Source organism: Trichosurus vulpecula, chromosome 3, assembly GCF_011100635.1.
Source record: "Trichosurus vulpecula isolate mTriVul1 chromosome 3, mTriVul1.pri, whole genome shotgun sequence".
Taxonomy (NCBI): domain Eukaryota; kingdom Metazoa; phylum Chordata; class Mammalia; order Diprotodontia; family Phalangeridae; genus Trichosurus; species Trichosurus vulpecula.
The window spans coordinates 154,989,949-155,062,037 of NC_050575.1; the positions used below are offsets into that span (position 1 = coordinate 154,989,949).

The window sequence follows — 72,089 nt, forward strand, 5'->3', positions numbered from 1 at the left end:
AGACAGGGGGAAGAGAGGTTTGTGAAGTGAACATACAAATGTAAGGTTGAATCATTATCCCATAGACCAAGGCTGGGATTTAAAGTTATACTGTATCTATGTGGGATGGGGTCCTTAGATGTTTTAAAGTGATATAAGAGCAATTAGATATTAAAACAAATAGTGTAATTAATTACTGGAACTAAATCAGAGACATCTTCAGTTTAGGGAAAAGAATTTCAATGTAAGTCTCTTTAAGAGACATAAGTTGTAGAATATTTTTGCATTGATGGGGAAAGTTAAATGTGGATTTGAATTCATTACATCATCTAAAACATAAAGATAAAGTTATATGGTTTAATTCTTTCATGTCAGGCATAATTAGAGAAGAATAGAAAGATAGAGGAGAAACTGATGCAAATGTGTTAGAGCAATAACTTAAGATCTTAATGGGAAGATTTTATGAACAAGGGAGGAAATGCATGCAAGCTATTTAGAGCTAGCTTTAAGGATGTTCCCTAAGCAATATGAAATTATAATCATATCCTAAACTGATTATTGGACTTGCCATTCAAAGACTTAATGGGACTGTTAACTGACTGTTTTTCTGAGTCTAACTCCAGGTGTGAATATCAAGGAAGTCTGACCCAAGATGCCAGCAGCCCCATGGGAGGGCAGGCATGAACTGCAGGTATGGTTTCATGGCAAAGTTGAGAGGGCAACTGTTTTGCATGTGCTGAGGTGGGACCCTCTTGATCTGATGCCTTAACTGAAACCTGGAAGACTAAGGCTGCCTCAATGGAGCTTGCAGTTTGACACAACCTCTGCCTGGAGTTGATAGGAAGCTGGGGAAAATATGGTCCCCTTACTCTAAGTCCCTGCTCTCTTGGTGGTGAATTTCTATAATAAGAAGGTTTTCTAAGTACAGTAACAAATCTATTAAAATAATTGATTATGTAACATATTAGATTACTATAGGACTGGGACTAGTGTTCTTGTATAAGTTAGGTTTTTTCTTGGTAATGGTATGGAGACCATTAGGCTTGTGAGAATATTATTTTGTTATTTGGCTAATATCATGCTTGTCTAAAGCTTTGTTACAATTAGTAATGTTAAAAGAAGAATGGCTTGTGGTTTATTTTGTAAATGCCATCAAAGAAACATGGCATTACTAAAAGTTTATGATATTATATGTACTGTGTTAAGAATTGGTTATCTAATGTATTTACGTATGTGCTGGAGCCTGTTGATTCCTTAGTGAAATCTCATCCTCCTGGTGAGTAAATTAATAATGAGTTAATGTAAAGTATAAGAAACTGGTTCTGATGTGAATTTCTTAAACATGACAATTGGCCAAAGTTCCAATTTTGAATTTGTAAAAATGATCAGGGTATGAGGATTAGAAATGGTAACTTAAAATTGTGCCAAGGTAACTTTTGTAGGAGAATGGAAAGAAAGCTGGTTCCTACAAGAAGGCAAGAAGAAAATGCTGCAGATGGCTGGAACAAATAACAAGGATCAGAAGACTTCACTGATGTTGTTCCCTGCCAGACAGCCTTATGGGAAGAGACTTTTGAATCTTAAAGGGACAATTGCATTATCATTTTCTTTTGGGTCTCTGTATCTGTATTTACAGAGGGGACTGCCCCTTTGATTTGTCAATGCATCCATCAATCTTTCCCATATTTACTTAAAGGGATGATGGTTAAGGGGAAAAATTCAGATGAGAAAGAGAGTAAGGGAGTATTAAAAATGTGGAAACAAAAATTTGAATAAAAGAAGAGGGGGGAAATTGTAAGAAATGGGAGGAGGAGTTTTGTTTCCACAGAACTGAAGGTGTACTTCCCCCACTCTCCCACCCCAGCTTTAGGAGAAACCAGGCCTCAGTCAGTCAGGTGAAAGGTCAGAGGCTTGTATGCATGCTTAAATGAGCCATTTGAGGAGGGCATGACATAGGCAGTCAGGGGCTTGTATCTGGCCAATGAAGAGCCTGGTGGGAGATTCAAGGTGAGGGTCTATGAAGGAACTGGCATCCATCTGAGTACTTTGTACTTTCTCCTGTACTCTGTTCAGGGGAGTTACCCATTTATTCAGGGGGAATAAATGTAAATTATTCCAGACTTCCCCCAAAAAAAAACCACCGACCTGATAAACAAATAAAGAGGAATAATTTAGGAATCATCATACTACCTGAAAGCCGTGATCCAAAAGATCATATGCATTATATTTAAAGAAATCATAAAAGAAAACTGCCAAGATATCGTAAAAGAGGGCAATGTAGAATTAGAAAGGACCCGCTTACCACCTCTTTAAACAAATCCCCAAATGAAAGCTTCTAGCAATATTGTGACCAAAATCAAGGACTTCTAGGTTAAAAAAAACACCACAAGTGGTAAGAAAGAATTCAAGTACAGAACTATAGACAAAACTAGCACAAGACTAGAATTCACAAGTATAAGCTGCAGAGAGCTTGGAATATGATATCCAAGACGGCAGTAATCCCAGGCTTATAACCCAGAACATCTTGCCCAGAAAAATTGAGTATAATCCTTCAGAGGCAAATATATACCTTTAATGAAATAGGGAATCTCTTGCTTTTTGAAATTGTTTTGGAGCTGGGAAGGCAGGGTGATTGGAGTTCAATGTTTTGCCAAGGTCACAAAGCTAGTAAGTGTGTCAAGTGTCTGAGACCACATTTGAACTCAGGTCCTTCTGGCTCCAAGGCTGATGCTGAACTCACTGCACCACCTAGCTGCCCCCAAAATAGAGGATTTCTAAGAATTCCTGATAAAAAGACCAAAGTTGAGAAGAAACTTTGCAATACAAACCCAGGAGTCAACCGATACATATAAATTATACATATATGACTGAACAAACATAAGAAACTAAATACAGATACACTCTTTGGATTCTAATTTGGAAAAATAATACATGTATCCCCTCAGAACTTTACCATCATAAGGGATCATGGAGGGAATCTAATTAGATAGAAGCCTTGGGAGTTGTTCTGTTATGCTTTGGTGATCTTCAAATAAGAATGGAAATGAAGAAGAAAAAGAGACTGGGAGGGCAGAGAAAGAAAGGAAGGATGGAACATCAATTTGCCCTCTCTTAGGTATAAATTAATCTAACAACAAAAAAAGAAGATATGAATGACATTAATTGAATTTTAGAAATTTAAGATAAGATAGATTTCTGGAGATTATTGAATGCGAATGTAAAGGAGAATACATTTTGTCAGTTGTGTGTGGTATTTTCACAAAAATTGACACATGTTGTAACATAAAAAGCTTGTAAACAAATGAAGAAAAGCAGAAATATGAAATAATATTTACAAACAATAATGCAATAAAATTATATTCCATCTTGAGCTTTTGAAAAAAGAATTAAAATTAATTGTAAACTAAATGAAAATCCTAAAGATCAAGTGAATCAAAGAGGAAATAATAGAGACAATCAACTATTTCATTAAAGATAATAGCAACAATGAAACAACATGCTAAAAGTTTGGTGATACAGCCAAAACAATATTTAATGGAAAAATCATATTTCTGAAAACTTTCTTCTTTTTAATACACATTTACTCATGTGTTTTTATATTACCATAGTTTCCCTCAGGATCCCTCCCACTAACACTCACTGTTAAAAAAAATACCTTTTCCTGGATTTCTGCTTTCTTTCTAATCTCAGCTACATTGATTTCATTTCTGCAAAAACTTTTCAATTTAGTGTAATCAAAATCATCCATTTTACTTCTTGTAAAGCTCTCTGCCTCTTGTTTGGTCATAAATTCTCCCCTTATCTGTAGATTTGACAGGCAAAATATTCCATGCTCTCTTACACAACCAAACATGTATATATGTATGCAAGATGCTGTTTTAACAACCCAGCTAGCAGTTTCCCCCCCACCCCCACAGCCAGCACCCAGTAGGCTGCCGGGATGCTGGGAAAACACAGGTTCTTTTTATCTGCTTAAACAAAGAAAGCACAGTGAAGGGGTTGACCAGCTTACTTTAATCCAGCATTCAGATAGCATACAGACAACATTCATTTAGTTCAGGGGAAAAAACGTCAGCATTCAGTTAGTTCAGGGGAGCATACAGGCAAGCATCAACAGACAGGCCAAATACAGATTACAGTCAGCTAGTTCAGGGCAACAAATAGCCAGCACCCTGAAGTTCAGATCATTCATTTAGTTTGGGGGAAAACCAAACAGCATCCCGAACCTCAAAACCAAAATACAAACAAATTATAAGTATCAACAGACAGACCCAATACAATTCATAGTTACCAACATCTGGGCTCAGCCCAAGAGCAAGGGCTGGCCCAGAGTCACTCTCCCCACTGCTCCCACACCAACCGGAAAAGGAAAGAATAATCTTCAAGCTGTCCTCTCCCCTCTTATAGAGTTTTTTACATCATCAAGTGCCGCCTGAATGACCAGAGCCGATTGGTTCTTGAGCTGGCCCCTCCACCTAGCGCAGACTAGGTTAACACGGAGCAGGACGTGGCTCTGGAGTTAACACCTTCCCCCAGCCAGCCCCATGACTCATCACACAGGAAGTTCTCTGCTTGCAGGCCATGAGTCTCTGGACTTCCTGCCCCGGAACAGGTCACACAGGAAGTTCTCTGCTCCCAGGTATAGACCAGTGAGGCTCAATGAGGTAAGCTGAGTCACTCAAAGAAAACAAAGGCCACTCTGGCTACATATGCATATAAACATATACACATGAGTATGCATATATGTGCACACACATAAATACACACACGTATGGATTGGCAATAGCTTCCTTGAGACAAAAACATATAAGAGTGTGCTGGCCTATATCTTTCTATCTTATGGATAATATTCCTGAACCAAAGCCTCCTGTGTATTTAGTAAAGTTTGATACCAGAATTTAGCCTTGCGGCTAGAAAAGGAAGATTTCCTGCATAGCAACAGCAGTGACCCTAACAGTCACTTCATAAGTAAATTCAAGGACAAGGTTTCCTAGGTTTGAGAGTTCAAGAATTAGAACTTATAGAGAGATAAAATAGTATGTCCTGAGCTGTACTGCTTCTTAGAGATACAGAAATTACCTAACAGATCCTGAAAATAGAAGAGCAGCAAAGGAGACTTGTGACTTGGCAGAACAAGAGACCAGTATTTTGCCTCTGTTACAGTAAGTGATTCAAATTGTAGAGGGCTAGTAGGAGGAGATATTGCTTCTTCAGCAATCCTAAAATACCTTTGCTTTCTATGGAAAAGTTTACAAGCTATCTGAGTGCTTTGTTCATTTTCTTTATCTTCTTATCAATTCCTATGAGCCCATTAAGTGATGCATCTTTTAACATCTGTTTAATGACTCCTGCAAGCTCTTTTCATCAGCAGCACTTGTTTGAATTAGGGGGCCCTATCCAAAATATATTTATTACCATAAATGCTTTGTTGGGAACTGGAAACCCTGAAACTCATTTTTGGGAAAGCATGTGATATAAGCCACTCCTAAGAGTTCTTTGAGTTATTTCCTATTTCTTTCAAGAGCACATTTCTAGATTCGTAATCTCAACTATTATCCTATAGTCATTCTCCCTCAACCCTCATATCCAATTATTTGTAAAATCTTGTTTTTTCTGCCTCCACATCTCTCCCACATTATTTACTTCTCTCCAATAATAGAACTTCACCTTTCTTCAAACTCTGTCTAGATTACCACCTACCTAGGTTATTACAATTACCTCTTAATTGTCTTCCCTGCCTCAAGTCTCTCACTACTCCAGACCATCCTATCTACTGCTCTCAAATATTTTTTTTCTTAAGTGCCAATCTGATCATATGACTATCCTACCCACCCAGCCCCCAAATAAAATTTCAGTTGCTTCCTATTGCCTATATTTCTATACAACCTGGCCCCAAACTGTCTTCCTGGCCTCATTGTCTTGTTCTTCCTCCCGCACTATAGCCCGGTCAGAATGGCTTTCTCTGCATTCCTCACAAAAAAGTTAAAGCAACAAAATGGCTTCCTAAGTAAGGATGAAAGAAAACAAAGTAAGCAGAAGAGAAATAAAAATCAGAGAGAGGAACAGGAAGGAAAACCAAGGTGCAATGTGTACGATGCAATGTGTTTACTCATTTTAGGATTTCTGAAGTGACCATATTCAGGATTCAAGTTAAACTCATTTCAAACCTTCAAATGCTCCATTTGTGTAGAAGCACTAATTGGATCTTTTACAGATTCCAAAGAAAGTTAGTCCAATATTTCATATTTTTTGTAGAATTGAGAAAGAGAAGTTAAAGGAAAAATGATTTAAAAGGTAAAAGAGGGGAAGAAAAAGGAAGAGGAGAGAAAAAAGGCAAGAAAAATGAAGAAGGTGAGTAAAGAAGAAAATGAGTAAGAAACTAGTTTATTGTTTCACTTCAACCCAATATATTTATCTGGCTTTAGACTGTGCTTCATATTCCAACCAATTATCTACCATGACACTAGAGCCTATCCAGGGCCCTGCCATTTAGTGGATAACCACAGTCCCTCCTCCCATTCTCTCTCTCTCCCTCATGCACTAGAATAGTACTGAAACAATACTACTGTTGCTACTGGAAAGGGACATGGGTGTCACCTACCTTATATTTCTTCTTGCAGTCCCTTGATCAAAACATCACTTCCTGGAAATATTGTATATACTATTCCAACATAAGCTTCTTGTGGGCAGGATTGCCTCTCTCATATGATTGTATGCACAGTACCTAGCATAGTAGGTACTTACAAATAGCAAGTACTTAACAAATGTCAAATAAATGAAAAAAGAGAAAATAAAGAAGTAGAAAGAATTTTAAAAGGAAAAGGAGGAAGAAAGCAAGAAGAGGAAAAATAGTAAAGGAAGAGAAGAAGAAGAAGAAGAAGAAGAAGAAGAAGAAGAAGAAGAAGAAGAAGAAGAAGAAGAAGAAGAAGAAGAAGAAGAAGAAGAAGGAGGAGGAGGAGGAGGAGGAGGAGGAGGAGGAGGAGGAGGAGGAGGAGGAGGAGGAGGAGGAGGAGGAGGAAGAGGAGGAGGAAGGAAGAGAAGAATCTTGAGTATAAATCATGCCATAGCTACTGGAGGAATTGATATAGATTGTGATTATAGTAGGTCTGACTCTTTAGGAAAGAGGTTTCAGAAGGTACGATAAACCAATGATACAAGGAAGGTTTAAGAGTGACTACATGGACTCTAGGCATTTTGGCTAGATTGTGAGCAAATGAAATTCCCTGCTCTTTTTAGTAAGCAAAGTCACATGGGGAAACAGACCTTCTTGGAAGTAACACCTAAATTTCTCATTTTGTACTGTAACCCTAATTCTGTTCAATTCTGTTCTAGGGAATATTACAGAGGAAAATTGTGATTTAATCCAAATGCAAGAGCTAATAGTGTTTATTTCAAAGGTTGATTTATCCCCATAACAAAGACTAAAACTCTGGTATAAGTATCAAGAATCACAAAAGAAAGATTTTATTTAATACAACCCAAGCCAACCACACCCACTGAAAGTTGATTCTTTGGAGAACCAAGAGAAGAAGAAAATGCTACAAACTCTGGACTCCTCATGGGCCATGATGTCAAAGCTGTGGGGCCCCTCTCCCTCACACCCATGGTGTTGATATATGGCTTTTTGCATATCTCCCTTACACCATGGTGCACCTCCATTCTCATAATGAGGACTCCCCTGCCACCAAAGCTAGACACCAATGCCAAGGCAAATATTTCTTCTCTTCTAGGTCCACTAAGGTTTCTTTTGAAGGCCAGGCTGTCGATCTATCCAGACGATGTCTAAATATGATCTTCTAGTTCCTTTGCCAAGAGCTCAGTGAAAAATGCCACTTCCTTCTCCTTCAGCTTCTTGCCAATTTTGGAGGTGATGTTAATTTGGAGATACTCTTCATTCTGATCATACTGAGGCCACTTCAGCAACCCTTCACCATTGGGGTTTCTGTAAGGGTAAGGAAGATTTTTTTTTAAATCATCACTATTTAATTACTGGTGGTGGTCTTGATAATAGGGAGAAAGGAGTAGGGAATCCACTAAATACACAGATACATTTTTTTCTAATATTCGGACACTACTAAATTTCCCTCTCTCAATAGGGCTTCAAGAATTCTTTTAATATAGTAAAGCAATAATTATCAACACTATTTCAGATTGGCTAAAACAGAATTACAAATCAGTGGAACAGACTAGATAAAGAAGAATGACAAGCAAATGAAATCAGTAATCCAGTGTTTGATAAACTCAAGAACATACAATACTTGGTTAAAAATTCCATATTCAATAAGAGGGGACAGAGGAGTGGGTTGGCTCATTCTTCCATCTCCACTTCAGATAACTCAAGAAGATATACTCACAGATGACAACTTGTTAATATGTTAATAAAATGGGAACAACTAGGTGATCCCTTTAAAAAGTGTCAACATCTTTCTTTGATTGAATTGGAAGAAGCCATCATTTACTGGGCAAATATTGTTAGGGCTCTTTAAAGTTGAGGGGCTAGCTTTGCAGTCCTTTAAGAAAGAACCTAACCCTTGAGAGGTATTGTCCGGAGATAGGAAGAGATTTCATGCTACTTCCCCTTTTGGACATGGTATGTAACAGGAGGGCTATTTGCCCAGAAGTAGAAACCAATGTACTTGAAGAGAGTTTGAGGCTCAGCTGACAGAACAAACACACACAATCTCCAGGTGTAAGCAAATCCGGAGCAACAGTCACTTATGTGCTAGAATCTCTGAGAAGAAAATAAAAGAGCTATCTAGGGATTCAAGAGAGAACGAGCTTTGGCAATCAAGAGTCATTCAGCAAGGAAGTGTCCACCCTGGGACTCCAGTTCAGCAATATATCCATGCAGTGCCTAGGGTGGAAGACTATGAGAACTCCAAATGAGAAAAGGGACATGGAAGCCTAACAATACTAGTGCAATGATTGGCTTTGACAATATATTTCCCTACTTTTTTACCATCATACCCTAAATTTGTGCTGATTCTCCATATAAATGCAATATATACTTATGAGTTGAGCATATCACAGGTCTATAGAAATAATATTTTCTTTCTCAAATATATCAGATAAATGTTTGATACATAGGGATCTAATACAAATTTATAAAACTGAAAGTTATTCTCTAATAGATAAGTGGTCAAAGAATATGAATAGTGCTCAAAAAGAGGAATTGCAAATTGTAAACAGCCATATGAAGGGACTGTAAATCACTTATAAGAAGAGAAATACAAATCAAAGTAATTCCTGTGTTTCACTTTGCGCCAATGAAATTGACAAATATGAAAAAAGGAGAGAATAGTCCATGTTAAACAGGTAGCAAAAGGAGAGGCAAACTAATGCACTATTGGTGGAACTATGGCTTGCTCCAACCATTCTGGAAAAGAATCTGGAATTACACAAATAAAGGGAGCAAAATATTGATACGTTGTCAGCCAAAAAGCTCATTGCTAATCATTTGCTCTAGGTAGGCTAATGACAAAATAAAGATCCAAAATATATAAAAAATGTTTATAGTAAGGCTTTTTGTAGTAGCAAAGAAGTAGTGAGGAAATTACATGTTCCAACATGGACTGAAGAATAGCTTAAAATGCTGTGGGTATATGAATATAATGGAAGAATAATGATCTATAAGAAATAATGAATATGATAGATGTACAGAATTGTGAGAGGACATAAACTGATGTAAATAGAGAAAGCAGATCCATGAAAAATAACATTGTGTCTACAAAAATTTAAATGCAAAGAATAGTAATGATAAATTACAGATAACACATTCCTAAAAATAAATGCTATGACATTGTAATGGCCAAGGTTGGTCTCAAAGAAAAAGTGTAAGAAATTATCCCCCTCCTTCTTAATTTGCAGAGGTGGGAGACCATGAATAGACATTTCATCATTTAATGTTAGATAAGGTTCATGAGTTGGTTAATTTGCCAAATTGTTCTTTCCAGTCTTTTTTGATTCTTTACTATCAGAGAAAACTCTTTGGGAGGGGAAGGAAGCAGGGATATATTGGGAAGAATAAGCGATATAAAAACAAAAGTTATTAGCAAAAATTTTTAAGTGTTTTCCTTTTCTAGGTTAAGAATCTCACCCGTTCCAAGCAAAGTTGCTCCAATATTTCATCATTCTGCTACTAAGTTGCTTCTCCTCTTCTGAGAAACCATCTGAAAATAATAATTTTAGCTATTAGAATGGGACTAGAAGTTGTCAATGAGGAGAACTGCAAAGTTTATCTCCACTGCTCACTCTACTTTCGTTGCTCTCATATCTTATTGCCTCTTGGGAGCTCTTGCCTCCTCCCAAACTTCTGGACCTCTCCTTTACACAGTACATCTTTCCTGTGTAGTCTTCTTGGACAGCACCTTAACCTTAACCATGCTTGACAAATATGTAAGATTTTAAAGCTGATAAGACTCATCTAGTTGACCCTCTTCCCTTTTCTATTTTGGAAGCTGAGAACCAAAAAGGAGGTTATGTGAACTTCCCAACATCATATAAGTAACAGAGCTAGAATTTGAACCCAAATTCTAAGACTTCAAAACCATTATTCTTGCCATTAGGTCAAGTTCCAGCAAGTCATCTAAAACCTGGGTATCGATGGTATTAACATTCTACTGAATGTTATTCATAGCACTCACAATGGAAAAGTAAAATAAAAGAAAAATGGGCTCAAGTATTTTTTCTGAGTGGGAAATACAAATCCTTAGGTAGCCCCAATTAGATCCTGCCATACTTGAGCATGAAACTGAAGAAAAGTGTAGAGACCAAATTTCTAAAATGGAAGGAGTTAAAGCCACATAGACACAGAAGGAACCTCAAGAGCACTGATGTGTTCTTTGATTTGAAGGACAGAGACTCTTTCCTCTTCTAACCTCATTAACTGCATCTCCTAAAGCAGGACAGCCATTAAAGGAAATCAGACTCTTGGAGCAGAACTGTCTTGAATTCTGGTGGCTCAAAATCAGAGAATCTCAGAGCCAGAAAGAACCTCAGATGTCCTCTAATCCAACCTATCCAGGACAAGAACACCATCTATCTTCCTGAGAAGTTGTCATCTAGTCTCTGCTTGAAGACTTTTGATGAGGAGACAGATGTTTGCTCTAGTTCCAATTCTAACACTAACCTTACTCAAGTCAATTTACTCTCTGCATTTCAGGTTTCTCATCTATACTTTGAAGATAATAAATCATCTTTTCTACATCACAAGGGTGTTGTGAAGACCAAATGAGATAAAGGAGAGGAAGGCACATTGGTAACCTAAAGGGGTTGAACACATGTAAGGACACATGCCAGAAAAGGCCAGTAGGTAATATTGTTATGATGCTTATGTAGCAAAAAAAGATCCATTACCTCTTAAAAATGGGGACCCAAACACAAAGAAGAGATCATCCCCATGGTCTGCCTGGACAGTAGCTGGTTTCACATTTCCCCAAACACTTGGCCGATGCTGAAATTCATACAGGTACGTGGGTGCACCTGAATCTGAAAGGAAAGAAAGTGATGGGAAGTTCTAGAGTATTTTGTCATAGATGGAACTCCTTAAATTCCTTTTGCAAAAAACCCTAAAAAAAAGGTTTGTGTTCTGGGACATTAAGTCATTTTAAGTAATTCAAAAGCCTAGGTCCAGGGCACATAATATAACTAGAAGAATAAATAGAGGCATGCAGAATAATCGTACTAATTGAATAAAGTATGTTATTTCTAAATTTGTTATTTATCCCAGAGTAATTCATTAAAAACCTGAGCCCTACCTTAATGATATAGACACTTAGATTTGTCTATGAGCATTGAGGCTATCTTTTTCAGACTTCTAAATCCTGTAGAAATTCCCTTGGTATCAATCCAACACAGACATCTAGCCAGTGCTTGGTAAAGGCAGCCTGATCTAATTTTTAGCACAACAGGTATAATTTTGGGAAGGTCATGTAACCTCCTCTTTGGCTCTCAGCTTTCCAAATTGTAAAGGGAGTGGGCTCAACTAGATGAATCCTACTAGCTATAAAATCTTATAGAGTTATCCCCTCCACATTATGGGATAGGTTAAGAGTATAGCTTCCTCACAATCTAGAAAAGCAGCATAAAATGTTTCGGCCCTCCCTTCACACCAGAAAAAAAGTCAGAATTATTTTCTTTTTGTTTTAGGAGGTGTTTATAGTACTTTACTCTAAAATTTGAATTGATATTTTAAAATACTATATATAATGTGTGTGTGTGTATGTATGCATTTCTGAGTTTCTAAACTTTTCCTGTGTCATCTGCAGCTTCTGCAAAACTCCCAAAAAATTCTCTTTAATTTCTTATGCCAACACATGATATACCAAAACCATAGTGGGGAAAGTTGTGGTGTGGAAGAGATAACTATACACCACATAGTCAATATTTATCAACCATGATTGGGATGCTGTCCAGAGTGTTCCTGTCCCCAGCTGACCAATGTCCTTAATCTAGGTTAAGTACTGCCCCTTTCTCACAAAGTGTTCCTATCTCCTCCATGATGAACTTCATATCTTTGTACTATGCATTTACTCTAAGGAAAATATTCATGAAAAGATTTGAATCCAGGTCTTCTAATCCCAAAACTCCTTTTATTATATAAGCAAGGGTCTACAATGTTTCTGGGTAGGGTCTGTCCCAAGTAGCTATGGAATGAGCTAATATCTTTGACTAAAAGTTGGAAGAGATATACCATGCTGCATCACCATCTTCCTCCTTCCTATTCCTCAGAAACTTACTCCTGTAATGCCGAGCCAAAATCACAGCTGGGATTCCAGATGTCAAGTCTCCTAGCATGTCCAGAAAAAGTCTTTTCTTTTTGACAGGATCATCTGTCACTCCAAGATACTCCTGAGTTACCACAGGAGTAAGGTTTTTGGGGATTTCCTAAAATGGTCAATGAAGCAAGGAGTGAAACTTTATTAAGAACACATTCATTCATTTCTACCACTTATCCATCATTTCATCTCTCCATTGACTTGATGTCTTAATGTTGCTCCAACCCACATCTTTCACAACATTGTGAATGTATTATAAGCAAGTCCATTCATAATGTTACTAAATCATGTCATGAATTGTTCGAGCCTGATAACTTATCTGTAACATTGTTTATTATCTTAACTTAACCTGCGATTTTGTTTCATCTAAAATCTTGTTTTTGTGGAATACATTACTGGCATTTGGAGGAAGATGTATCTTTTAAGGACTATTTCTTTGTGCTAGGTCCCTGTGCTAGACATTTCTCAGAATACAGAGATGAAAAAGTCAGGGTTCTTACTGCATGACATGATAGATAGGGAGCTGGACTTGGGATCAAATCCTGCCTATGGAAACACACTGGGTTTTTGACTCTGGACAAGTCACTTAGTGTCTTTCTGCTAAAGGCTCTTCCCTAAAACTCTAAGTTGCTGCTAAGTTACCAACCTTAATTGGTAGAAGAATTTTTCTCATCAGTAATTTCCAATGAAAGTACAGGTTAAGTCCTACCTCCATCCTGCCCTCCTAGAACCTATAATCTAAGAGGGAGCTAGAACAGCAACTTATAAGTATAACATAAAGTATATTTGGATAAATGACTAAAAAGATATAAACAATATGCTCTTGCACTGTTCCCAAGACAGGCAAGAATACTTCTAAACTGAGCAGAGATGTTGGTTAGAGAAGATACGATGAATTCACAGCATGCTTTCTTTCACTGGTTTTCTCCTACAGGTGAGAGGACCACACCTCTTTTTGTTTTTCTGGATAGATAATAACAATTCAGTTTTCGAATGTTATAGCTTAAAATATTTTGCCCTCTGAGACTTATGATGCTGTCCAATCTTGCTTAAACTTAACTGTCCAAATTTGCTTTAAAAATACAAAACAAAACTCAAAGGTTTCAGTTTTCTAACAAAGAGGATATCTGTCAGTTAAACTAATTTGAGTACTTGATGTCTGCCCCTGAGATGAAAAGAATAATGGTGCTGTGGAAATTGTACTAGAATGGACATCAAGTATCCTGGGCTTAAATCCTATCTCTGTCACATATCAGATTTGTGACCTTTGGGAAACTGACTTCCCTCCTCTTGGCTTCAATTTCCACATCTATCAAATGAGGGCTTTGTATTCAATGGGTTTTGAGTCCCTTAATTTCTAACATTCTATGTTCTGAGCTTTTGCTTTTTTTAACTTTGGATATCTAGGTTTTAAGTTCCTCCCAGATCTTATATTCTATGTCTCTAAATTCCTTACAACAAGTGGATAGGAGTCCCATAGTAGTTCTGTTGCTGTCTCTTGGTCTAATCCATCCTCTGACAGAGGATATCCCATCACCTGAAAAAAAGAAAAGAATCAAGATTCTCATAAAGCATTAATGATTAATGAGAGAAATTAAAACTGTCTATGTAACATAAATGAGGAAAAGAATTTTATTATATCTTCAAATCTGAAGTAAAGTTATTTGATGAGTAGGGTTTAGTTCAATGGATTAACGTAGTTCACTAAATGTCCCAGGAAACCTACCCATGTAAAAAGATTGGAAAAATAGCATTTTTTTTTCAATTTTTAAGAGCAACATTTGCCCCATTTCTTCCAGGAAGACAGAACTGGGATTCCCATGCTACCCAGAGGTTTGGTCAATGGGTGCCTTCTAGCTTCCTGAATAGCAATAAGCCTGAAAGAGAGCTAACTGATACCAGAACCATATTTCATTAGTTTGCCTTTTAGAATGTAGATCCTACTGGAAGAGGTAACCTTGAACCATTTACACATGAATAGCTACAATTTATATCCTAGTGAATTAATTTACCACAAGATTTTGAGTTGAATAGCTCTTAATCTAGTCCAACCAATTCATTTCACAGATATGGAAATTGAAGTTTACAGAAGAACATTAAGTGATATACATATGGCCACATAAAAGCTAATGATAGATCCAATATTCAAACCCATGTCTGCAGATCTCAAATCTGGTACACTTCCCACAGTATCATATTGCTTCCGCATGGAGGGAGACAAGAAGGGTGAAATACAGGATTTCGTAGAAAACTTGGCAATTGTAATAGGAAGGAATTTCAAGGGAGAACAAGGACATTGTACAATTTATGGGTCATGGCATAGAATACAAAATGGGAGAAGATCTGTCCTCTAATCCTTGTCCTCACATTAACACAGTGCATAAACCTGAGGCAATCTGTCCCCTTTTAAAGGCCTTAGTTTTCTCATCTGGGAAATGAAAGGTTTGGTCTCTATGACTTCCAGTTCCACTGTTCTAAGATTATTTGAGTAGGAGAGTGCTAAACACCAGTTTCACCCCTGCTCCACCTAACAACTGCCTAAAGCAGTTCCTTAGAAATGGAGTCCTGTGCTGGGGGAGAGAAGTGTAGGGCTGTTAACTCATAATCAGCAGCATAGGAGCCCCCACACACTGAATGAAGCCATTTCTCAACTTAACCAATGGGGAATTTCTGGTCCTGGGGAGAAAAGAACACAAGATTCCAGAAGAAACATAATGCTCTTACAGTTGGAAAAAGCCAGCCAAATTCATCATTGGTGATTCCCATCATAAGGGAAATACCACCAAATTGCTTTTCATCCAGGAGCTCTTTAGGACTTTTAGGGAAAAATACTCCATCCACAACTGTAGGCAGGAACACATATTTCTGGAAGAAAAGAAAATAGTAATAATATACCTGAGGTGTTTTTTCCCCAACCCAGAATGAATTCATTTTCATGTCAATTCTATATAGCTTATGCAGGGATACCATGTCCTTATCCTTTGATAAGGTCAGCTGGGAAAAGGACCTGATACTTTACTCTAGGTGTATGAATTGAAAGTACAGTTGGGGGCATTGTCTTTATCTCACTATAGAATTGCTACTTTTGAATCAATTACTTTTGGATTTCTTACAAGTGATTTCATTACAATAGATTAGAACATAAGACAAAAGCAATTTAATTGTCATATAGCCAAAAATATTAAAAAGTATTACTGTATAAAAAGAAATTCATTGTAAAGAATTATCCTGGGGAGAAATTATTGGGTGGGAATATGTTGTTTCCTCTTCTTTTTGAGGCCACATAGAGTCAGAATCATGAGAGCTCAGAGGCTGTCTATTCCCACCTAAACCTGAACTAGAGTTCCTTCTATAACATGCCTTCTCAGGCAACTTGCTGTGTTTTTAAATAGCTCTGGTCATTACAAAGTTTTCTTTTACACCAAGCCTCGACAGCTTCTACCTAGTGTTCCTGGAAGTGGTCTATAGAGTCAAACTGAAAAATCAAATTGCTTTGCGATGTGACAACTCTTCAACTACTTCAACACACCTTCTATGGCCTTCCCCTGTCTTCCCTTCTCTATGGTAAATAAGCCTCATTCCTTAATCTCATCCTCCTTTGGTATAAAGTAGAGGGCCTTCATCCTCAAATGTTCAGTATCAGATAGGCAAGAGATCCCCCTTGGAGTGTTCTAGGGACCCATGCCTCGCTGTGTTCTATTTAAGCTTTTTATCACTGATTTTGATAAAGGCATATATGACATGGATATCAAATATGCCCATCGAAGGACAAGCCAAAACATTGAAATACAGTCAGGATTCAAAAATTTATTGAAAGAGCATTAGGATGAATCTGAATAAATCCAATTTGTGGGAATAGATGGTAAATCTTACACTTGCATTCAAAAATAAATTTCATTAAGTAAAATATGGGGAATATATAGTTAGATAGTGATTTGTCTCTGTAAAAGATCTGAAGATATTTTAAGGAGATAAAATGGGTCACCAATAGGATGCAGAAACCAAAAAATCTAATGTTATCTTAGGTTGCACTGAGAGAGGCATAAATTTCAGGAAGAAGATGATCCCACTGTACTTTGCCCTCATCAGACATCATCCCAAGTATTGTGCTCAATTATGAATAACTTCATTTACAAAGAAAATTGATCAGTTAAAGGGCACCTAGAAGAATGAAGTCAAAATGGTAAAGTGATTGAAATCCATGACATATAAAGATTTCTTGAAGATACTGCAAAACATAAGATTTGCAGGGAGGGGAAAACTAATGTCGGCCATGTTCAAGAATGTGAATGACTGTCAGGTAGAATTTGGGACTTATTCCATGAAGGTAAATTGAGGAGAAATGAGTGGAAGTCGAAAAGAAATCATTTAGGCTTCATGTCAGGAAAAAATGTCTTAATTAGAAATGTCCACAATTGGAACACATGCAGCTGGGTGGTGCAATGGATAGAGCTCCAGTCTGGGACATAAAGTGTCGAACTCAATTGAAACAACTAAACAGCAACAACAAAAATTGGACTGGACTTCTGTGGGTGGTAATGATTTCCTTCTTATTGGAGAACCTCAAGAAGAGTAGATAATCACTCGTCAGATATGTTGTAGTGGGGAGTCCTTTCAAGTATGAGTGGATGTAGATGAGGGCTAATAAGGGTCCTTCAAATGCTTAAATTCTATGAATCCATGAATCTATGAATAAAATTGTCCATGGTATAAGTATAGCACTTTCTCATTTGTGAATCACATAGTCATCTATTACATCTTTTGGTTGTGACAATCTCATGAGGTAAGTAGCAAAAGCACTATTATACTGCATTGCCATACAGATAAGAAAACAAAGGTTAGACTAAGAAGGGACCTTGGAAATGACTTAGTCTAACCCCTTATTCAACAAAAATTCTATTTTATGGACATTTCTATAGCTAAATGCTGGTGATAGCTGGATTCCAAAATTAGAACCTAAACAGTCCTGTCATTAAGAAGCTTTCATCTTGGGCTGGGAGAAAGCTGGGCGCCAGAAACCAGTGGAGATCTCCAGTCCTCCCAACACAGGACAGCAGTCTGTGGAAGCGACGAGAGGCAGCGCAACGCCACCAGCAGGGAAATACCGACCCCTGAGGCTTGCAGCCTGAAGGAATAAAACAAGGCTTCTTGAACTTCCGGGAGACATAATGGCCAGGTAAACGTCTTTAATCCCTCCCTGCCTCACTGAGAGAATTCCTTGGGAAAAAAAAAAAAACGCTGGAACAGAGGAGAAAGATGTGGGGCTTCAGTGGTCAAAGAGTAGAAGTTCATTAGTCCCAGAGGGGCAGAGTCGGCAGGGGTCAACACCAGGAGCCCAGATGTAATCTTGCTCCCCCAGGGGATGTGCCAGACATCAGCTCAAACAACAAACAGCTGAGGCCATTGCTGAAGAGGAACAGTGCTGAAGTGCACCCAAAGGGAGCGAGATGTCAGGGAGCCAGACCTCTCCCCCACACCTCAGGAAACTGAAGGGTATAATTCCAGACTCACAATCCCCAGAATAAGAAAGCTGGGATGGAGAGCCCTGAGTCCCAAAGGCAGATATTTGTTGTAAAGCCAGGAAAAGGCAAACCAACATGAAGAAGAACACAAAAAACCCGAGAACAATAGATTCTTTTTATGGAGACAGGCAGGATCAAAATACCAATTTGGAAGTGGGCAGCAATGACACTATAGATACACGTGATACCTCAAAAGATAAAAAGAACTGGTCTCTAGCCTAAAAAGCACTGCTGGAAGAGCTAAAGGAGGACTTTAAAAACCAAATTAAGGAGATAAAAGAAAATATGGAAAAAAAGATTGGCGAAATGGCTATGGAGATTCAGAATCTAGAGAGAGAAAATGACACCCTGAGAGGCAAAATCAACCAACTGGAAAAGGAGACTCAAAAGCAAAATGAAAACATTAACTCATTAAAAATTAGAGTTGAGCAAGTAGAAGCCAATAAATCTATAAGGCACAAAGAAGTATTAAAACAAAATGTAAAAAAGAAAAAATAGAAAAAAATGTGAAATATCTGATTTGGAAAACAACTGACCTGGAAAATAGATCCAGGAGAGACAATTTAAGAGTTATTGGTCTACCGGAAATCGACAATGAAAAAAAGAGCCTTGACACGATCTTCGAAGAAATTATCAAAGACAACTGCCCAGAGGTCCTAGAACCAGAGGGCAAAATAGTCATTGAAAGAATTCACTGATCACCCCCTGAAAGAGATCCCAAACTGAAAACACCAAGAAATATCATAGCCCAATTTCAGAATTACAAAGTCCAGGAGAAAATACTGCAAGCAGCCAAAAAGAAGCAATTCAAATATCGTGGAATTACAGTCAGGATCACGCAGGATCTCTCAGCTTCCACATTAAAAGACAGGAGAAATTGGAATATGATATTCTGAAGTGCAAAGGAGCTGGGACTACAACCAAGGATCAACTACCCAGAAAAACTAAGCATAATTTTTTCAGGCAAGGAGATGGACATTCAATGAAATAAGGGAATTCCAGACCTTCCTGATGAAAAGGCCAGAACTCAATGGAAAATTTGATCTCCAAATACAAAACTCAAGAGAGATATAAAAAGGTAATTGGGGGAAAACCCCCCAACAAACTTATTAATCAATAAGAGCAAATTATTTGCATCTTTATGTGGGATTATATCATCTTATGTATGTTTTATATGTATACATATATATGTCAGTCTTGAGAATGGTACAGATATTATTACAATTGAAAGGGATACACATAGATTGTGAATGCCTGTATAAATTAACTGATGTAAAGATAAAAAACATAAGTAAGAGATGTAAAGGGTGGGCTATGAGAAAAGAGGTAAGGAGGTAGTAGAAAAGGGTAAATTACATCAAATGAAGAGGCACAAAAACATATTATAATAGAGGGAAAGAAGGGAGGGAGAAGTGCAGTGTTTGAGCATCACTGTCATCTGATCTGGTTCAAGAAGGGAATAACATACCCTGATAAGTTTAGAAATCTAACTTGACCTACGGGAAGTAGGAGGGGAAGGGGGAAAAAGGGGAGGGGGGTGGTCAGAAGGGAGGGGAGAAGTAGCAAGTGGGAAACAGTAAGATAAGGGAGGGGAATAAAGAGGGAGGGTAAACTGAGGAAGGCAGCAGTCAAAAGCAAAACTTTGTTGAGGAGGAGAAGGGGAAAGGGAGAAATAAAAGCATAAACAGGGGGAATTAGGATGGAGAAAAAGACACAGATAGAAATCATAACTCTGAACGTGAATGAGATGAACACTCTCAAAAAACAGAAGCTGGTAGCAGAATGGATTAAAAACCATAATCCTACAATATGCTGTTTACAAGAAACACATTTGAAACAGGGGAATACACACAGGGTAAAGGTAAAAGGCTGGAGTAAAATATATTGCCCCTCAGCTAAAGTAAAAAAAGCAGGTGTAGCGATCCTAATCTCAGACAAAGCAAAAGTAAAGATAGATTTAATTAAAAGAGATAAGGAAGGACATTATATCCTGCTAAAAGGCACCATAAACAATGGAGCAATATCATTGGTTAGCATATATACAACAAGTGGTAAGGCATACAGATTCTTAGAGGAGAGGTTAAGGGAGTTACAGGAAGAAATAGACAACAAAACTATAACATTGGGAGACCTCAACCTCCCCCTTTCTGAACTTGATAAATCTAACCTCAAAATAAATAAGAAAGAAGTTATGGAGGTAAACAGAATTTTAGAAAAGGCAGATATGATAGACCTCTGAAGAAAAATGAATGGGGATAAAAAGGAATATACTTTCTTTTCAGCGGTACATGGGACATACTCAAAAATTGACCATGTATTAGGGCATCAAAACCTCACAATCCAGTGCAGAAAGGCAGAAGTAGACAAAGCACACTTTTCAGGTCATGATGCAATAAGAATTATTTGTAACAAAGAACCATGGAAAAATAAGCTAAAAATTAATTGGAAACTAAATAATTTAATTCTAAAGAATGAGTGGGCCAAAGAACAAATCAGAGAAACAATTAATAACTTCATTCAAGAGAATGACAATAATCAAACAACATACCAAAACTTATGGGATGCAGCAAAAGCAGTTCTTAGGGGAAGTTTTATATCCCTAAATGTTTACATGAATAAAATAGGGGAAAAGGAGATCAATGATCTGGCCACACTGCTGAAAAAGGTAGAAAAAGAGCAAATTGAAAATCCCCAATTAAATATCGAACTAGAAATACTGAAAATCAAAGGAGAGATTAACAAAATTGAAACCAAGAAAACTATTGAATTAATAAATAAAACAAAGAGTTGGTTTTATGAAAAAAAAACAATAAAATCGATAAACCTTTGGTCAATTTGATTTTAAAAAAGAAAGAAGAAAATCAAATTACCAGTATCAAAAATGAAAAGACTGACTTTACCTCTAATGAGGAGGAAATCAAAACAATAATTAGGAATTATTTTGCCCAATTGTATGCCCATAAATTTGACAAACTTAGGGACATGGATGAATATCTACAAAAACAGAAACTGCCCAGGTTAACAGAAAAGGAAGTAAAATTTCTAAATAACCCCATCACAGAAAAAGAAATTGAGCAAGCCATCAATGAACTCCCCAGGAAAAAATCTCCAGGGCTAGATGGTTTTACATGTGAATTCTATCAAACATTTAAAGAACAACTAATTCCAATACTTTGCAGACCATTTGGGAAAATAGGTGAAGAAGGAGTCCTACCAAATCCTTTTTATGACACGAATATGGTACTAATACCCAAACCAGGTAGAGTCAAAACAGAGAAAGAAAATTATAGAACAATTTCTCTAATGAATATTGGTGCGAAAATTTTAAATAAAATACTAGCAAAAAGATTGCAGCAACTTATAACCAGAATAACACACTATGACCAGGTAGGATTTATTCCAGGAATGCAAGCCTGGTTCAATATTAGAAAAATGATTAGCATAATTGTTCATATCAACAACAAAACTAGCAGAAACCACATGATCATCTCAATAGACGCAAAAAAACCTTTGACAAAATACAACACCCATTCCTATTAAAAACACTTCAAAGCATAGGAATAAATGGAACCTTCCTTAAAATTATAAATAGCATCTACCTAAAACCATCAACAAGCATTATTTGTAATGGGGATAAGTTAGATGCATTCCCAATAAGATCAGGGGTGAAACAAGGATGTCCATTATCACGCCTTCTATTCAATTTGGTACTAGAAACATTAGCTGTAGCAATAAGAGAAGAAAAAGAAATTGAAGGAATTAGAATAGGAAAAGAAGAAACTAAATTATCACTTTTTGCAGATGATATGATTATTTATTTAGAGAATCACATTCTTTTATGGATAAGGAAATTGAGGCTCTAAGAGGAGAGTGGCAAAGTCCAGACATATAGACTAAACTCAATTTTCCTGATTTCTAATCCGGGACACTTTCCTCTATAGCACTCTGCCACGAACTCAACATAGACTGCACAGGTAGAATATTAATGGAATATGGTAACTGAAGCAATAAGAAAGGAAATATTTACATTGTATACAAACCAGTGCTTCAGGACAGTCATGAGGCAAAGAGAGGTAAAGATTCAGTAGACCATACCTAGAGATAGTGGGGTTGAAGGGAATTTATCATGTCTCTTCTGTTTAGTTCAGGAGGACTTCTTGGACTAAGTGGAATTTTAGGGAAATAGTGAAGAAAAGTTGGAGTCTTATTGTCTTCTACATACACTAACCTACCTAAGAGGACAAATAACTTTCTAGGAAAGATGATGAAAGAGGTAGGGCTGGGGAGAGAACCTGATTACTGCTGAAACAAGTCAACAAGGCTTGGAATCTCAAATGGCCAGTCAACCCCAGAGATTTTTTCACTTAATAATTTGCCCAAAGCAAAAGTCTCTTATTGCAATTACAGTTGTTTTCATAGGGTATACAAGGTGTGGTAGAGATTGATAAGAATAGCCTTAATTGCCTGGAGCCTTGGTGTCATCTCTGAGAGCATGTAGGGCACAATTGACCCACCTAACATGTTTCTCTAGTCTAGATTTTTTTTTACATTAATTAAAATTGTCTGACATGAAATAAAGAAAATTGACTTCTGGCATCCTCATCTAAAGAACTATTTTGGCAGAGATTTTAGGATGGTAAACAAAAAGCTATATAAATCCTTAACTAGGGTTTCTTAAACTGGTATCTGTGAACTTAGGTTTTTTTTTAAATATTTTGTTAACTGTTCTTCAACATAATTGATTTTACTTGTATTTTCAGGCATTTTGTTTTATAATTTTGGAACATTAAAACCTCTTATAATAGCCAAGAGTGTCCATCTCTCTCACACACACGCACACACACACACACACACACACACACACACACACACGCCAATGCACTGCACCGCAACACACTGCATCGCGTCATGTCATGTCACATCACATCACATCACAACAAGATTCCTTGGTGTAGAAGCTACTCTGAAACTGAAAAGGCCAGTCCCAGATTCCTGAAGAGGAATTTTCAGGTATGGGTAATTGTGCCCAGAGAGTGTGATGGGGCCCTATGAAAGGATATGGCATTGAATCATTCCATTCAGTGATGATTGTCTTTCCTGTACTTAACTAGAACTTAGTATCTACAATTATACCACTTATCACAATGCCTCTCACATAGTAGATGCTCATAAAATTTTCATTAACTGACTGAATGACTAACTTAAAGGAACCAAGAGTTAAAAATTAAAATAACAAAAATAACTTACCTCTATAGGATCTCCTCTGAAATCCACCTGGTATAAATTCTGTGAAGGCAAAAAAAAAGAATGGATGAGAGAAATTTCCCAGAAAGACCTCTCACCATGCTAAGTCCCTTGACAATAAGGTTCATCCTCACAGAGTTCTCAAGAAGGTGCTAGTTGAAGAAATGCACACTTCTCCTGGTCTTCCACACCTCTTGGCAAAGTCAAGCTGTAAGAGCCATAGAGAGTAACAAACCCTCTATGAAATCATGCTTGGAACCACTACCTCAAGTGCTTCTCCCTCCTACTGACCCCTAACACATCATAGTCCTTTGGAAGAAAATACAGGTGGGGTAAGCTGTCTTAGAAATGAGTGGTGGCACTCTTTCCTCAATTTGTTCATTAGGTCTAATCTTTCATAGCCCATCACCACCCCATACGATACTTGGCCTCCATTCTAAGAGAGAAACTGAAGAAAAGAGGACAACATTATCTATTTAATATGCTAAAATAAAGATTGCATTTGGTGCAAATTATGCCAACGTTGCTGAAAATCATGCAGCAAGAGTCCCATCTTGCATTTTGAACATGCTTGGCCCTTATCCTCTCCATCTCTGCAATCTCTGCATTCTCCCAAGACTCCTCAGGTTGTTGCTGACAAACTGGTACCACATGTGCAAAGTAGAGAATTGTAGCAAATATGCAAGTTGTTCTAGGCACAAGAAAGTACTTTGGTTTCATTTGTCTGACTTATCCTCCCAATGTGCTTGGGGCTTGAGTGGATCTAAATGACCATGCCAAGGCTGCATTTTGCCCCTAATGTGTGAACACAATCTCAGTCAAGGGTCAGGTTGACTTCACTGAGAAAGCAGACAGGTCGTATGGTAAATATTCCGTTTTTCAGCGAAGCCCTCAGCACCTCAGGTTCTGTATAGCTACAGGATAGACAAGCCACTGCCTCCATGCTTCAGATTTCTTTAAAAGAACAGATTCTCTAAGATACTTTAACTCCGAGGGAGGAGCCTCGAATGGTCTTCTGGCCTAGACTCTTATACTCAGACATGTGGACATCAGGAGCAAAACCCAGAAATCCATCTACCAGATCATGACTTAGGTGAGGGTCAAGTCAACTAGGGTCTGTAGGAGGGAGATTTGTGGAAATTGGAACTACAACTAGGATAGGAGAAGTAAGATTTTTCACAGTGTGCTAAAATATAGATACTGCCTGTAGTGCTTTCAATCTTCAGCAAAGAAACAACCAAAGTGAGCATCCAGTTTCAAAAATAGAAAGCTTACAGATGATGTGCTAGTTGTAGTATAGGAGGTGAATTCTTTCCTGGCCTTCTTACCAACCATGACATCTGCTCTCCACAATGCAGCTATGACTATGGCAAAAAAATTATTTTCCCTAAAAATACTTGGCTACTTACCATTCTAGAAATAAGAGCATATTGGCCATGGGAAGACATCCATATTGAATGATAGAACTTGAGAGCATGAAGTGACCATATACAATGAAAGTTGTTGAAGGGGCAAGAGGTAAGGACTGTAAGATTGCCTACCATGTTCACATTTATTTTGAGAATCTCATCCTCTGTCTTCTGCCTCATACACTGAACCAGGACGGCTGACGTGGTGGTTTTACATCCAGCAATAACCGCAATTGTCTGTAACAAAATATGACAGGGAACACTTTTTACTGAGACCTCATGGGGTAGAACAGTTTTACCCAAACCACTATGTCCCTGGATGTGTGACAATATGATGTAGAAGAATGTGCTGAATCTGAAATCAGAGGAGTTGGGTTCAAATCCTGGCTCTACCCCTTGCTTCCTATGTGACACTGGTAAGTCCCTTCCTCACTCATGGACTCCTTTCTGAAGGAAAATAAAGTGATTAAAATAGATGACAGCTTTGACCTTGTTTTGTTCATGCTTGAAAGAGGACCAAAATGACATCACTATGTTAGATTCAAGTTATAGTGCCTCTGATTGTGGCTGATCAGACCAATATGAGCTCAGAATGCTATACCACAGGTCAGACATAAATAGTACATGTGAAAATTTGGAGTGGATTTTCTAAATTCCCACATATCATTCCAGCTTGGACCACTTTAAGTATATAAATGCAGTGAAGTGTTTGGAAAGGCATATAATGTAAGGAGCCTACCTCAGTAATTGGTTTGACATTGTAACTGAACAGAGCTTTTTGAAGGACAACTCCACTCTGCATAATGGCTCGGTGGAAGAGATTCTTGGTCAAAGGAGACAGAACCTGAGAGAACAATGATGGAAATGAAATTACCATTCAAGAGCAAAACTGTAACTAGGTTATGACAACCACAACTTTACTCTAGGCCCTAGGGCATGAAATTTAGAGGATGCTGACATACCCTCCCTTCCATCACTAGAATTAGAAATAAATAAGTACTACAGCCTTAGCGATTAGTTACTAAAATAATTAGCTAAAATAGACACCGAGGGCCGGGTATAGTGTATGGGAGGCCAGACTTGGAATTGGAAAAACTGGGTTCCAGTTTTTCCCTTGACACCCACCTGCTAAGTGACCCTAAACAAAATTATCAGTACTCTTTGGGAGTTCTCTGAGACTATAGATTGCAGTATAATTAAGGATTTGCATGTTTGTTTGTTTGTTTGTTTTTCTCATCAAGAGTTCCCATTACCAAGGAAATTATAGGTTTGAACTATGCCTAGAATTTACCTAAAAAAGAGCCAAAATGAGAAACCATCAGAGGGCATACTTCCTCCCCTTGGGTCTCACACTTTTACCTCTTTCGTGTTCTCCTACTCCAGTGAGTAGAGACCTTCCTAGCAGTAGCCTTTGACTCACCTGTATTCATTTTGTTTACCTCCATTAAAATAGAAATTTCTTGAAGTCATGATTTTTCTTTTTGTCCTAATATCCAAGAACTTAGCATAGGGCCTTGTATTCAGCCTAAATTTAATAGCCTAATTTAATTAACCTAAATTTAATAAATTCTTGTAGCATGAAGGCATACATCTAGGATCTTTCTCTCCACAGAGTTTTTTTTGACCCCAGGGTGTTCTTCCCTTCCCTCCAGTGTGTCTTAAAATATTGATTTAAAGATCTGTTTCATGTTACTTGTCCCAAATGCCAAAATGGCTCTTTACAGCATGGTTCAAGAGCCCTGATTAGATGGGTCAAGGCAAGACCACCTATGCTCAGAAAATATATAGGATGATCACCTTGCTGGACTTGGACTATAATAAATGAATGAAAGATTTTTTTTTTCTTCTTAGGCCTTTGGAAGTGACATTTCCACTGATGGTTTGCATGAATCTGGAATTTAGTTTCTCGATGAAAACTTCTAAAAGAGGAAACTATTAACACAAGCATGAGTTACTTGAATCAGAAATTCAAGGGTCACATATTAAATCTAACTGGCCACTGATACCTTCATGTGAATATATTTATTATGTTTTTTCCTAAGCAAAAATTTTGATAGGGAGAAGAGGAAAACTCCTGAGAAAACCAGCAGGCTAGTTTATTAAAAATTCTGGGCAAAACTATGAAGCTGATTTTTTCCCTAGGAGTCTTAGATACCTTGTTTATTCCCTTTCTCCCTACTCATTGACTTCCACGCTTTTTGTTCTAAAATCTAGTTTTCTCAGGAGTTCTCCTCTTCTCCCTATCAAAATCTGTTCTTAGAAAAAAACATAATAAATACATTCACATGAAGGTATCAATGGCCAGTTAGATTTAATATGTGACCCTTCCAGGGAAAATTTGGATTATAAGCAGGGAACAAAATTTAAGGCAATGAAATTCAAATGATGAAAAACAAGAAATTCTGTAGGATGGGTCACTCATAGACAGAGAAATCACTGTAGAGGTATCATGTGGCTGCCTGTAGGTCAAGACTAGCCCTACTTCTATACTTTGATGGTGTCAAGGAAAATATCGTCAAGAGTGCGCTAGCTTCATAAAGTTTGCTTGGGCTACCTTAAGGATAAATTATGGAGGTTTTCATGATACTCTGAACCAATTCATGTACATGGAAAGAAAACTGGATTTGGAATCTAGAGATATGAGTTCAAGTCCCAGTTCTTATAGAAACTACATCTATCTGAGCCTCAGCTATAATGTATTATCTACTTTATATAGCACCTGTGAGGAAAGTGATTTTAAAGCACTATACAAACTTAACTTGTTGCTATTGACATTATAAAAGGACATCATTTTGAAAAACGAGTACGTTCTATACCCTCATAGATCTTTATTATTGGCTGTCTAAAATCAGTCTTGGGGCATGGACAAATCTGTATTTAAATCAAAGATATTTTACTACCTGGTTGGTAAAGAAATCAACTGTCTTGAATCACATATGGTCATCCCAGACTGTTGCAAAAACTGAAGTCCCCTTTTATACCAGAGATCTCTTTGTTGCTGGGGCTCCCACCCTGAGTTCAGAAACATTGGCAGAGCCCTCTGAATCAAAGCATGCCACTCTGAAATCTCACCAGTGCTGAAACACTAAAACCTCCTGAATCTTCACCAAAGATGGTCACAGAGCTCGGGTCTCCTCCAAAATTGACAATATTCTTCTGGATCCAATGGAGTGCTGCCACTTGGTCTAAGCAACCCCAGTTCCCCAAAGCGTGCTCATCACCAGTGCTGTAAGGGTGAGGAGAGGAAATAGGTAGATGAATGGATGTATTCATTGATGCATGGAAGGATGGATGGATGGATGGATGGGTGAATGAAAAAAGAATGGTTGTCAAAGGGTGGGCCTTCTGACAGAAGTTAGTGTCAAGAAATGAGAGGTAGTATAGTAGAAAGAATATTGACTGATAGTCGGGAGAAACCTTGTTTGAAATATGGCCTTTGATATTTAACCCTGTGTTCATGGGCAACTCATTCAGTGCATTTAAGCCTTATTTTCCTAATCTATAAATTGATAATAGCACTTACCTAAAGGGAGTTAAAGGGCAAATTTGATAATATAGATAAAAATTGAAAATATTGGCATTACTATTAGGAATAACTGGTTACATGGGAAAATTAGGCATAGTGATGGGCCTTCATACCTCCAAAAAATCCAGTTTAACTGTCAACCTTGTTATTTTTATATTTTTTAAATAGGTCCTCCTTTCTGCATTAGATGTAAGTATTATGAGAGCAGGAATCAGGTCTTCTAATTTTTTCTGTCCATGACCTACGTTATTCCTTGGATATCCAATTAATGGCAACTACTCCAACAAATTGTTTTGCCCTGGAAGAAATCCCCAGTTGTTTGGTCCCCAAATCTTTCCTGTTCCCAACCATACCATGTTAGTGTTTTTCTTCCCATGTGATTTGCAGGATTCAAATATTTTTCCCATCCTCCATGCTAGTCTGAAAATGTTTAGTTCATATCCTATCTGCTCCAGAAAACCTAGACACTCAGACTCATAGTAATTGTTCCATCTTCTGCTTTCCAATAGCTAAGAACTATTATCACCTATATCCCTCATTTGGCAATTAGCATGAACTTTGTTGTCAGTATTCAGCATAGAAAGGCAGTCTGCTTGGACTGGACAGAGATAAACAAAATAGAACTGACATTTTTTTTTTCCTGGAAGGAATGAGACTCAAGTGCTTCACTTGACCTTTTATTTTATTTATTACTTGTCTTGTTTTTATTTTATTCACTTCCTTTTTATAAGTCCTCTTCAATCAAATAGGATCTTGAGAGAATGGACTATTCATCTATCAAGCCTCAACATCATTCCTACGGCATTATTTTGGGCAGAGTTAGTGGGATATGTTTGGGGGACACAGTATCCCAATCAAGCAAACAGTGGAAATATATTACAGAGAACTTGTTAACTTCTCTATAGATCGTCTAGAACAATAGGCTGTAAATTTGCTGCAGAAAAAAGTGGGGGAGGAAATTGACTTTCTGACACATAGGCATAGCATTAATCTTAGCCTGGGCATATTCTGCTGGCTTTTGCTGGCTGCAACTATATGCATAAGGAGGGTGAGTACCTCTTTGTCAGGGAGAGAATCTCTAGCTAATTCATTGTAGTGGATAGGAGGAGTCTGTACTGTTAACGTATTGTTAATGTGGTTTTGCTTAATGGGAAGATCTTTCCCATCCATTACTAGGCCCATGTGACCTGCTTAAGTCACATGGAAGTCTAAGTCACATGAGCTTGAGTCACATGAAGCCTGTGGTGGGAGGAATTTGATAAAAGGGTGGCACGTGAAGGGGTGGAGCAGGAAGGGTGGAGCAGAGCTGAGAGAAAGGAAGTTGGTTAGAGCAGTTAGAGCTGAGTGAGAGAAAGGAAGCAGGCGAGCAGCTAGCTTGAAGTGTTCATTTGTGGGAAGGCCCTAGCAGGGGGAAAACTTGGGGATGGCCACCCCACCCCACCCCGCCGCACTGTTACTGCGCATAGATTTCTTTGTTGCTATGATGGATTTAGCTTTCTGGTGTTGGGATTTGGCTTTCTGGTCATTGAATAAATGTTTTGGTTCTGTCTTCTATGTGGAGAGAGTTATATTTTGTGATTCAGAATTATACTGGCATAGTCACAGCTGTTGTAGATGTTGTGAAAATCATGTTCACAATACATTTGATGTCATGAACAGGACCACAAGTTATCAGACTTCTGTTTGAGCAGGAGGACTTTAGAGGAGGAAATGGATATCCCAGGATATGGGATTTACCTTATTCCTCCCTGGCAAGAGAATGGGCTAAAAGCACTGGACACTGTGAAAACTGGGAAGTGGGACTACAAAAGGGAGAACCCAGAGATTTAAAAAGATGTTTGCAAGGAATACCAATGGAACCAGGTAAAGAACTGCAGGGCTCTGTAGGAGAAGCTGGGCTTTGCTAACAAATCATCATCTTACGTGTAAAAGCAGACAAGATGCTGAGGAGAAAGCTCAGAAGGAAAGGGCATTGGTTGGTTTGCATGGGAATCTTTCTGTGCCACAGCATTTAGGCTCTCCTTTAGAAAAGCAAACTGGAGGGTTTTGGGTGGTAGACAAACAAGCTACTGTTTGGGCATTGGCTGGTTTGCATGAGAATCTTTCTGTGTTACAGTGTTCAAGCTCTCCTTTAGAAGGACAAACTGCTGTTCATTTAGCTAGAATGGAGCAAAGAACTAACAAAAGGTGTGTGCATGCAGTCCTTGCACAGCCTGAGTTATAGTTGCTCTGATGACTGCCAGGATAATGTGTGGGAGGAAAATGAAACAAAGTTTGATGAGGCTTTTACAAGAGCAGACTTTCTCCCAATACTAATAAGAAAGCAGGAGAACCAGGGTGGGGCACACAGTGTTTAGGGAGATAATTGAGGATTTGACTCAGCAGGAGGTCACAGATATTTTGAATCTCTTCACCCAAAGGATGGGAGAATCATTAATGTCTTGGATGGTGAGAATCAATGATGAAGGGGCCAGAAGAGTAGGGATCCATAACACAGATTGCTTAAAAGTCATAGATATTAGTCAGTATCCTTTTGCACAGCAAGCTTTGAGGGATTACCATATGCTAGGAGGTAACAATGCAACCAATCTGTTAGATTTAGCTGTGGATGGATGTTGCAGAAAATATCCTACTGACTCTACGTGGCCTAGTGGAGATAGACCCTGGTATTCACTTAGGCACTGCATGAGAATGTTAAAGGAGAAGGTAATGAAGGCAGTAATTTTGACCAGAAATGCTGAGGCTTATCATGATACCTCCTTAGCAGTTTCTCACAGAAATATAATAGTGAAGATGGCTTCTCTTGCTCATGAGCACCTAATTCTGACTACTAATTGGGGAGATAGGGCATCTTCTTTTGGAGGTGCTTGATAAGATTTCGCAAGCAAGTGACTTAGGGGAGTGGAAAAGAGATAAATTTCCTCATGGGAAAAGAGTAAATAGCTAGTGGATTCAAAGTTAGAATAGATTAACAAGAAAGGATTTGTTTATTGCTCTATTAAGAGCTGGGGTAGATTTTGGAAGAATAAATGATATTCCCAGTAATGATTACATAAAATGTACAGAGAAAAGGGGCTTGATATCAGACAGAATAGGGAAGTAAGAACTGCCCCTACAGATCCTTCTGAATCCTTGTATCCAAGTTTGTCACATATTAAGGAAGAGTAAGAAATTGGCCAAGCCCTAGCTCAGATTAAAGAAATACACTGATGGGATTATAGACTCCATATCAATTTGACCACATATTGGAAAAATGTATTGTACTGTAACTAAGGCATTAATAGATACTGGGACATAGGCCTGTCTTAGATATAGAAACCGTGATAAATATAAACATGCAACTCCTATTACCATCACAGGACTGGGAGCACCAGAAATATCAGCCAAACAAGTCAAACAATGAAAATTGGACAATTACCTAAGAAAGAATATGCCATGGTAATTGTATCCACTCCTGAATACATCATTGGAATAGATATACTAAGAAGTATGACTCTAAATTTACCTGAGGGGAGATATCAATTTGCAATAAGACAGGAATTAATATAGTTTTAGTGGGAAAAATAAAAATGGACCCAATCAGTTTACCTGAACCTTCTGAAGTAATAACTTTAAAAAAGTATCATGTGCTAGGTGGGCAACTGAAATTACCAAAACTATAAAGAAATATGTTGAGGCAAGAGTTTTAGTCCCTACAACCACTCTATGGAATAATCTTGTTTGGCCAGTACACAAGGCAGATGGGGTGTGGAGAATGAACAGATTATTGAAAGAACAGTTAATAAAGTTAAGTTCCAAAAATTCGTATCAACACTGGAAGGATAATTTGTTCACTCCTTTATGTAATTTGAATAATAGACCAGTGGGAGAAAGTACACCTATAGCCAGCCTGATGACCTCAAATCTGCAAATTAGAAAACAGCAAACGCATTAGATCCCAAATTCTGAGCATTGGACTGGGGGCAAAATGTCCCAGGATCATATCAAGGAACACCAGGTTCAGCAAGATATGATTTATATTGTTTAGAGGACTTTTGTTTGGATCAAAAAGAAATAAGAAAAATCCTTACTGGAATATGTATGAGAATCCCTAAAAACATTTCAGATAGATATTATGCCCAAGGGATACACGTATTGGCTGTAGTAATAGATTCCAATTATCAAGGAGAAATTAGTGTGACATTCCAAAATTTAGGTGACGAATTCATACAGTTTGGTATAATTCAACTGATTATTATTGCTTGTTAAACAATACCCCTTGTCAAAAGTGACCCTCCTTCTGAAATAACTATCAGAGGAGCTGAAGGGTTTGGTTCTACTGATAGAATCAAATTGGGAGCTAAACTATGGGTAAAACAGAAGCCAGACTATGTTCCAAAGGCTGGAGAAATTATAGCACATGGGAAAGATAATACTATAACAGTTGCTTATTCAGGAGAAGATGATTACCAAATTGTAGCCTTAACTCATATATTCTACCATGAATGAGGCTATGATAGTAGGTTCATGGACTCCAGAAGCACGGCTCAACCTATATCTACTCTGATTCTGGTTATTGTCTCATTTCTTTTAGGCTTTTTGGCTTTTCAACTTCTTTGATAATTTTGTTGCCTGCAGATTTGAGTGAAGGCAAGCAAAGTTATAATTGTTACTGTTTTTTTGTCATGCTTCTCAGCATCAAGTGCCTTTGAGTGAGCCTTGCCTTTGTTTGTAGGAAGGCTCACACCCTTTTACGAATTAGATCAGAAGAGGTGTGAAGCCCTCAGGCCCTGAAAAAGGGTATATATACCCAGAGGATAGCCACTGAACTCTGAATCAAGAATTGAGAATGGCGAATTGAGAACTCTCAGAACTGTGGGAGAAGAGCTTTTGCTTTGGGGGCTCACTCACTAGAAGAGTGTAGTGTGATTTGGTAGCCATTAAGGAGCCCCCCGGCTTTGAAAACCCAGATGTTGGTACTTCTTTCTCTGGTAACTGTGTATGCATTGCTATGGTCAGATGGTTGGAAGCCTATCTGTTGATTTGTGTTATTTGTCTTTGCTTGTAATTCCTGCTTGTAATTTCTGTTTGTATTTTCTCTGAAGTTCAGGGTGCTGACTTTCCCTCCTGACATAAGTGAATGATATATGTATGCTTAATTAAAGTGTGACTGTAAACTCCTTAAACTTGCTTTCCTTAGAAAAGCCACTCAAAGAAATTGTGCTAGGAGCCCTCCTGTGTGTTGGTGTTATTGGTCTTACACAGCCACAGTAGTGGCAAGTAGCTTTGTTGTTATAGTTTGGTGCCCTCTAACTGTAGACACCTGACCACTTGAGCTGGATGTCACCCCTTTCCATGGCTGTGATGTGTCACCCCTGGATTTAGCATTGACCAAGCTCCAGATGCCAGATAGAGAACTGACCTCTCAAATGGGACCTCTTGAGGCAGGAACAGATCTACATTTAATTTCAGCAGGAAATAGCTATGGAAGAAGAGATTTTTGTCCCTTACCCCAAGATTTTGGGCCCCATTCATTTGAAAGGGGAATGATATGGTGCTTGTGCTCAAACAGCACTCTAAGATATTGTTTTATTCATTTATTCTGTGTTATCCCTATTATATTGTCTTAAAGTTCTGTTGATGCCAGTTGTCCCATTGACCTATATAATGGATATGAAAGATCTTAGGGCTGAAAGTACTGTTAATGTATTTTTAGGTATCATTAATGTATTTTTGCTTAAAGAGAAGATCTTTCCCATCCATCAATAGGCCCATGTGACCTGCTTAAGTCACATGAAAGCCTAAGTCACATGAGCTTGAGTCACATAAAGCCTGTGGTAGGAGGAGCTTGCTGAGCAGGTAAAACATGAAGGAGTAGAGCCAGAAGGGTGGAGCAGAGCCAAGAGGAAGGAAGTTGGTCCAAGCAGTTAGAGCTGAGGGAGAGAGAGGAAGCAGGTAAGCAGCTAGCTGTGAGTGTTCATTTGTGGGAAGGCCCTAGCAGGGGGAAGGCTTGGGGATTCTGTGAAATGCAAAACTTTTCCTGACTCAGGTCTCTCTGCTTACTCTTACACCTCTTCCTGAGTAATATTTGTAATGATCCACCAAGGTTATGCCTCTCCTCTACAAAAAAAAAAAAAAAAAAAAAGAAAAAGGTCCCTTTTTTCTAACAAATGAACTCTTAATTCTTGCATTCAAGACTCTGAACAAGCTAACTCCAGCCTACCTGGCCAAACTTTTCTCAAATTATTACCCTTTACATATTCTCAGATTCAGTCCAACTTGAATATACTATATCTCACTTTGTCATCCTGTCTTTTGTCTCCATGACTTTAGTCACACACTCCCCATGTCAGGAATGCATTCTTTCTCCTTTCCCCTTAAACATCTGCCCAAGTCATTCTTTTCCTTCGAAGCTCAAAGCAGGTGCTGCCTCCTCCATAAACCTTGCCTGGACATTCTCCCTCATAGATGAAAAGGCACTTTTCCTGCTCAAATTGCTCATAGGATATTTATCTATACCTCCCCTTTATATTTATCTTAGTCTCCATTGTATCACACTTATATGTCTATTTGGCCTTCTTTCCATTAGACTGTAAGCTTCTTGAAAGCAAGGTCACTGCCAAGGCTTTCTTTGTTCAGCTCCCTCACCCTATCCTGAATCATGAACATACTAGGCATTTTTAATAAGTGTTTGTTAATTTGAATTGTATGGTTTGCCTGTAGAGGTCACTCAATATGTACAAAAGGAATGTGTAAACATATACAGGGTCTTCAACCCAATCTTGATGAACTGGACAGATATCAGCTAATATCCCCTGGCTACATGTGACCAACTACAGGGTGACAGTGACATTGAAATTAATTATGACCACAGAGCAACAAGCACAGGACTTACCACAGGACCTGTGACCTCTAGAAGATTACATTATAGAAATAGTACAATAGGCCCACATATATACCAGGTTCTAGGAAGGTAAATGCAACAAATAGAAATATTCCATGTCAGGATGAGTTCATTATATGCATGACTTTCAAAGATCAGTTTCCATAAGAATCAGAGAATTTCAGAGAAGGGGAATATCAAGGGCAAGGCAGTAGCACTAATACTAGGCGCACACTCCTTGTTTGGTGCCATTTGAATTCCTGGACTCTAGATCTTACCTGAAGAACCCAAAGATTCCCAAGCGGTACTGAATGGTCACCACCACCACATTCCCAAGGGTCGAGAGTGCCAATCCACTATAGGAAAAAGATGAATCTATCACCTGCCCCCCTCCATGGATATACACCATCACCTGGAAAATAAGGAGGAAAACTGTTTGGATCAAAGAGTGCAGAATTAAAAGGAACCTCAAAAAGTGAATGTCTAAAGTGCCCAGATCATATGATCTATATACCCCTTTTTTTAGGGAAGAGGTGTGATATAGTAGAAAGGGCTCTGGAATAGGAATCAAGAGACCTATATTCTAGGTCTGACTTTACCACTGTCTTTCTTATTGAACCAAGACATATTGTTTCCTTTTCTAAATCCTAAATTATCTATCAGTACAATGATTGTGATCTTTTAACTTGCCTCTACTGCTGACATCGTGATCCAATGTTCTTCTATGGAAATGCTTTTTCATGCATGTATGCATTCAATTATTTAATAATGGAAGAATATTTGTGAAGGTACTTTCCAAATGTAAGACAATCAACCAACCAACCAACATTTATTAAGCATATATTGTCTATCAGACAATATGCCTTATGGTGGGGAAAGAAGGACAAACTACTTTACAGCCTAAAGGGGCTCACATTCTGAAAGGCAAGATCACACATATATGTGTAAGTAGAGATATGTGCAAATAAGTATAAAATAGATGGAAGGCAATTGTTCTGGAAGAGAACTAGAAACTGGGGAATCAGGAAAGATCTCATACTGGAGGAGATGGCATTTGGAATGAAGTTCTAAAGGAAGGTAGGGACTCTAAGATGTAGAGATGGGGAAGAATTGTATTCCAGGTATTAGGGACAGCCTGTGCAAAAGCACCAAGATGGGAGGTGGCAGGTCATGTGTAAGGGAAAGTTCAAAGGTTATTTTGACTGATCTGAAGAGTAACTGAATAGGAGCAATTGAAATTAGGCTGGAAAAATAGGTTTATGAATACTGTCTCTTTTGATCCTCACAATTCTGTGAGGTGGGTGTTATTATTGCTAGTACTAATAATAATAACGAGAAAGTGACAGGCTCTCATCTGAGTTTTAGGAATAGGATGATTTTACCAGTATGTGGTGGAAGGATTAGAGAAGAGGGAGACCTAGAGAGACCACTTAAAAGACTGTGGTATTTTATTATTTTACTATTTATTGTTGCTCCTTGGTACAGGTGTGTACTTCTCACCCCTATCCTTGGCTATGGTTGAGGAAAATTGAGGTGAAGCAGATAAAATTAAATGAACTTTTTAAGGTCATGAAGTCTAACCATTGGAGATCTGGCCAAAGGGAGATCTTAATCTATTTGTTATTCCACCCAGACCAAGGGCTGCTTCCTTGTTGTCTTGTGCTGCCAAAACAAGAGGTAACCATGACTCATCTATTGATTCCAAATCACAACCAACCCCTGCCCTAGCCTACTTACTGGTAAGTTGGATTTCTTTGTCAGGTTAGCTGAGGTGAAAATATTTAGGTACAAACAATCTTCAGAATATGGCTTCCTCTTAAACGGAAATCTGCTTTCATTCCAAAAGGAGAAAGTGTCAGGAAAGAGCTCTTCCATCTTGAGTTTCTGGGGACACCTGTGTAATGAAACATGGGAAAATCATTTCTTTTCAGCAGCATCCCAGTAAAGCATATTTGGGGTCACAGGATCACTTGTCAGAGGTTGTAAAGCTTAGAGATCACCTTGGAGATCATCCTTATTTTACAAATGAGGAAGCTGAGACTCTTAGAAGGAAAATGGTTTTTCCAAAGTCATATAGGACATGAGTAATAGAGACAAAGAGGACAATTCATGTCATCTCTCTGTCCCTGACTTCCCCTCAACACTAATGAAGGTTTGACAAATTACTGAATATGTCTTTCATTTTCTTTTGTTGTATTTAATGTCCAACTAACTTTCTATTAGACTTTGAATATATCACATAACTACCCTTAGCCTCATTTCTCACTTCAGCAAAGTGAGAGAGTAGAAATAGATGATAACTAAGGTCTCTTTCAACTCTGATTATCTATGGATGAAAGGTGTTAAGAACAAGAGTGGGGCAAGTGGAAGGAGGTTTATATTAAAATAGAGATACTGTAGAAATTATTCTGCCCTTTGAAACATTGGGTTAACTCCAGGGGCAGCCTGATCAGAGTTGCACCTAACCATAATCAAAGGGGACTTTCCCTCACTCCCTATATACTCCCTACTGTACCAAAATTCATACTTCCTTCATCTTATACACTTTATTGTAACTATTAGCTCTACTGTAACAAAAAGGCCAGTACCTCATCTCATCTACACAGTGAGCTTGTAGGAAAATGGGAGTAGTTTTCTCATGTCTAAGGTAGTAATGAAAAAAAAATAGAGAGGTTCAATCATTGGCCGTGGGTCACAGCTACAGAGTAGCAGAGCCAGAGCTAGAATGCTCATATTTATTTGAAGGCTTTTTTGTTCCAAACCACCTACTTCATATCCACTGAACCCCAGAGGGAAATTAAGAGACTATTTTATAACTAGGGATGGTCCTGGAATGACTGAACAATAGAAGCAAAGGACATTTGCCATTCTGCCAGGTAATATGTGCCCAGGACTTTATTTGACTATACATGAGCAAAAGAAAATGTGCACACAGCATCTATCTGGGTTTGCATAGCGTAGTACATCCACTATTTATTCATTTTGCCTTGACTTAAATTCCCAGAGTAGGTGAATCACATCATATCTCAGGAGCAGCACAATGTGAAAACCTGGGAGGCTTTTCTCCAACAAACACCCCACCCTCTGATATGGCTTAAGGTAGGGGATTGAAAATGAGAAGAAACAGTAATATTTCCCAGGGGGAGGACAAAATGAAGGATTCTCAAACAGTTTGACTAATCCAGGAATAAGAACGTGATTCTTCATTTTTTTCTCCATTTTCATCCCTCTCTTCCCAAAAGAAAGGCTGAAGACTGATGCTTACCCAGGTGGGAACATAGTAGCGTCCTTCACATAGTGCCAGGGCTCAGGAGGCTGGGGTGGTCGAAATCTCAGGGGTCCAAGAGGAGGTTTGGCAAAAGGAACACCCAAGAAAACATTGACAGGTGTGTCAAATCCCTTCACTGTTACTTGTTTGCCTTGGACTTTCCCGTATTCAGTGTCCACTACTGGCGTTGAAGGCTGCTGCTGCCCTGTGCCACAATGAGAAAAGGGAAATTAGTTTCACTGGGGAGGCAACAGAACTGAGTAGAATCTCTAGGAATCAAGAGCCCCAGGCAACTCTGCCCACTTCTAGCAGGACAACCTTGGGAAAGTGACTTCACTTCTCTAGACTTCAGGTTTCTCACCTCTAAGTTAAGGTTAATAATGGCAATTTATTGGATTGATTCATATTTCAATGGAGAAAATGGTCATGAAGTAGCTCAGAAGATGTAACAATAAAAGTATATCCTATTTCTATAATATTTTACTGTGTTCAAAACACTCTTCTCATAGCCCTTAGTCAAAATAAGTAGTAGATGTTCTTTGAATTTTATAGATGGACAAATGTAGGCTCATAGGAGTCAAGTAACCTGCCCAGGGTTGCATAGCTGGTAAATGTCTTATAAAGAGAAGTTCTGTGCATTTTATACTATCCCACAAGTGCTACAAGAAAATAGTTTGATATTAATACACATATCCTCCATTTCTTCTGTGGAAAACCTGTAGATTTCTTCATTTGGTCAACAGTCATTTATTGATGACCTATTGTCAGCATTATATTGTGCTTGGCACTGAAGGGTGCCAGATGAATGAGACTTAGTGATGCATTTTTCTCTAGCTTTGGAATTCTGAGTTATGCACCTCAAATTGGGAAGCATAGACTATGCTATGATATGCAGCCAAGAAGCATAAGCCTTCAGTCATGTAGTCACTTGACATCTTCACTGGTGCCAAATCTTCTCAAAACCACGCATGGGTGGCAGATTTGGTCAAAATAAAGTGGAGTTGATTGGTTATATAATGATACTAATAAAGATGCTGTGACCAAAGACTTTAAATTCCACTAGGGACCACTGTGACTTGTTTTGGTGAGCTTTCCCAAATAGATTGCCTGAAACATGCTATTTTTGTTTATTGATGACCAGTCTCCCATGTACCCTGGGTCTTTAAGAAGGTGTGAAGAGGGGCAGCTAGGTGGCGCAGTGAGTAGAGCGTTGGCCCTGGAGTCAGGAGGACCTGAGTTCAAATCCAGCTGCAGACACTTGACACATGTACTAGCTGTGTGACCTTGGGCAAGTCACTTAACTCCAATTGCCCTGCCAAAAAAACCAAAAAAACAAAAGAAGGTGTGAAGAAAGGAAGAAGCACTATCTATGGACAATTCAGATGCTGGCTGAAAAGATTGTAATAGACTGGGCTAAGAAGTTCAGAAACCTCACATAAGACAACTATTGGCTACAGCACTATGTCACCTAAATCCTCTTACTGGCACTTTAACATATGCACCATATTTACTTGATCCATTGTACACTACCTAGCTTCCTTTCCTAGTGTAACAAAGTTTTGGAGCATGCCCAGATCACTTAATATGAAGGCAGCTACATAGGAGATGGCAAGGACCTGATTCTTGGAGAGTATTCTGCCTTTCCTTACTACATGCATAGGCAGAGCCTCTTTCTATTGACTATTTAGCTAAAAAAAAGTGTACCTCTTTAAAACAACCATATGGGAACACTTTAGATACCTTTTTCAGCTGCATCCAGAAAGGGTGAAAGTTCAAGTTCATCTGCATTTACAGGGATGCTAAGAGGAAAAACTACCTTCACCTCTCTCCTTTTAAGCCCAGTGGCCCAAAGAAATAGGCTTGTTTGGGTCTGTTTCATTTGACCCATACAGTTCTAGGTACAAGCACTGGAATCATGGTTTCAATTTTGGGTCTGGAGATTCTAAAACTAAAATGATAGGGGATTCCTCAACAGCAATGGGGAAATTTTGAAATAGTGGATATTTGCTGAGGAATCATCAACTTCCATTTAGGACATATTGAGTTATAAATGCCTATAAGTTATCCATTTAGGGATGTTCAACAAGTAGTTGGTTTTATAGGACCAAGGTTCAAGACTAAAGTTAAGACTAGTGAGACAAATATTAGAGTCTTTTTTAATGTAGACAAGAATTTAATACATAGTTGTTGATGAGGGTAGAGGAAAGAGTAGATGGCCTAGGACAGAATCATGGATTAATTTTCATCCTCCATATGAAGACTGCAGTAAAGGACACTAAGTAACATCTAGTAAAGGAAACTAAGAAGTAATGTCTGAACAGGTAGGAGAGCCGATATAGTATAAAGGATTTTGCAAACTTTAAAAGGCTATACAAATGTACTAATTATAACAAAAATAATGAAAACAATTATTTCATTCTCATCTTTCCAACAAAATTCAAATTCAACTGGGATATTGATACCCTGTTATTATTCATCTATATTGAGGAATCCAAGGGTAAACTATAATGATTTTTTTGTCTTTTCATAAAAGTATTGGGGATATAAGATATATGAGATCTTATAAAGGCTCACTGGAAACATCTTTAGGATGTCTCCCAGCAGCAGACATATGCTACAGGGATGATATGTACCTTATTTTATTCCCATATGATTTTTGTGTGTTTATATGTTTATGCATTGAGATATAGACATACACATATATGTATGTATGTAAATTTATGTACATTTCCTTCTATATTTTGAAAGTTTTAAATTTAGTAATTATGACACTATGAGTATTTTATACAGTGATATATATTGAAACATTTTTCTTAAATTTTTATGGATCAGTGTGATCGTGGGCAATAGATTTCTCTGTGAAAATTTTTCACTTCTAGTAAGTCCTGTGAATTATTTGATGAATACTCAAGGCTATTTCTGGATCTATAATTAAAATATAAGGATAATGATAAGAAGAAAGAAAAATCAATGTGATAGAAGCCAAGGGAGGAGATGTCCACAAAGAAGTGTTTGACATTTCAAAGGTACAGATAAATCAAGCAATCTAAAGGCTAACAAACGCCATTAATTTAACAATTAACAGCTGATTTCTAATCCCAGAGACAGTAGTTTCAGTTTAAAAGTGAGACTGAAAGTCAGATTACAAGTAATCATGAAGAGAGTGGAAGAAATGATGGATACAATATCATGGGAGAAGCTAGGTCCTAGCATTCAGGACAGGATGTAGCTCCATGTGATATGCAAATGTGGGTGTGCCCCTACCTGGAACCACAATCTGGGATAAACCAAGAATAAGGTTTATTAGTCAATCAAAAAGAAATAAAATTTCCTTATTGTAGGGAACTGAAAGTGTGTGACACTTGGATACCACTATTTACTACTATTTGCGAACTAAGAAGATAATGCACTTTGTTACTGGCTGAACCAAAAAGATCTCCCCACGGTGCCAGGGTACTCATGATTGGATTTCCAAAACCAAGTTCCCCTTTAGGTTAGAATTCTGGAGTGTGACACTCTGCCTATCAACTCTTTACAGAGAAAGAGATTGAACGAAGTCAATAGAGGAGTATACACTAATGATCTAAGAAGTCCTTGTTTGTAAGGACCTTAACTACCCAAGAGAAGTTTGAGGTGTGTCATATAGATACACCAGGTATACTGATTGGCTGAAAATGACATCAGTCTGGTTTTGGATGGGTAACTGAGGTAAAACAAACACAGTACAGAGGAAGAATGGATTTATTTTCCTTGTTCAGTGTTTAGAAATCCAGGTAGTCAATGAGCTCAATGTTTAAAATGCTTTTTAAAAAAATAGCTATCTGAATTTCCATTAGTTTATTCTGCCTCTAAATAGCAGTGTGACCCTGGCCAAATCACTTGACATTTCTAAGACTGTTTGCTTGTCTGTAAAATGGGATGATAACTCCAACTCTGGGCTTGTGGTAAAAGTCAATTAAAACATGAATAAGAATACACATTGGAAAGCATAAAGGATCTTTTGAGTTATATTGGAGAAAAAGATGTATATGAAAGCAGGGACAGATTCATTGCTCAATGTGGATGTTTTGACAATCATAGACTATATTAAGAAGGTAAAACTTCTTTGCTCACAACAATGATCCTCAGATTACAAAAGATGGAAGGGAATAATTAAGAGAGAGCTGAAACCTAAAATAATAACTAAATCACCCAGATAACGCAGACACTATAATACCCAGGTAAGCAACTTAAAAACTTGCTTTTAATCGGTGTTGTTTAGGAAGTCACCTCATTTTGCCACCTTACCCACATGATTACTCTATCGGGGAAGTTTTACTTCTTGGAGGATTCTTATTTTTATTTTTATTTAACAAGTTTAGTTTTCAGCATTGATTTTCAGAAGAGTTTGAATTATGAAATTTCTCCCCATTTCTACCCTCCCCCCCACTCCAAGATGGCGTATACTCTAGTTGCCCCATTCCCCAGTCAGCCCTCCCTTCTGTCACCCCTCCCCTCCCATCCCTTTTTCCCTTCCTTTCTTGTAGGGCAAGATAAATTTCTACACCCCATTGCCTGCATACCTTATTTCCTCGTTGCATGCAAAAAAAATTTTTTTTTTGTTGTATTTGAACATCCGTTTTTAAAAACTTTGAGTTCCAAATTCTCTCCCCTCTTCCCTTCCTACCCACCCTCCCTAAGAAGGCAAGCAATTCAACATAGGCCACATGCGTATCATTATGTAAAACCCTTCGACAATACTCATGTTGTAAAAGACTAACTATATATTGCTCCTTCCTAACCTATCCCCCTTTACTGAATTTTCTCCCTTGACCCTGTCCCTTTTCAAAAGTGTTTGTTTTTGATTACCTCCTCCCCCATCTGCCCTCCCTTCTATCATCCCCCCTTTTTACCTTCTTCCTCCTTCTTTCCTATGGGGTAAGATGCCCAATTGAGTGTGTATGGTATTCCCTCCTCAGGTCAAATCTGATGAGAGCAAGATTCACTCATTCCCCCTCACCTGCCTCCTCTTCCCTTCCTACAGAACTGCTATTTCTTGCCACTTTTATGTGAGATAATTTACCCCATTCTATCTCTCTCTTTCTCTCTCTCTCAATATATTCCTACCTCATCCTTTAATTTGATTTTTATTTTTTTAGATATCATCCCTTCATATTTAAGTCACCCTGTGCCCTCTGTCTCTCTGTCTCTCTCTGTCTCTGTCTCACTCCATATATGTATATATATATATATATATATATATATGTGTGTGTGTGTGTGTGTATGTATGTATGTATATACACACAGACATATATATACATACATATATACACACATATATACATACATATACACATATACGTACATACACAAACATATATATACAAATACACACACATGCGCGCACACGCGCACACACACATATATGCATATTCCCGTCAGCTTCCCTAATATTTTGGTCTCATGAATCATACACATCATCTTTCCATGTAGGAATGTAAACAAAACAGTTCAACTTCAGTAAGTCCCTTGCAATTTCTTTTTCTTGTTCTTTTTCTTGATTACCTTTTCATGTTTCTCTTGAATCTTGTGTTTGAAAGTCAAATTTTCTATTCAGCTCTGGTCTTTTCACTGAGAAAGCTTTAAAGTCCCCTATTTTATTGAAAATCCATATTTTGCCTTGGAGCATGATACTCAGTTTTGCTGGGTAGGTGATTCTTGGTTGTAATCCTAGCTCCATTGACCTACAGAATATCATATTCCAAGCCCTTTGATCTCTTTATGTGGAAGCTGCTACATCTTGTATTATCCTGATTATGTTTCCACAATACTCAAATTGTTTTTTTCTGGCTGCTTGCAGTATTTTCTCCTTGATCTGGGAGCTCTGCAATTTGGCGACAATATTCCTAGGAGTTTTCTATTGGGGATCTTTTTGAGGAGGCAATCTGTGGATTCTTTCAATTTCTATTTTACCCTCTGGCTCTAGAATATCAGGGCAGTTCTCCTTGATAATTTCTTGAATCATGATATCTAGGCTCTTTTTTTGATCATGGCTCTCAGGTAGTCCTATAATTTTTAAATTATCTCTCCTGGATCTGTTTTCCAGGTCAGTGGTTTTTCCAATGAGCTATTTCACATTGTCTTCCATTTTTTCATTCCTTTGGTTCTGTTTTATAATATCTTGATTTCTCATCAAGTCACTAGCTTCCACTTGCTCCAATCTAATTTTTTAGGTAGTATTTTCTTCAGTGGTCTTTTGGACCTCCTTTTCCATTTGGCTAATTCTGCCTTTCAAGGCATTCTTCTCCTCATTGGCTTTTTGGAGCTCTTTTGCCATTTGAGTTAGTCTATTTTTTAAGGTGTTGTTTTCTTCATTATTTTTTTCAGTATTTTTTTGGGTCTCCTTTAGCAAGTCATTGACTTGTTTTTCACGGTTTTCTCACATCATTCTCATTTCTCTTCCTGATTTTTCCTCTACTTCTCTAACTTGCTTTTCCAAATCCTTTTTGAGCTCTTCCATGTCCTGAGACCAGTTCATGCTTTTCTTGGAGGCTTTTGATGTAGGCTCTTTAACTTTGTTGACTTCTTCTGGCTGTATGTTTTGATCTTCTTTGTCACCAAAGAAAGATTCCAACGTCTGAGGCTGAATCTGAGCGCGTTTTCACTGCCTGGCCATGTTCCCAGACAACTTATTTGACCCTTGAGTTTTTCAGCGGGGTATGCCTGCTTGTAGAGTAAAGAGTACTTTGTTCCAAGCTTGAAGGGATGAGCTGTTGTTTTCAGAGCTATTACAGCTAGCTCTGCCACATCAGCACTCCTCCTTCCCCAAGAACCCCCAACCTGGACTGAACTCAGATCTTATGCAGGCTCTGCACTCCTGCTCTGATCTGCCACTTAATTCCTCCCACGAGGTGGTCCTGGGGCCAGAAGCAACTGCAGCTGTAGTTCTGTAACTGTACTGTCTTCACTGCCCCCACGGCAGTGGCTGAACTGCGAATTCCTTTCAGTCTGTCCCTGCAGCTTTTCCCACTAACCTTCTCTGTTGTCTTTGGTGTTTGTGGGTTGAGAAGTCTGGTAACAGCCACAGCTCACCGATTCAGGGTACTAGAGCTTGTTCAGCCCAGCTCCTGGTCTGGTTGGTCATGCCACCGCCCATGCTGGGCTCTGCTCTCCTCTCCCAGCTTCGTACACAATAGACCTCACCCAGTGACCATCCAGGCTGTCCTGGGCTGGAGCACTACTTCCCTCTACTATTTTGTGGGTTCTGCAGTTCTAGAATTTGTTCAGAGCCATTTTTTATAGAGGGACTTGGCAGGGAGCTCACATAAGTCCCTGCTTTCCAGCTGCCATCTTGGTTCCACCTCCCTCCCCCCCACCGCCGAAATTTTACTTCTAACAGCTGTCTGTGCTCACTTCCTAAATTTTCCATTCACATGCAACTCTGACTCTGATTGAGTAAATCATTTTGCCCACGAGACAGTGTGTAGTGTTTAGCAGAAGAAACCTCCTCCAGCTCTCTTGTACACCCCACCCACCCTTTCTATTAAGACCTATTCTCTCTTTGCTCTGGACTCCTTGGCCTAGCTCAACAGGACCCCATGGCTTTCAGCTCACTACTCTTTTTACTACAGTTGTGCATTGAAATCCATTAGGAATATAGGCCAAAGGTATAATCTTAAAATAATTTCTTCAGAGAAGCAGGAGCTTCTCTAGTCCAGTCTCTTTTGTTTTTTCCTTTTTTTGCTTTTTGGCAGGGCAATTGGGGTTAAGTGCCTTGCCCAAGGTCACACAGCTAGTACGTGTGTCAAACATCTGAGGCCAGATTTGAACTCTCATCCTCCTGACTCCAGGGCCAGTGCTCTACTCACTGCACCACCTAGCTGCCCCCTAGTCTTTGCAACTCATTTATCCTTCTCCCTTGACCTAAGTTTCCACTAAAAAAAAGGGAGTGGTGAAATAAATCATCTTTAAGGTTCCATCAAACTCTGATATTTCAGGACCTGGACTATGCAATTTAAGCTTGTTTGTTTTGTTTTGTTTTTTCTTTTTGCCTTGCATTATCTAGATAGTTGTTCCATCTTTTTTATTTATTTACTTATTTACTTGTTTGTTTGTTTTGCCAGCAGGATCACATTGCCATTATGTTAAGTGGAGACTACTGTGTTGTTTTAAGTGACTCATTCCCCAGGGTATTCTAAACTATGGTTCTTAGCCTGTTTTGTGTCCTAGACCCCTCTGGCAATCTGGTAAAGCTGAAATCCTTCTAAGAATAATGTTTTTAAGCATATAAATAAAATGCACAAGATTGCAAAAGAAGTCAAATATACTGAAGTGTAATTATTGAAATATTTTTTAAAACCGGTTAGTTAACAGACTTCTGGTTAAGAACCTTTTCACTAGACTTTTAAGAAAAACAGAATCATTTAAGATTGTTTTAAGTAAGATATCCATCAGCCTGGGTCAGCTTCCTCCTGATCCTGCATTAAAACACACACATACACACACACACAGAGACACATATATGCACACAAAACATACACACACATACATACACAAATACACTTCTTCCCATAGAAAGCCGCAGGAAAATGATTATGTATTTTGAACTCTGTCACAAAGACTAGTCCTCATGAAACAGAAGTTCCCAGCTTCACACACAATCTTTTTTTGTTTCTGTTTTGTTCTTCATTCATTGAAATACTTTTGTTCATTTAAAATTAAGTTAATAAAATTAAGTTCATAATAAAATACTAATTTTCTGCCAAGATACTGAGAAGAAACCTTTTAATATCTATTATTTCTTTGGAAGAAGAATAAAATATGTTACCCTCAACCAGGAAAGCAGTGATGGAGCTGATGGAGCACAGGACTAGACAAAGCAACCACATCTTGTTGGGAGCAGGGGTTTCCACTCAGCTGGCTCAGGGATCTGAACTGTACTTCAGAGTTGCTGGTGCTTTTATAATGCACGAGGGTTAGCTGGCTGAATGATTGATAAAAGAGTGGAAAATTAAATCTCATAAAATCAAGAAAGGAATTTTCCTCCTTGCAATGATAATCTAGGAAAGATGGTATCAGCGATGGCATCTTAAAGCTACACTACTTTATAACTCACCTTCTTAATTTTTATATCTCTAATTCTAAAATGCTTATGTTAAAAACTCAACACCCATGTCAATAGGCAAGGCCAAAGTTATAGAAGGTCCTCTTTAATCCTGAATTCCATCTGAATGTCACAAAGTTTAGTGTCTGGTGTGCAAACTGTGGTCTTAGAAAGCCCACCCATTCTTCTTGGCCAAGGGACCTTTAAGGTCTTTCCTAGTTTCTCACTTTCCTTTCTTCTTCAGAGAATAGGAGTTCTTTGGGGAAATACTGCTATTTGTAAAGAAAAGCCTGAGTAAAGTATGGGGAAACAGGAAAGAAAATAAAGGACATACAGCTGTCCTCAAGGTGGTTGAAATTTATGGGGGAAAGATAGTCACAGCTGTAAAACGAACATAAAATTACATGAAAGAAATAATTTAAATTTCTCTAAATTTTAGGCTTTATAAATCATAGTTAATTCTGATGTACTTTCTGAGGGATAGACCTTCTACATTTTACCTACACCCCCAATTTTTTACCCCTCCCTGATATTCTCTGATAGCCTAAGGGGAGTTGGAGACTCTTTTCTCTGCCATTATATAAAATTCCATTGACTGTATTCCTCCCCCCACCCCATTTTAGGAGTTAAGTGACTAACACCTCAGTTTCATTTAAATATTCAACACTGTATTCATTTTTATAAAAGAATATTTACCTCAAAGGTATAATAATAATGTATAAACATTTCTCCCATAACCTTGGGGACATAATGCCTCCTATTCCTTAGTTTCTGGGGAAGAGAGAGGGTTTATATTTTAACTGAGTTCCTTCATAGTATTAATTCCACCAAGTTCAAGTCCGAAGTTTCATTGGCGTAGCATTTGAGGACCCTTGCTTCTTGGAGATTCCTTTTGGGATGGCTGTAACACAAAGCCTGTATCCCTACAATTCCATGACTCTAGCTCCTGTGTTGGAGATTTCACTCCTTGTACACAAAATAGAAAGAAAAAATGCAGAAAAGAATATAACCCTGTACTAATTTATTTGAGCCACTTGGACTAAAGGGAAGGATAAGAAGAAAACAGCCCCCAGGACTTCTTCCCTTACCATGTGATATGAGTGAAGGAGTCTTTCACCCTCAAATGGGAATTCAAGAAAAAGCCACCTGAACTGCTGACTCGGAGACATTAAAGATGTTAACTTTTCCAGCTATGTGGACAACAGAAGAGATCATCCTCAACTATATGATAGTTCAATGCAGAATGTCTACAAATACTTCAGTCCTCCAATCTCCTGGAAGCATGTCTCCAGTGTCTTCCATGCAGGCAATGCCATCTTAGGTAATGTGCACATGCACCAAAATCCCATTAAACTCAACTTAACAAACACCAAATAAGATGAGCATTTGATATAAAAAGCAAAATAGAAAAAAAAAGAGGATTGCACATGCAACCTCCATCAATAGCTTGTATACTTCTGGGTATAAAACAAATTTAATAAGCTATTTTCAAAGATCTTCAAATGGTTTATTTGATTCCTACTGTCTGTACTTCTGTTCTCCTCTGTGCATCTTGAAAATGTATCAGTGACCCTCTTTTCCTCTTTTTCCCCATTTTGCTAACTCCATTGTTAGAACCCCTATATGAAATACGCAGAGTTAAAGAAACAAATCTCCATTGGCCATGTTGAGAATATGTGTTTCATTATGCACTTGGAGTTCATTACCTTATTCTTAGAAAGTGGTTAGCATGTGTGAGGAATAATTTCTAAAGGATGAAGTCTCCTCAGGGGATTAATGATTACCTGTGTGTCCCAGGCAATTGCTGAAACTGCACATTCTTGCAAAACTGCATCTGCAGATAACTGACATTGTGGAAAAAACTGCACACCCAGACATCCTCACCCCCTTACCTCACTCACATCCCCTCCTGTCTTTTTTTAGAATGTAACAGAAAGATTCTTAAAAGACATCCTTTTCCTTGACTCTGTGTAAAGTTTTGTAATTTCCCATTGCCCTTGGCTACTGGAAATTTCTACAATAGATTATAAACTCTGAACTCCACAAAAGGAGGATAAGGAGTGTGGGGCAGGGGCTTTGAGTTAGGATATAAAAGGATTATGATTGCTGTAACTAATTGGCACTCCCTATCTGTTGGCTACTCTGAGCCGTGAGGGGAGTGTCCTTTCTCATGAGAAAGTAATAAACTCCTTTCTGCTTCTAAGTACCTTAGCCTCTGGATATTTTAATTTAGAAGTGGTCTCTATCCCACACATGTTTCCTCACTGTTTGGAATAATCATAGATTATTGCATTGATTAGTTTTTAAGTCATTATATACAATGTTGTTTTTATCATATAAACTATTCCCCTGAGTACACTGCAGTCTTCCCCTATTTTTATCTGAAAGTGTATCTTTTATAATTTCTTTCAATACAGTATTGTTCTGTTACATTCATATGTCATGATTTTTCCAGTCATTCCCAACTAATGGATACCCCATTAGTTTTGAATCTTATGCCCCTAAAAACACATTAATATAAATATTTTTGTATATATGTAACCTTTCCCACTTTATTTTTGTTTTTGAGGTATAAGCTTAGTATACCTTAACCCCGGCTCATAAGTTCAGTGGCTTTGGGGGTTTCCAAATTGCTTTCCAGTATGGCTGGATCAAATCATAAGTCCTACTGTTGTTGTCTGGCTCTGAGGCGTCCATAGGATTTGCTTCTTCATCAAGTTATTTTGGTTCATTTTCCTTCATAAGGTAACACTTTTTCATGGTGTTTTGGATTATTTTTGATGTTCTATTTAGTCTTCCTTCTGCACATCCTTTCTGTGAATCTGCTTGTGAGCTAGACTTTTACTACAACATTCTCTTGAGTTTTTGTTTTTTCATTTCTTTTCTTGTATTTCCAGGCATTTGTCTTTGATTTCTCCCCTCAATCACTGATATCCCCTTTCTTTCTGCTGCTGTATGGACCACAGAGGCTGGGCTTGCTTTTTGTCTTTAGTGTCTGTGAGTTGTGGAGTGAGAGATGGGGGCAACAGAGGGACGATCTGGCCCATGCAACTGTCTGGAGTAAGCTCTGGAGGGAGAGGACTGGCTCCAGCTCAGTTTCCACTCCTTTCCTTCAAATTTCAGTGTTCTTTCCCCTCTGGATGACTCTGTGCTGCATGTAGATTACATCTTCTGGCCCTCCTCTAGCCCTTCTCTACCAGTTGCTTAATATTTCCTTCCTGTGGCTGGGCAGAATCAGTGCCCACCAATTCTTATAGAATAAGAGAGTGAATTTCAGCCTGAGTCACTTCATTGGGGAGAGAAGGAAGGAATGAATAAATCACGGGCTTGAGGGTTTCATTGAATTCATGTACTGGTCATAGAGAATGAGTTGGAAGTAGAGATGCCTGAGTGGGAGCTTTAAGTATTTTAAGTTCACTGATGAGATTTCAAAAGGCTTTTACCTTAGGTGGTGTTCCTGCCTTTTGTCTTGTAGATTCCACTTTAGTTCCCTATATCTAGAAGAAAATTTATTTTCCTGAGGTTTCAAGTTGCTGAAAGAAACTACTTTACCATCTGACTGATCTTATGTTCTGGATTTGAATTTAAAAAAAAAAAAGGTAGGATCTGCCAGAAGGCAAACATAGAAGTTTCAGGTAGACAGAGAAGAAAGTCAGAAACATACATATGTGTACACACACGAACACACACACACACACACATGCATGCACACACGCGAGCAAGAAGTAGATCTAGCCTGAAAGATGGACAAGGACATGGAAATTGGAAATGTTTGGTTCTATCTGTTTGTGTGCCTAGAAAGTGCCCTGTATAGACATATATCCTCTACAGGAAATTGCATGCACCTAGGCTCTGTTCTCAGATAGATACATGTAAAGATAGACATAGGCACAATTGAAGGAAGAAAAAAGAAATTTGAGATCTTGTTGATTGAAGACACCAAAGGAAATGGAGACATCCAGATTCACCAGGATTTAAAGAGAGGCTGCAAAGCTGCATCATCTTCATGGGCCCAAAAGGAAGAAAATCAGCACCAGAAGAGGGACCACATGCTTCAAAAAGCAAACTAAACATATCTCTTTTCTGGAACCATGACCATATGTAGTATGGGAACTATTTGGGGGCAGAAAGGGAATATGGGAACACTAAAAGATGATCTCTGGAAAGGGGAGTAGGGTTTTCCTGACCATTGAAAGTCTCAGAAATGCCTTGTGTGTCCTAGTTCAAAGTAATTGGAGGTCACTTGCTATTCCCGCCATTCAAGTGCTATATGCTGGTGAAGGGCACTTGATCTGGACTCATGAATCCTGGCTTTGGTATTTCCTCCCAATTTGACAATAAAAAGTTATTTCACCTCCTTAAGCCTCAATCATCTCATTTTTAAAATGAGGAGAGATAGTCTATAGGTTCTCCAAGGTCACTTCCAGCTCAAAATCCTATTAACCTATAGGGAAGGGAAGGAACAGAGCATATAGAGCTTGTCCAAAGAGAGACACTGAGCACAGAACAACCTCCAAAATTTAACCCATGGGAGCTGAGATTGAAAGTTTTATTGTTAAGAGCACTGGCCCTGGAGTCAGGGGGACCTAAATTCAAATCTGGCCTCAGACACTTGGCACTTTCTAGCTGTGTGACCCTGGGCAAGTCCCTTAAAGCTGATTGCCTCACCTCCTCCCTCCAAAAAAAAAAAGAAAGCTTTATTGTACTCCTCCAAGAGACCACTTAAAACAAAGAAGAGGAAGATTAGAAATTTCTGAGTTAAAATAAGATGATGAACTTTGTTCATTTCTCTGATACTTATGCCACCTGTACTTGTTAATGATTATACAGACCATTTTAAAAACTAAACCTATTAAACATTCAAACTTACTTTAGTAAACAACTATTGAGTTCAGAGCACCACTAGATAAAGTCAGGTTTTATGGGATAATAAAAGTTTTATGCATGCGGCATTGAAAGTATCAATCTAAATATTATATCTGCTGTCCATAATCCTAAGGAATGTAGGAATTATTCATTTTTAGGTCCAATAACATTATTTTTAAAATTTATTATGCTCATATTTAATAAATACAGATAAATAGTTATTTGCGCTTAAAATTTATTCTCTATAAATATCTTTGCATACCTTTTATTTTTTTTTATTTGGCTCTATATTTGTGTGTCATAACTTCCAACAAAAGCTTTTAGTGTGGGATCATGGTATTTCAAAAACTTTCTTTTTTCAATCATATGAAATATTTCCACATTAGTCAAGTTGTGAACAAAGAATCAGAACAAAAGGGGAAAACTGCAAGAAAGAAAAAAAAAACAAATGAGAGAGATTGAGAGAGAGAGAGAGAGGGAGAGAGAGACAGAGAGAGAGACAGAGAGAGAGAGAATAGAGTGCTTTGATCTGCATTCAGAATCTACAATTTGTTCTCTGGATGCGGATAGCATTTTCCATCATGAATCTTTTGGAATCGTCTTAGATCACTGCATTACTGAGAAGAGTAAAGTCTCTCAAATTTGCTCATCACATAAAGTTACTCTTATTGTGTATAATGCTCTCCTGATTCTGCTCACTTCACTCAGCATCAGTTTATGTGAGTCTTTCCAGGCTTTTCTGAAATGTACCTGCTCATCATTTCTTAGTCCTTTCCCCCTTTTCTATGATCTCTTTGGGATACAGACCTAGAAATGGTATTGCTGGGTCAAAGGGTATGCACACTTTTATAGCCCTTTGCATATAGTTCTAAAGTGCTCTCCAGAATGGCTGGATCTGTTCACAACTCCACCAGCAATGTGTTAGTGTTCCAATTTTTCCACATCTTCTCCAGCATTTCTCATTTTCTGTTCTCTTATGTTAGCCAGTTCGATGGATGTGATGTGGTACCTCTGAGCCTTTTTAATTTACATTTCTCTAATCAATGGTGATTTGAAACATTTTTCATATGACTATAGATAGCTTTAATTTCTTCCTCTGTAAACTGCCTCTTCATACCCTTTGACCATTTATCAATTGGGGAATGACTTGTATTCTTATAATTTTGACTCAGTTCTATATATATTTCAGAGATGAGACCTTTATCAGAGACACTGGCTATAAAAATTTTTTTCCCACCTTTCTGCTTCCCTTCTCATCTTGGGTGCATTGGGATGGCTAAAATAACAAAACAGGAAAATGATAAATGCTGGAGAGGATGTGGGAAAATGGGAACATTGTTACAATGCTGGTGGAGTTGTGAACTGATCCAGCCATTTTGGAGAACTTTTTGGAACTATGCCCAAAGGGCTATAAAAATGTTCATACCCTTTGACCCAGAAATACCACTTCTAGGGTTGTATCCCAAAGAGATCACACAAGTTGGAAAATTACCCATACGTACAAAAATATTTATAGCAGCTCTTTTTGTGATAGCTAAGAATTGGAAATCAAAGAGATGCTCATCAATTGGGGAATGGCTGAAAAAGCTGTGGTATATGAAGGTAATGGAATACTATTGTGCTATAATAAATGGGGATGATATGCACTTCATAACAACCTGGAAAAACTTACATGACATAATGCTGAGTGAGCGGAGCAGAGTCAGGAGAACATTATACATAACCACAGATATATGGATTCTGTGAGGACTAACCCTGACAGACTTTGCTCTTCTCAGCAACACAATGTGCAGAGACAGCTCCAAAGGACTCATGATGGAGAGTGCTATCTACATCCAGAGAAAGAACTATGAAGTATGAATGCAGATTGAGGCACATTTCATGCTTGCCTTTTTCTCCCCCCCCTCCCTTTTTTTTTCTCTCTTTTGTATTTGTTTTTGGGTTGTGTTTTTTTTTTTGGTTCTGTTTCTTCTTTCTCATGATTCATTCCATTGGTCATGGTTCTTCTCCACAACTTGACTAGTGTGTAAATTAATTCAGTGCGAAGCTATATGTGGAAGTTATATGGGATTCCATGCCGTCTTGGGGAGGGAGATGGGGAGGGAGGGAAGAAAACCTGGAACTCAAAATTATGTAGAACTGTGTGTTGCAAACTGAAACGAAAAATAAAAAATAAAAGGAAAAATAAAAAATAAGAGTGATATCATAAATAAATTACAAGAAAGAGTCATGGATAGAGGAAAAGTTCATCACCAAACAAGGAGTAGAGAAGTTCACAAGAAGTAAAGTGCACAATTTTGATTACATAAAATTTTAATAGTTTTTCCACAAACAAAACCAATGCAGCTGAAATTAGAAAACAAGTAAGTAACTGGGTCAGGAGGATCTTTGAGGAAAATTTCTCTATAAAGTTGTTCTTTCAAAAATATATAGGGAACTGATTAAATCTTAAATTTTATAAGAATCAAAGCCATTTCCCAATTGATAAATGGTCAAAGGATATGAACAGGATATTTTTGAAGATAGAAATGCAAGTTATCAATTATTAGATGAAAAAATGCTCTGAATCATGAATAATTAGAGAAATCAAATTAAAACAATTCCAAGTTTTCACCACCATAAGTGTCAAAATTTGCAAAAGTAAAAGCTATGAATATTGGAAGGAATATGGAAAAGGAAATACAGTGATGCACTATGGATGGAGATATGAATTGGCTTAGACATTTTGGAGAGCAATTTGAATTTATACCCAAGAAGTTATTAAAATGTGCATACCTTTTACCCACTATAATGTCAAAGAAAGAGGGAAAAGATCTATATGCACAAGAGTATTTATAGTAGTTCTTTTTCTGTAGCAAAGGACTAGAAAATGAAAGGTGGCCAAAAACATGGTAAGAAAGTTATGATTTTGGAACATGATTGAATAATATCATGCTCCAAGAAACAAAAGGAATATTTTTAGAGAAACTTAGGACTACTTGTATGAACTGTTGGAGTTGGCGAGCAGAACCAGGCAAATAATTTATACAATAACAACAATATCCTAAAGACAACTTTGAAATATTAAAGAACTTTGATCAATATAATGACTAACTACAATTCCAGAGTACTTATGGTGAAACATGCTACATACTTCTTGACAGGTGTGCAGATACATCTATAGATATGCATACATGTAATAATAATAACATATATGTATATACACTTATATTTATGGAAATATATACATATATAGCTGTGTATAAATGTAGATGACCTCTCCCTTTCTCTCTCTCTCTCTCTATGTATATATAGATACATATGTACATGTATATATACATACTTATACCCACATATACATGAAAGAGTCAATACCTATTTTTTTTGGCTCGACCATACAGATTTCTTACAAAGGTTTTGTATTCAATGGGAAGGAGAAGGAATATTTGCTAATTCAAATAAATTTAAAAAAGGAAAAAGAACCATGTAAAGGTTGAACTAGGTGGACTGTATCATGCCTATCGGCTCTAAATATATCATCTTAAGAAGAAGAAAAAAGGAGGACACCCACCAAAAATGCTAAGGCATATGATGTATTTCTTAGGTATTAGGTTCCACTCTTTCTTTGTCAAAAATCTCACCCATTCCAAGCAATGTTGGCCCAGTATTTCATCATTGTCCTGCTAAGTTGTTACTTCTCTTCTGAAGCACCCTCTAAAGATGAATACCACACATATTAGTATGGTATGACTATAGTAAGGAAGAAAATTTGTCTTCAATTCACGCCCCACTCTTTTTTCACTTATATTTCCTCTTACCATCCTGGCTATCCTTGATCTATTTAATGTGGTGCCCTATCTTGATGTACCATACAAAGGCAATGTTCTGAAGTTGTCTATAAAACTACCTGGATTTTATTTTAAGTCTTCCCAAGAATTAAATTTCAGGACTGATAATGAGTTAGTAACATTGAATATTCTACCCCTCTTAAAGACATTTATACATTAGCAGAAGATAATAAAGGAATGAATTTCAAATGTAGGCTCTCATCCACCTCCAAGACTGGTAGGAGAGAGATTTTGAGAATGCTGATGAAGGTAAAGTTGATAAATACTACTTAGGGAAATTAGGTTTTAAAGGTGGAAGGAACTTAATCTAGTACAACTACATTATTTTATAGATAAGGGAACTAAGTACCAGAGAGGGTAATTGACTTGCCCAAGGCTATATAAGTAATAAGGAGCAGAGCTAGGGTTTCAGTCCTGAGCCCATGACTCCAATTCCACTGTTCTAATAATAATATTTTCATCTTTGCATCTAAAACCTAAGAATATATAGTGCTAACATCAAAGTTATTACTATTATTCTCTCTTGAAAGGCAAAGGTAAAGGAAGCCGAGGCTCATATTTTCTCTGAGTAGTGAATACCTAATTGCCAGAAGTTCAATGAGGACACCAGAGAAAATATGAATCAAAAACTGGAGGAAATCATGGAGGCAAAAGCTCTGAGATGGAAGAACTTCACATGGCAATATCATGAAACTCAAAAATGTTATTGGGCATTTCCATTTAGAATTGTGACTTGCCAAGTATAACATCAGCATCTGGAGGGGGGCGGAGCCAAGATGGCGGCTGGTAAGCAGGAACTCATGTGAGCTCCCTACCGAGTCCCTCCAAAAACCTATAAAATTCAGTCTCAGACTTTGCATTCTTTCTTTGGTGACACAGAAGAACAAAACATACAGTCTAAAGAAGTCAATAAAGTGCAAGAGCCTACACCAAAAGCCTCCAAGAAAATCATGAACTGGTCCCAGGCCATGGAAGAGCTCAAAAAGGATTTGGAAAAGCAAGTTAGAGAAGTAGAGGAAAAAATGGGAAGAGAAATGAGAAGCATGCGAGAAAACCATGAAAAACATGTCAATGACTTGCTAAAGGAGATCCAAAAAGATACCAAAAAATACACTGAAGAAAATAACACCTTAAAAAACAGACTAACTCAAATGGCAAAAGAGCTCCAAAAAGCCAATGAGGAGAAGAATGCCTTGAAAGGCAGAATTAGCCAAATGGAAAAGGAGTTCCGAATGACCACTGAAGAAAATACTACTTTAAAAATTAGATTGCAGCAAGTGGAAGCTAGTGATTTTATGAGAAATCAAGATATTATAAAACAGAACCAAAGGAATGAAAAAATGGAAGATAATGTGAAATATCTCATTGGAAAAACCACTGACCTGGAAAATAGATCCAGGAGAGATAATTTAAAAATTGTTGGACTACCTGAAAGCCATGATCAAAAAAAAAGCCTAGATATCATCTTTCAAGAAATTATCAAGGAGAACTGCCCTGATATTCTAGAGCCACAGGGCAAAATAGAAATTGAAAGAATCCATCGATCGCCTCCTCAAATAGATCCCAAAAAGAAATCTCCTAGGCATATTGTCGCCAAATTCCAGAGCTCCCAGATCAAGGAGAAAATCCTGCAAGCAGCCAGAAAGAAACAATTTGAGTATTGTGGAAACCCAATCAGAATAACCCAAGATCTGGCAACCTCTACATTAAGAGATCGAAGGGCTTGGAATACGATATTCCGGAGGTCAATGGAGCTAGGATTAAAACCTAGAATCACCTACCCAGCAAAACTGAGTATCACGCTCCAAGGCAAAATATGGATTTTCAATAAAAGAGAGGACTTTCAAGCTTTCTCAGTGAAAATACCGGAACTGAATAGAAAATTTGACTTTCAAACACAAGAATCAAGAGTAGCATGAAAAGGTAATCAAGAAAAAGAATAAGAAAAAGAAATTGCAAGGGACTTACTAAAGGTGAACTGTTTTGTTGACATTCCTACATGGAAAGATGATGTGTATGATTCATGAGACCTCAGTATTAGGGTAGCTGAAGGGAATATGCATACATATATGTTTATGTATATATATGGGTGAATGTGTATGTATGTATGTATCTATGTGTGTGTGTGTGTGTATATATATATATATATATATATATATATATATACAGAGAGAGAGAGAGAGAGAGAGAGAGGACACGGGGTGAGTTGAAGATGAAGGGAAGATATCTAAAAGAAATAAAATCAAATTAAGGGATGAGAGAGGAACATACTGAGAGAGGGAGATAAGGAGAGATAGAATGGGATGGATTATCTCTCATAAAGGTGGCAAGAGGAAGCAGTTCTGTGGGAGGAGGGGAGAGGGCGGATGAGGGGGGAATGAGTGAACATTGCTCTCATCAGATTTGGCCTAAGGAGGGAATACCATACATACCCGATTAGGAATCTTACCCAACAGGAAAGAAGAGGGAAGAAGATAAAGAAAGGGGGGGGGATGATGGAGGCGAGGGCAGATGGGGGTGGAGGTAGTCAAAAACAAACACTTTCGAAAGGGGACAGGGTCAAGGGAGAAAATTCAATAAAGGGGGATGGGTTGGGAAGGAGCAAAATATAGTTAGTCTTTCACAACATGAGTATTGTGGAAGGGTTATACATAATGATACACATGCGGCCTATGTTGAATTGCTTGACTTCTTAGGGAGGGTGTGTGGGAAGGGAAGAGGGGAGAGAATTTGGAACTCAAAGTTTTAAAAACAGATGTTCAAAAACAAACAAAAATATTTTTGCATGCAACAAGAAAGTAAGATACACAGGCAATGGGGCATAAAAATTTATCTTTCCCTACAAGAAAGGAAGGGAAAAGGGGATGGGAGGGGAGTGGGGTGACAGAGGGGAGCACTGACTGGGGAACAGGGCAACCAGAGTATACGCCATCTTGGAGTGGGGGGGAGGGTAGAAATGGGGAGAAAATTTATAATCGAAACTCTTGTGAAAATCAATGCTGAAAACTAAATATGTTAAATAAATTAAAAAAAAAAAACATCAGCACCTGTCCTCTTCTCTCCCAAGCATCTTCCAAAACAGCAAATGATCACTGAAAATCAAGACTGTGGAGCTAAGCTTAATTATACATTCATGGAAATAGGCCACTGGATAGGCATTCAGAATCAGAACATCTCTGAGGGCAATGAGTCTAACTCATCCTAAAGAGGAATCCTCTTAAGAATATCCACAAAAAAGTGATCATCCAGGCTTGATACAGGACCACAAATGATGGGAAGCATACTACCTCCAGAGGCAAAATATGAACACTTTTGGACAATCCTTATTGTTGGGAAATGTTTCCTTATATTGGAGCCAAGATCTATCTCACTGCAATTCACATCAATTGTTACTAGTTCTAAGATAATAAGTCTAACACTTCTTCCACGTGACAGTCTCTCAAATATTTGAGGATAGCCATTAGGTCCCACCAATAACTTCATTAGAGGGTAAATATCCCCAGTTCTTTCCACCATTCCTCCTGTGGTATGGTCATGAAAATACACTGGCAGGATGAGGGTTTTACCTATTTTCTTGCAAAAGGGATTAATTTTCCCCAAAATGCAACAAATCTTTTGCTAAGATCTTATTGGCTCCCTTAATGCAGCTTCCTGATCACCTAAAAACATTAAACAGTCCCACCCATACGGAACCCAATTCCTCTGACTCTATGGATATCTGAAGACCAATGATCTGTCCTATTGAGACAAAAGGGTTACATATAGAACCTAAATGCCACTGAATACTTGTTACATGATCTTGCTCTGTTAGGGCCTAGCAAAATACCTTTTATTAATGGTTCAAAGCAATATGAGGCCTCATTGCACTTTCCTCTGGATATTTGTGCCCAAAACTGAAGAAAATATTACAGGTGTGGTTGGACAGGGAAGAGTAGAGCAGAAATATATCCTGTAACTCCCATCTTAAAATGTTTCTTCTGTTGATATATCCTCAAGGTTGAATTAAGTGAGAAGAGATGTTTGCCTAGTGGTTGCACATAAGTTTTAGGACACATTGCCCAGTCAAGTTAACCTGGGACTGAGAGACAAAAGTTTTTTGCTTGGGCGCCATATCTTCCAGTAATCTGAACCAAATCACCTCCCCTCTCCAGGGGCTAAGGTGAGTAAAAGAAGAAAATGAGTTTTGTTTTACACATGTATAATTTGAGAAATTTCTGGAACAGTTTTAAATGTTCAATAGGCAATTAGTGATTGGAATTCAGGCAAGAGACAGGGCTGAACAAGAATCTGGGAGTCATCTTCATAGGATGATAATTAAATTCATGGAAACTGTCATGATCACCTCTTAAGACTGTAGCAAGATTGGAGCTGATAGCACCAGACAGGGACTTGGTGTAGACCCACATTTAGGTTGTGTGGTATTAAATGATGATTCAGTAAAGGGGGAAAAAGCATAAAAAGGTAAGAGGAGAATTACCTTATTGTGCTATGTCCCAGCCGGAATTTGAAGATAGATATTCCATATCCAAGTACAGCACTCTTTTCCTTACATAGAAAACAGTCTACTCAACCTCTAGGCAATGGCTGTACCAAGTAGGTCTAGACCAGGCATCCTTGGCTCCATCCTTGGGAGAGCTCAGGTTGGTTTTATCATTACACTCTTCCTTGTTTTTCCTCATAACTCACCCATATGAAATTGAGCCACCATCACAGGTGAGATTGCAATGAAGAAGTCTCCCATCATTTCCGTAAATAGATATTTCTTTTGCATAGCATCATTTGTAACTCCAGTTATCAAAGGAATAAGATTTTGGGGAATTTTCCAAAAATATCAATGGAGTAAGGAGTAAAAAGTATGTAGATATGTATTCATTCATCTTTTTTCCTATTCATTAAATATATACTCTGCAAACATAGCCACAACTAACCTTTTCTTTTTACAATGACATTGTTAATGCATATGACTAATACTACCATAAAATGCTGAAACTCTGTAAGATCCCCATTTAGCTAATCACTCATTTATTATATTCCTATTAAACTAACTCCACCCCCACAATGCAATTCTTCTTAATATCCTGCTTTTGTGAACCTAGCTGTTGAAATTAGGTGGACAATGCCTATTAAGCATTTAGTATGTGCTAAGCCCCTGTATCAGGAACTTTCAAAGATACAGAGATAAGATAGGACTCCACTCTTCAAGTCTTACAATTTAGTAGAAGGATTACATAGTAACAAACACAAGTATAATCAAATGTTTAATACACTAAGTCCAATAACAGAGATATGAACAATATGCAGTGGGGCTGTTTCAGGGGCAGGAGAGAGTACTTTCAACGTAAGGAAGGAGCGAATTAAAGAACAAAACCATTAAATTATTACATGAATTTTCTCATAGGATTTTACTTCATCATAGAGACAGCCTATGGTTTAGTTCCTCTACCAATACAAGGGAAAACAAGTTAAGGAACTTCCCTTTGCATATTTTGTTTTATCTCAGTGCAAGAAACCATGATGCAATGGAAAGTAAACCAGCCTGGGTGTCAGAAAACTTGGATTCAAGTCCTGGCTCACTCACAGATTAATTTGTGATCTTAGGGAAACAATTTCTCTGGTCTGGGCTTTGGTTGCCCCAGTTTGCAAAGTAAGGATATTGAACTAGGTGAATTTTAAGGTCCTTTGAGCCCTATCTTTCAACATTATATGGTCCTTTCTGTCTCTGACAGTCTATGATTTAAGTTCCATCCCCGCCCTGATAATCTTTGGTTCAAGGTCTCTTACAAGAAGTGGATAGGATCTTCAAACCAGGAACATCACCTTCCCTTGAGCTATTCTGTCTTCAAAAGGAGGATATTTCATGAGCTGCACAAAAGAACCAAATTTCGCATAAAGCAACAAGAGCAGATAAACAAATGGAATTAAAGCTGCCTGCGAGAGACAAGAAGGAAAAACTCTCAGCTTAGGCTATGGAACAAAATACTCTGACGAGTTGGGTTAATTCAATGAATTCATTTGTCCTCTAACTTATCCCAGGAAAAATCAAAAGCAGTAATATGAAAAACAATTTTTAAATCAAGGAAACAGCGGACACTATATCTTAAGCCCAAAAAGGGCAAGTCAATGGGGAGTGCCCAGCTTCCTGTCTGATATGACTTATCTATGGAGGACTGGAAAGCATCTTAGATTGAAGTAGTAAGGATTAAATGAGATAATATTTGTAAAACATTTAGCATGGTGTCTGGCACATAGTAGGAGCTTATTAAGCACTTGTTTACTTCTTTCCATTTCTAACAATAACAATAGAGTACATTTCTTCCATTTTTCTTTTGCTGATGCTAAAGTTCCACAATCAGTGCTTCATGCTTTTAAGTCACAGGTGTGCTCTTATTAGAATGCAAGTCTCACTGGGAGAAGTAACACACTGAACCATTCATTTGCCCTTGAACATTAGTTATTTATGGCTGAGTCTAAATTAATTTATCACAGAATTTAGAGAGAGAAGGAACCGTAGAGAAAATTTAGTGAAATCTAATGACCTCATTTTACAGATAAGAAAACCAAGGCCAAATAGAAATGATTTGGTTAAGGCCATATAGGTAGCAAGTAATAGAGCCAGAGTTCATATTTAGGTCCTTATATCCCCAAAATGGTGTTTTTTTCTATCATACCACATTGTCTCTACATTGGAAAAGAGGCTTGGAATCCAACCTAGGGCCTCAAATAAATCTTTTTCCACTTTAACAGGAAGGGGGTGGAGAGATCATGAGGTATTGTGGATCAGTCATTTCAATCATGTCCACCTCTTTATGATGCCATTTGGGGTTTTCTTGGCAAAGTTATTGGAATGGTTTGCCATTTCTCTCTCCAGCTCATTTTATATATTAAGAAGCTGAGGCAAACAGGGATAAGTGACTTGCCCAGGATCACACATCTAGGAAGTGTCCAAGGCCAGATTTAAAATTAAGAAGATGGGTCTTCCTGACTCCAGACCTGTCACTCTATCTACCATGCTAACTAGAGGGCATCCTGAGGGCACCAGGCATCTAATTGGGGGTAAGCAATGGAGTGTATCACAAATGTGACAAGGTCTGGGTTCTAATTCTAGCTTTTCCACTAACTCACTCTACAATGCAAATCAAGTCCCTTTTCCTTTTGATTTCAGTTTCTTCATCTATAAAATGAGGTTTGAATTACATGATTTCTAAAGGCCACTCTGCCTCCTGAAAGATTCCCATTAGAGAGTACCAGATAATAGTTTTTTTTTTCTCTTCAACTATTACTGCCTAGAGCATCCATGAATCCATGATTAAAGGGTTCATGATATTAAAAAATGTTTCTGAATTTCAGGATTTTTTCCATTATAATCCCATGTGTTTTATTTTATGCATTTAGAAACATTGTGCCCCCTAAAACTCCACAGACTTAACCAAATTTAAGAGCTTCTGGTGTGTATACAGAAATGCTTTGGAAATATAAGCTTATTCTTGGGAGTGGGGCTTAAGAGAATAGAATTAACTGAAAAGCAGCAGCAACAGAGTAGCCTTATCAAGTCATAGATTATTTTCCAGACTTAATTAGGAAAGGAATCCTGATCCTGCAGAAAAAAAAAAAGAGGAAGAATGGCGGGCAGAGGCAAGATTGTCGAATAAAGGTAGGGAATGGCCTGAGCTGTCCCCCCAATTCCTCCAAATACCTTTTAAAAGTGATTGTAAACAAATTCTAGAGCAGCAAAACCCACAAAAACACAAAGAGAAACAAGCCAAGACAACCTGGAAGTTTGACAGAAAAGGTCTGTTGCACCAGTGTGAGAGAGGAGTGCAGTCCAGCACAATCCATGCCAGGAAAGATCTGGCCCCAGCAAAGCAACAGCAAGTTTCAGTGGACTGAATCTTTGGCAGCAAGGGTGTTTTCTAGACTTCTCAGCCCACAGATGCCAAAGATAACTTGGAAGATTGACAAGAAAGGTCTATTGCACCTTAGTGAGAGAAGAGTAGCCTTCAGCATAGGTTGCTCCAGCACATCCCTGGCCCTGACAAACATGCAGCTGGCCATCAGAGGGATTGAACCAACAGTGGCAGAGGCAGTGGCAGTGGCAGCTTCTGGAACTCTCAGCTCACAGAAGGTAAAGGGATCAAACAGCTGGTCAGAAAAAAAGGAGTCTTTTTGCTAGCACTGAGATAGGACTCTATTGATTTGCTCATGCTTGGATCTGGTTCACAGTCCTCAGTGGCAGTCCTAGGGTGAGGAGGAATAGTAGCATAACAAAGCTTTTGGCAGCAGTGGGGTGGGGCCCCTCCTAACAGTACCAGGTCAGAAGAGTGATTGTGGTAATTCACAGATTAGAGCATAGGCCAATAGAGGAATAAACACCTCTCCTTAGATCATATCAACTCAGAAGAACTGAAAACTTCCAAGTCCCTAGAAGTATCTTTGAAAACAGCAGCACAAAACCCCTGAAGCTTAGGACAGTACACCTTCCATACTAGAAGCAGAGCTGTACTTTAATGAAGAGTTAAAATCCAAGAAATAGGCTGAGAAAATTAGCAAACAATGGGGAAAAATGTGATTATAGAAAGTTTCTTTGGTGACAAGAAAGATCAAAACATACACTCAAAAGACAACACAGTCAAAGCTCCTACATCTAAAGCCTCCAAGAAAAATAAGAAATTGTCTCAGGCCATGAAAGAGCTCAAAAAGGATTTTGAAAATCGAATAAGAATATAGAGGATAAATTTGGAAGGGAAACGAGAGTGATGCAAGAAAATCATGAAAAACTAGTCGACAGCTTGGTAAAGGAGACCCAAAAAAACCTGAAGAAAATAACACCTTAAAACATGGACTAACCCAAATGGCAAACGAGGTTCAAAAAGTCAATGAGGAAAAGAATTCCATAAAAAGCAGAATTGGCCAAATGGAAAATGAGGTTCAAAAGCTCGCTAAAGAAAATGATTCCTTAAAATTTTGAATGGAACAAATAAAAGCTAATGACTTTATGAAATCAATGAAACAAAACAAACAAAGTGAAAAAATGGAAGAAAATGTGAAATATCTCATTGGAAAAACAACTGACCAGGAAAAATTGATCCAGGAGAGATAATAGAAAATTATTGAACTATCTGAAAGACATGATCAAAAAAAGAGCCTAGACATCATCTTTCAAGAAATTATCAAGGAAAACTGCCCTGATATCCTAGAACCATAGGGTAAAATAGAAATTGAAAGAATCCACCAATCACCTCCTGAAAGAGATCCCAAAATGAAAACTCCCAGGAATATTTTAGTAAAATTCTGTAGTTCTCATGTCATGGAGAAAATAGTGTGAGCAGCCAGAAAGAAACAATTCAATATCATGGAGCCGCAGTCAGCATGACACAAGATTTAGCAGCTTCTACATTAAAGGATTGGAAGTCTTGGAATATTATATTCCAGAGAGCAAATGAGCTAGGGTTACAAGCAAGAATCACCTACTCAGCAAAACTGAGTCAAATCCTTCAGGGGAAAAAATACATTTGATGCGATAGAGGATTTGGCTTTCAAATAAGACTCAAGAGAAGCATGAAAAGGTAAACCAGAAAGAGAAATAATAAGAGACTTATTAAAGTTAAACTGTTGAAATTCCTTCATGGAAAGATGATATTTGTAACTCATAAGACCTTTCTCATTTTTAAGATACTTAGGAGTCTATACAGACAGAGAGCACAGGTGTAAGCAGAATATGAAGGGATGATATCTAAAAATAAAATTAAGGGATGAGAAAGGAATATACTGGGAGAAAGAAAGAGGTAGAGGTAGAATGGGGCAAATTATCTTACATAAAGAGGCAAGAAAAGGTTTTACAGTGGAGAGGATGAGGGCTGATTTGAGGAGGGGTGAGTGAACCTTACTTTCATCAGAACTGGCTCAAGGAGGGAATAAATACACACTGAATTGCGTATAAAAATATATCTTATCCTACAGGAAAGTAGGGGGTAATGGGATAAGAGATGTAGTGGTGATAGAAAGGGGAGATTGTGGAAGGGGGTAGTCAGACACAAAACACTTTTGAAGAGGGGCATTGTGAAAAGAGAGAGAGAACAGAATAAAGTGGCGGTTGTATAGAATGGAGGGAAATATAGTTAGTCTTTCACAACATGACTATTATGGAAGGGTTTTGCGTGACTACACATCTATAACCTACATCAGATTACTTACCTTCTCAGTGAGGAGTGTGGTGGGGAGGGAAGAAAGGAGAGAATTTGGAACTCAAAGTTTTAAAAATTAGTGTTAAAATTGTTTTTCCATGTAACTGGAGAAAAATAAAATACTAAAAAAGGGGAAAAGGGAAAGTTTGCTGCTAATTATGCAACCCAGTGAAGTTTGTCTCACAGAATTAAGAGTTCCAAATTGAAGAAGTAGACTACAATTATGAAAACCACTATATATTCTCAGAATGTGGCAACTCCATACTGAAGGTGAGTTGCTTTTTACATGATTAAGTGCAAAAGACAGTAGATGTAGAAACCCCTGTTATTTTCTTCCAGGGCATCATATATTGAGCAAAATCCTTCATACAACAAAGTATTTTTAATACCTAAAAAATGCTTTGATGCTTAAGAACAATGTGAAACACATGGTGCAACTATTATGTCTCTTTTTCTATTAAGTGGATTGATAACCAGACAAGTCAGTTGCCCAAAATTGTACAACTAATAAGTGGCAGACATAGAACTTGATCCACATTGTCTGAATCCACATCATTTTCTTCTACAACAAATTGAACCAGATACTTTTCTGCTGGTATTTTTTTCATTTAATAAAAGGTTTTTAAAATTAAATTTGTTTAAGCTATGACATTTCTACTCCTGAGTAGACATCAATTAATAACTAATATCAGTGATTGATAAAATAATCTTAATGTGGCCTCCATCAAAATAAATAGCAAAAATAATGCTATTATTAAAAAAGAGGAAGGATGAGGTTCCAGAAGAAACCAAAGGACTCTCATAGTTGGAAGAAGCCAGGTGAATTCATTGTTGTTGATTCCCACAAAGTAGGAGATGTGATTGAACCGCTTTTCTGCAAGGAGCTCTTTGGAGTTTCTCGGTAAAAATACTTCATCCACAGCTTCATATACGAATACAATTTTCTGTAAGAAAAACAATTATTACACATCCACTCTACCTCCCTCTCCCTTCCCCAAGGAATTGAATTGCATTGTTTTTTATGGCTATGGCATATGGGGTGTCATATTCCTGGTATCAAAGGGTAGGGTCAGCAGGGAAGAGGATCTGAAACTTTGTATTGAGTCTCCGAACCAAAAAACAATCCAAGGGCAGTGTCTTTATCACTCCCATAAATGGATTATGAATCAATTGCTTTTGTCCTTCTTACAACCATTAGCTTCTGGCCAAAATAAAGAAAAGGATCAGAATACAAATTCTGATCTCTTAGAAAGAGTTAGCCAGGCTCAGTTGGTGGGTCAGAAAAAAATACTAAATGATTATTGGCCCTGCTATAAATTGTCACCCCATTTTTTTCCATGGTCAAAACCAAATTGAAGCTTCACTCTTTGACAGAAATCCTTCCCTGGTCAGTCTAGTCTATATAGCCTATATAGCCTTCTCCCTCACCCAAAGTCATCCAGTATTCCTTGGGACATAAAAAGGCACTGAAATTAGAATTTTAAGACCCAAGCTGGAGTCCTGACTCATACTTCCTGGTTATGTATTGTAAGCTAGTTACTTACTCTCCACATTTCTAAGATGGGAACAATAATGCCTATACTGATTGTCTCTTTGGGTGGTAAGGAAAGAAAAATCCCATGGGAATGTGAAGTGGTATTCCATTATTGTTCTTGTTCACATCTTTATGCCACTTTACATTAACTTACACTCTCTTTTAAGTCTATACTCTGTATTTAATTCTATACAAGTCTATACCCTGTTTTAAGTCTCTGAGTTGTGTCTATTGAAAGAGAATCACAGAATTTCAGGGCTGGGAGGCACCTCAAGGAATATCTAATCTAACCTATACCAGAAAACACCCTCTTCATCATAAGCAACAGGTGGTTTTCTAGCCTTTGCTTGAAGACTTCGGGTGGGGAAGGGGATGTGGAACTCATTGTACCTAAGACACCCAACCTCAATTAACTTCTTTCGAACTTCTACCCCACGTTCCTACTTCCCCTATCTGGGTCCAGAATGTATCTAATAAATCTTTGGAACAACAGACTTTCAAGCAACTAAGGAAAGCTATAATGGACTTGAAGTCTTCTACAGGCAAAATATCCCTAGTCCCTTCCTCACATCCTTAGACCATGTAAACCAGAGCCAGGCATCACACCATCCTCATCCTATTCCAGATTTTCTCTTACCAGGGCAGAAGAGAAGAGCTAGGGTATTGCCTGCTCGTTATGAATGACTGCTATTCCTTTCCATTTTTCTTTGCTTTTTAGAATTATGAACTCAAATATAAATGAACATGAACATGTTCATATAGAAAAGTAAGACAAGGGACTCAGAATATTGGGTCTGAAGTCTGAAAGACCTGAGATCAAAAGCAGCCTCAGATACCTCCAAGTTGTGTGACCTTGGGCAAATCACTAAACCTGTTTACCTCAGTTTTCTTGACTGCACAATGGAGATAATAACAGCACCTACTTCACAGGACTGTGGTTAGAATCAAAAGAGATAATATTTGTAAAGTGCTTAGTACAGTGCCTGAACACAGTAGGTGCTTAATAAATTCATGTACCCATCGCAAAGTAAAGGAAAAAGAGGGTTTAGGATAAAACTAAAATTTCATATTACGTACAACTCTTTTTAAAGTAAATATTAAATTTAACATAATGATACAAATAACACCCTCCTTGTCTGTGTCTCCTGAATTTTCTTTTGATCTCATCTGTGTATTTTTTAAGTTTCATTGGGGCAAAGTTATGCCTTTCTTTTTTTTAATTTATTTAATATATTTAGTTTTCAGCACTGATTTTCACAAGAGTAGGAATTACAAATTTTCTCCCCATTTCTACCCTCCCCCCCACTCCAAGATGGCGCATATTCTGGTTGCCCTGTTCCCCAGTCAGCCCTCCCTTCTGTCACCCCACTCCCCTTCCATCCTCTTTTCCCTTCCTTTCCTGTAGGGCAATATAAATTTCTACACTGCATTGCCTATGTATCTTATTTCCTAGTTGTATGCAAAAACTTTTTTTGTTTTTGTTTTTGAACGTCTGTTTTTAAAACTTTGAGTTCCAAATTCTCTCCCCTCTTCCCTTCCCACCCACCCTCCATAAGAAGGCCAGCAATTCAACATAGGCCACATATGTATCATTATGTAAAACCCTTCCACAATACTCATGTTGTGAAAGACTAACTGTATTTTGCTCCTTCCTAACCTATCCCTCTTTATTGAATTTGCTCCCTTGACCCTGTCCCTTTTCCAAAGTGTTTGCTTTTGATTACCTCCTCCCCCTATCTGCCCTCCCTCCTATCATCCCCCCTTTTTTATCTTCTTCCTCCTTCTTTCCTGTGGGGTAAGATACCCAATTGAGTGTGTATGGTATTTCCTCCTCAGGTCAAATCTGATGAGAGCAAGATTCACTCATTCCCCCTCGCCTGTCCCCTCTTCCCCTCCTACAGAACTGCTTTTTTGCCACTTTTATGCCAGATAATATACCCCATTCTAACTCTCCCATTCTCCCTCTCTCAATATATTCCTCTCTCATCCATTAATTTGATTTTATTTTTTTTAGATATCATCCCTTCATATTCAACTCCCCCTGTGCCCTCTGTCTATATATATACACATACATACATACATACGCACACATATATACATGCATATATATGTATATACATATGCATATTCCCTTCAGCTACCCTAATACTGAGGTCTCATGAATTATACACATTGCCTTTCCATGTAGGAATGTAAACAAAACAGTTCAACTTTAGTAAGTTCCTTCTGATTTCTCTTTCTTGTTTACCTCTTCATGTTTCCCTTGATTCTTCTGTTCGAAAGTCAGATTTTCTATTCACCTCTGGTCTTTTCACTGAGAAAGCTTGAAAGTCCTCTATTTTATTGAAAATCCATATTTTGCCTTGGAGCATGATATTCAGTTTTGCTGGGTAGGTGATTCTTGGTTTTAATCCTAGCTCCATTGACCTCTGGAATATCATATTCCAAGCCCTTCAATCCCTTAATGTAGAAGCTGCTAGATCTTGTATTATTCTGATTATGTTTCCACAATACTCAAATTGTTTCTTTCTGGCTGCTTGCAGTATTTTCTCCTTGATCTGGGAGCTCTGGAATTTGGCAACAATATTCCTAGGAGTTTTCTTTTTGGGATCTATTTGAGGAGGCAATCTGTGGATTCTTTCAATTTCTATTTTACCCTCTGACTCTAGAATATCAGGGCAGTTCTCCTTGATAATTTCTTGAAAGATGATATCTAGGCTCTTTTTTGATCATGGCTTTCAGGTAGTCCAAAAATTTTTAAATTATCTCTCCTCGATCTATTTTCCAGGTCAGTGGTTTTTCCAATGAGATATTTCACATGGTCTTCCACTTTTTCATTCCTTTGTTTCTGTTTGATAATATCTTGATTTCTCATAAAGTCATCAGCTTCCACTTGCTCCAATCTAATTTTTAAGGTAGTATTTTCCTCAGTGGTCTTTTGGAACTCCTTTTCCATTTGGCTAATTCTGCCTTTCAAGGCATTCTTCTCCTCCTTGGCTTTTTGGAGCTCTTTTGCCCTTTGAGTTAGTCTATTTTTTAAGGTGTTGTTTTCTTCAGTATTTTTTTCAGTATTTTTGGGGGGTTTCTTTTAGCAAGTCATTGACTTTTTTTTCATGGTTTTCTCACATCCTTCTCATTTCTCTTCCCAATTTTTCCTCTACTTCTCTAACTTGCTTTTCCAAATCCTTTTTGAGCTCTCCCATGGCCTGAGACCAGTTCATATTTTTCTTGGAGACTTTTGAAGTAGGCTCCCAGCTCTGTGCATGATAGACCTCACCCAGTGATCATCCAGGCTGTCCTAGGCTGGAGCCCTGCTTCCCTCTGCTACTTCATCGGTTCTGCAGTTCTACTCTGTTGTCTTTGGTGTTTGTGGGTTGAAAATTCTGGTAACGCCACAGCTCACTGATTCAGGGTGCTAGGGCCTGTTCTGCTCGGCTCCCAGTCTGGTTGATCCACATGGCCCACTCTGGACTCTGCTCCCCTCTGCTCCCAGGTCCATGCATAATAGACCTTACCCAGCAACCCTCCAGGCTGTCCTGGGCTGAAGCCCTGCTTCCCTGTACTATTTTGTGGGTTCTGCAGTTCTAGAATTTGTTCAGAGCCATTTTTTATAGGTTTTTGGAGGGACTTGGCGGGGAGCTCATGCAAGTCCCTGCTTTCCAGCTGCCATCTTGGCTCTGCCGCCCCACCCCCCAAGTTGTGCCTTTCTTAAAGTAGCCCAAGATCACAATTGGTTTTTTGGGCTACTATATTAGGATCAGAAGTGATATACATATTCTGTGTATGTATGTATACCAATAAGCATTTATATAGTACCTCCTTTGTAGTAAGAGCTTTTAATAGACATATTTGATTCTCACAGCAACTGTTGGAGGTAGTCATTAATATCCGCATTTTATAGGTGAGGAAACTGAGCCAGACTGAAATTAAGTGACTTGCCCAGGGTAACACAACTAGAAAGTACCTGAGTCCAGATTTGAGTGAGGTATTCCTAACTCCAGACCCAGTGCTCT

At 38.1% G+C, this 72,089-nt stretch overlaps 1 protein-coding gene across 1 annotated transcript; it reads right to left on the reverse strand.

The window, feature by feature from the left end:
- Positions 1 to 7,761: 7,761 nt before the first annotated feature.
- Positions 7,762 to 47,453, reverse strand: LOC118842264 (liver carboxylesterase 1-like). The gene is made up of 14 exons (XM_036749848.1): positions 47,400 to 47,453; positions 38,584 to 38,786; positions 37,056 to 37,212; positions 35,597 to 35,730; positions 28,003 to 28,156; positions 25,670 to 25,774; positions 25,063 to 25,167; positions 23,525 to 23,563; positions 15,480 to 15,620; positions 14,212 to 14,292; positions 12,717 to 12,864; positions 11,335 to 11,466; positions 10,076 to 10,148; positions 7,762 to 7,921 (listed from the first exon to the last, which is right to left on the reverse strand). The coding sequence occupies exons 1-14, from the start codon at positions 47,451 to 47,453 to the stop codon at positions 7,762 to 7,764; spliced, it is 1,686 nt and encodes a 561-aa protein (XP_036605743.1).
- Between the last annotated feature and the right edge of the window lie 24,636 nt (positions 47,454 to 72,089).

Coding starts and splice junctions, on each gene's coding strand:
- LOC118842264 (XM_036749848.1), bottom strand. CDS start 47,453: ATGTGGTTGCTTTGTCTAGTCCTGTGCTCCATCAGCTCCATCACTGCT. Junction 10,149..11,334: donor TGGGTCCCCATTTTTAAGAG/GTAATGGATCTT, acceptor TATTATTTTCAG/ATGGTTTCTCAGAAGAGGAG. Junction 7,922..10,075: donor AGCAACTTTGCTTGGAACGG/GTGAGATTCTTA, acceptor TTACCCTTACAG/AAACCCCAATGGTGAAGGGT.